Source organism: Aphelocoma coerulescens, chromosome 3 (assembly GCF_041296385.1).
Source record: "Aphelocoma coerulescens isolate FSJ_1873_10779 chromosome 3, UR_Acoe_1.0, whole genome shotgun sequence".
In the NCBI taxonomy this organism is placed as follows: domain Eukaryota; kingdom Metazoa; phylum Chordata; class Aves; order Passeriformes; family Corvidae; genus Aphelocoma; species Aphelocoma coerulescens.
Genome location: NC_091016.1, coordinates 39,512,311 through 39,581,212, shown reverse-complemented (window position 1 = coordinate 39,581,212; position 68,902 = coordinate 39,512,311). Strand labels below are relative to the sequence as shown.

Below are 68,902 nucleotides of genomic sequence, written 5' to 3'. Positions count from 1 at the left end.
TGTGCTCTTGCTGTAGTATATATAGCTTGAATTGCCTCACTTTCTGCTTAGCGTGGGCTGCCACCGGCACACTGGGTAAAAGGGAGTTGGCTGTACACAGCCATCTCTAATTGTCTGTGACAGCCACACCACCCCTTGCTCCCTGTGGCTTAACTTCATGCCTTCCGTAGAGCATCAGCAACCTCAGTTACCCTGGATGCCAAAAAGCCTGCGCTGGCACCTAGTGGTGTGCCACGGAAACAGCAGGGGCACGGTTTCACACAACTACATAATCCCTTTGCATAATTACCCTTCTTTCTCCCGAGCGCACACCCAGAAGCCTTATTGTTGGGAGACAGACTTTTCTCCGGAAGAAATCAACAGTCCCTGTTTCACCACTGCACCCAGATGGTGCCAACGCAGAGCTCAGCCTTGTTACCAGCCCAGAGCCTTCCTAGGGACATACCAACAGCACGAAGAAAAGCACCTAGTTTGGGATGAGCTACAGGGGTAGGGAAAAAGTGCGGCAGCAAGGTGGACAGGTTTGTACCACGAAGTACACGTTATGCATGCATGAGGTTAGGCAGCAAAAGCAGTCATGTGAGGGACTGCAGCAGAGCTTGCCTTGCAGGAGGCCAGGCACTCACCGTACTGCCCGTGCTGCCCCAGCGTGTAGGCGTACTTCGGGGAGTCGTCGGTAGCAGGCACGCTGCTGCTGCGCAGCTGAGCCAGCGAGTGCACATCCAGCTGGGTGTTTGTGTTGCCTGGCTGTCCTGCCTGTGGGCCACCAGCCTTCCGCTGCAGCAGAGCAAAGGCACGGTTAGATGGGAGATACCTGGGGGGCAAGCAAACGTAACTGGAGCTACAAGGCTAGGAGTGATTTCTTCCACCTTCATGGAAAAGGCTTGTTCAGATCCAGGCTGATGTAGGCTACTGCTAACCAACCCCATCCCTTCAAACCTCACAAGCACTCAATAGCACTTGTGCTAGCCTTGAGCCAGGCCATACGCCACTGTTAACACATCCCTCCTGGCACAGCTTGCTGTGTAGCTGTGAAGCTCCCAGGCCATTAAAGCTCAGGACAGCAAGGCTTCAAACCAATTACTGCACTGGGGAGCAGTGGTGGTTAGTGGACAGTGCAAGTATTTCAGCACTACAGAGACCAAGGAAATTTTGTACTCTTCACAATAATTTGCTTCTTGGGCTAAGCTGGTTCTACCTTGTGTGAGAAGTTAGACTACATGACTGACAGAGGAGTCTCCTAACCTATATATATTTTATAACCTTCACTCCAGCAACAGTCAGCATCATAAAACACCTGAAGAAAAATCACCAGCCAGTACTTCAGTCCCACATTCAGAAACAAGTGGATTGTGATGACACTGCTATTTCAGACTCATTTCCCCTTCAGCGAGAAGGTAGTCCTGTGGTGCTCCAAAGAGCCTCAGCAGTGAAAGGGAGCCTGCTTCCATGTTCACAGGAGACAGGTAAGGCTTTGAATGACTCTGACAAGGCAGGTCTCCCTCTTACTTTTGCATCTTCCAGAGCAAGTTCGTTAAAAGCAGCTGAATCCAAACTGATTCCCTTCTCTTCAAGCATCAAGTCAATCAGATCCAGAGGGAATCCCAAACTCCCATAGAGAGACCAGGCTACTTCAGCTGTAAGACAAAAAGAAGGACAAGAACTCTGTGTGAACACAGAAGGCAAAGGCATCTCAAGATTTTTCTGGATGGGACCAATCTAGTGTGTGCTTTGGTAACTGGATCCACCTGTACTGTGTGCAAAAGTTAAAGGGGAAGAGAAGCCATGCAGTTCTTCTTGCATGGGACTGAGTACTAAGGATGCTTTACAGCCCCATTCCTGCTAAAATTCAGTGCACCACATCTAGACAGGCAGCTGCCCTGGTTGGGTCTTGTGCTACTCCTCTCAGCTGTGTGTTGTAAGGACCTAGTTATCAGTCAATAAAACAGCAAGGGTGTCGCTGTTGTGCACAGGGACAGTGAAAAACAACATAGATTCAGGTCAGAGAAGTATGGTCAAAGCTGACCCCTTTAATGCCAAAACCCCATCTTTTTATAGCATGGGCCACAAAAAAGAAATTACATGACTGGCCCCTTGGCTAGCCACCCACCAAAGTGAGTGGCTGAGCAGTATAACCACCCATTTCAAAATATTATTTCCAGTGAACCAAAAACAATTCCACTATGTTCTCACAACAGCCCTGCACCTGGAAATGTTTACCAAATAGCAACCGTCAGACAGCTAGCGTGCGTGAGAATGGAGACTTTCACATGAGACAGTAAAAAGCGGAGAATTTTTCTCTGCTAGCCTTCTCAGCATCTACAAGGGCATGTTTCTAACTTGCCTGGTGCCTAGTTTGTTGTGAGAACAAAGTACTAGAAAACAACTGCAATCTGGAGAAAGGAACATCTGCTGCTCTGTCTGGGGCTAGATGGTCACAGAATACGCAGGGGAGACAGACACCAACCAGTTTTGACTGCCATGCTTGTGAGGACCTGGAGCAAACTGTCTCTAAGTGCAGCTTGTCAGAGGAGGGACCCTCACCTGGGAAATTTGTGGAGGGCTCCATCTGCTGCACTGTCCGCTCGATGATTCGCCTCCCACGCTCCAGGGAGGACAGAAACGCGGCCTCGTTCTCATTGATGATATCCTTGATCTGCCCAAGGATCAGAAGAAGGGTTAACCACAACATTTCAGGGAGTTCCCCAGCTCAGCTCAGCCCTGCTCAGTCAGCTCAAAGCATATCAACTGCCCTTTTTGTTCTGCAAGTATCCATCACAACATGGCTCTGATGCATTATCGAACAGTGCCAAAGTCATTGTGCCTCCTGTCACCATTCCTGTCAAGGAAATATTGACCATCCACGTGGGGGAGGCTTTAAGCTGACAAATGTTCCCTATTGGGCATTCATATCTGTGACCCAATTACAACTGTATGTCTGGAACAGCCAGAGAAGTTGCTGTCAGTGGAAGCAAGCAGGGACTAGCCTTAAATCATCACTCCACTTTAGACAAAGGGTACGCAGGCAAGGACAGGCTGTACTTGCACTCAACAAAAAAAGCTACTGGAGCTTTTTTAGAGCAACAGCTTACATAGGACATGCAGTCCCTGGTAAGGATATAGTGGAGCTCCCACATGGAAATCTGCCACAGATACTTCTTGTGCCCAGCACATCTCAGCCCACCCACGAGAACGTGGTTACAGAGGAGGTGATGCAAACTCCTCCAGATAAGTCCCAAGGGCGAGCTGATTTCTGGCCCTGAGAGCAGTGCCTCACAAAGATAATGAGAGGGGGGATTCCACATTGCTCACCTGGTTGGCATTCCTTGTCAGCTCTGGATAAGCATCTCCCTGTGAAAGTGAGCCTCAGTTAGTGATAACATCCTCAGCATCTTCCTCAGGGGATCTCACAGTATGTCACAAACATTATAGAGGTTACTTGCATACACTTACACATGCTTGTGCTGACTGTACCATTGATGACACTAGGCCCCCTCCCTCCCAAGTGATATGGGGACAAGAGGTTTTTAATGCTGGAATGCACAGCATCAGGTACACCTTCCTGACTGACTCCTGACAGTGTGCAGACAAGGGACATGGGGCTGAATAGGACATGTGTGATGAACTTTTTCCCCAAGACAGCAGTTTTACTCACCAGCACTTCCACTACAGTAGGCACCAGGGAGGCCAGGAGCCCAGGTGGAGCCTGTAGAACTTCAGAGCAAAAGCGTACAGCCCTGCGCAGGATCCGACGCAGCACCAGTCTGAAAACAGGGCAGGATTCCTCAGACAGCCTTGTGAGCATCCCTGCCCAGCTCCCACATCCAGCATCTCCCAGCTCCTCTGGTCTGACTTACCAACACAGGCCAGCTGCTCCCAACACTCTACACCCATCCAAGGGGAAGTCAGCAGACTGGAACCCCCTACCGGCTCTCATCTTCCTGCCACCCCAAAAGCTCATGCACTCCCTATCTTGGGCCTGCACCAGAACCTCCTCCCTGGCTGTTCATACTCCTTCCTAGTCCTAACTCCCTTCACCCCATGCCATTTCCTTCTGTCCTTACTCTGCTCCAGAGAAGCCTGGGTAGATGCCATCAGTGATGCACACGCACAGGGTGCGCACATGATCTGCCACCACGCGGTAGGCCATGTTCACATGCCCAACATCAGCATCCCCAACCAAACCTTGGTATCTGGGTGCCCCGCAGCCCTAAAAGAGAAAGTAGGGAGACAGATCAGCAGAAATTAATGGCTGCAGAAGAAGTTTCAGTGCAAGAGGCAAGCAGCCATGCCTGACACCATGTTTCTCAACTACCTCTGAACCTAAGATGTACTCATTAAATCCTTCCACACCACTATAGACCAAGACTTCTGTACCTTACACAGGTCAGCCAATGCCCTGGCACTGAGAAATTTAAGACACTTTGAAGGAAAAACGAATCACCAGTGCCAATATTCCAGCGGATTTCCAACCTGGAATTCTCCCTTTTTTCTAGAACACCGCATTGGATCTGGAAGGACATAATCTCCTGTCTCAAAACACTGCTCAGTAACACACAGAGAAGGCTGTACTACAGTACCCAGCAGTCTGTGTGCAAGGAGCTTTTGCTGGGCGGTGACTCTGAGGGAAGCACCATCACCTTGTGAATGGCATCCAAGATGGGAGTGAAGAGATCTGTGTCATAGTTGGAGCGTTTGTTCTGCAGAACTGTCACCAGCCTTTCCAGACCCATTCCTGTATCCACATGGTGCTGCGGCAAGGGAAGCAGATTCCCCTCCACCTCTCTGTCAGCCAGGCAGGGGAAAAAAAAAGGCAAAAGAGAAGCAAGGATCAGTTCACGGGCAAAAATAAGGAACAGGTGAATCAAAGAGAATGGGAAAGTGACAGGGGATGGAAACAGTGGGTGACCCAGCATAAGGAAGCTCAGGGACAAGACTGTCTGCCTTGGCCCTTTCAGGCAGCCAGGATCTGACCGTCACATAGTCAGGATAGGCTGCAATGTTAAGGAAAAAGGCCTTCCCTAATAGGGACAAATGCCTTTTCCTCCTCCTCCAGGCTGCTGCAGACCTCAAGAGATCTCTAGAATGCAGCATTAAGGGAGAATAGGCAGTGTGGATACAAAAATGCTGTTAGCAAGAAATTTTCCTGCTTCTTTCTAGGCCTGTGGGATACTTTTCTCTCTCATGAAGATAATTGCAGAGTTCTGTAAACCATGAACACCTGCGACCTTGTAGGACTATGTTTATGGTACAGTAGAAAAATATTTTGACAATGGATGTTTTAGGATTCTAGCCAATCACCCCAGGGGGTGGCTGATCCTTTGACCAATTAGACTATGAAGAAAAAAGTCTATAAAAGAGTTTGTAAGATAATTAAATAAATCAATCTTGCTGCACAATTCCTGCCTTTTGGCTCTCTCTCCTCCTCCCTATGGCTGCGGGATACAGTAATAGCAGTGAAGGTTGAAGAAGACAGAGAAATAAAGCAAAGAGGACCAAGAGCTATGCTCAAATCTCCATAGCTTCTCTCTTGCTCCTGGTATTGCCACCTCCTGGAAAACAGTGGTAAGTCTGAGAATATACACATGATTTTCGAGTTAGGCTAGGGGGAAAGGTTCTGGAGTTCAGACGAGATGCCTGGTACCTGCTGTACTGCATGAAGACCAAGTTCCAGATCTCCACTACATCGGGGTTGTCCTGGTTCACCAGTGCTGCAGCATTTCTGCCACCACCCACGTGGTCATAGTGGATCTCTGTGCAGGGACCGCAGGGACCTGTGTCCCCCATCTCCCAGAAGTTGTCCTTCAATGAGAAAGGAAGCACGTGACTGGCAGGCACCCTGGAAAGGCAAACAACAGAGGTGGCAGTGCTGAGGCATATACACAAATCACACAGTAGCCTAGATCACAGAGAAAGATGGAAGAAAGGAATCCTTTCTTCCTACTACAGACTCAATAAGCAAACACATTAGAATTCCTCTGCTTCTGTTCACAGAGAATTACTCTCCTTAGCAAGATTAAGTGGGCCAAAGCAGACAGGACCCTAGTCTCAGCCCAGAATGACTGGCAAACACAGCCTGGCCCCTGCTGACCGAGACAGGCTCTCCACTGGGTCTGTGGAGCACCTTGCTCCTTGGAGCAGAGGCAAGATCTGAACACCATCAGTGGCACAGAGCTGGCTGCCTTGGGTTCAAAGCCTACATGCAGCCTGGAACAAGCTCCTAAAGCACAGCAGTGCTCTCTGCAACGGCTGCACCCTCTCACTGAAGCAGCCATTGCTAGCTTTCAGGGGAGAATGTACTCTCACCATGCAGAGGAAGCAAAGGACTGGAGATCCTGTATGTACTTCATCCACACCAGCCAGTTTTAGGCACACACCCATCCCCACCGATACTATCTGAGAATGAACCAAAAGTTCAAGAGACTCAGTGAGCTCAGAGCCCAGCTGCCTTCTAACAGCCCAAAGAAACCAGAAACAAAATGGGTTTAAAACATAATCTCTGGCCCCTACAGCTGATGAACTAAAGAGCAAATGCAAAACTGTGGAAAGTGAAATGTCAGCACCTGCTGCTCAGAACCTCTTCTCTAACACGCTTACCCCAGGCGGAGCCACACGTCCCTGCACTCCTCATCTGCGCTCAGCCCCAGCGAGGGGTCTCCACCAAAATAGGTGACGTAGAGACGATCTCTGGGGATCTCATAGACCTCTGTCAAGAGCTCCCAGGCCATGCTACATGCTTCCTCCTGAGCAGGTAGGGAACATAAATGAAGCACAGTAATTCAGGAAGGGTCTTTAGAATGGGAGTCAAACAACAAAGACGTTAATTTCAGCTGTTTCTCTCCTTTTCTAATTTTCAAGTGTATTTCAAAGAGCAGGATGAGGGTCAGGAGAGCGAGACAGCTCATTGCTGCCAGCGGAAAACTGACATTCCTAAAATGTTATGAGACCTTCAGCATGGTGTGCATCTATGTGCTTACCGGCAGAGTTACATGGATAATTTTTTTTCACAGAAAAAATGTATTCATTCGCCAGCTAAAAAACCTAGCATCCTTTATTCTTCTACCCTTTTCAAACTTACTAGTAATAAGCATCAAATGAACTGGTAACATCTGTTCACCATATTAAATGGTCGACACTGGCATTCTCACAGAAAACTTTGATTTTTATGTGTTGGTCACAGCTTTAACAGGCTGAGTGCTTTGAGAGTCTGCAGGGCACATTTAGCGACAGAGCCCACCAGCTGACCATCTCTGCTCCAGGCCACAGAGCTCCCAGGAAGTAATTTGGACCTTACCAAAACACCTTCTGCACACATTCCTGTGGCACTACAGCACAGCTCCAAAAGAAAAGTTGCATTTTCCCCTAGAAAGGGTTCACTCCTATCACCTCACCTTAAAGTAATCCCCAAAGGACCAATTCCCCAGCATCTCGAAGAACGTGTGATGGTAAGTATCTCGGCCCACATCCTCCAGATCGTTGTGCTTCCCTCCGGCACGCACACACTTCTGGCTGTTCACCACCCGCCGGTGCTGGGCCAGCTCGCTCCGGGGGTGCACCGTGCCCAGGAAAATGGGCTTGAACTGGAAATGAGAGGCATCCGCTATTGACAGATGCCACCGGGCACAGGGGGCTGCGCCTGGGGCTCCTGAAACACAGAACAGATCAGGCTGGAAGGGACCACAGTGGGTCATCTGGTCCAACCTCCCTGCTTAAGCAAGTTCGTTCTAGAACACATGGCACAGGATTGTGCTCAGACAGTTCTCAACTACGGCCAGTGAGGGAGACTCCCACAGCACTACGGCACTACGAGAGGCGTCCGGGAGGACGGCGGCGGGGAGCCCAAAGCACCACCGGAGACCTCCTTGGTAGGGGACACCCCAAGCCGGGCCGCGCTCCTCTGGAGACGCGGAAGAGCCGGGGAGCCGGAGGAGGGGAGGTGCGGGAGCGGGGAGAGCACCTGGTTCATGCCCGCGTTGACGAAGAGGAGGCGCGGGTCGCCGCGGGGCCGCACGGGGGCCGAGGGCAGGCGGCGGTGGCCGTGGCGCTCCTCGAAGAAGCGCAGGAAGGCGGCGCGGATCTGCCCCGCCGACGGGCAGGCGGCACCGCCGCGGCAGGGGCTGCAGCGCCAGCGCCACGGCACCGCCAGCAACAGCCGCCGCCGCAACCGGGCGGCCGCGGCCATGGCGGCCCACGGCGGACGGCAGCGCCGGGACGCCCGGAAGGGGCGGTGCGAGTGGAAGGCGGGACACGCAGGAGGGCGGCGGGACTGCGGGGAAGCACCGCGGGACAGTGGGAGAGCGCCGCGCCATCATCCCAGCGGGCTTCTGCGGCGCACGCGCGGGCTCCGGTCGCGGCCCGGGCTCAGTCAGGGGCGGCCGCCCCGTCCCGTCCCGTCCCGTCCCGTCCCGTCCCGTCCCCGCCGCCGCCGCCGCAGCAGCAGCGATCGCTCCGGCCGGTCGCGGTGGGCGGGCGGGCGCCATGGCGGTGCGCGGGGTGCCGCGCCTGGCCTGGTGCCTCCGCCGCGTCGGGGCCAGCTGCGACTGGCTGCTGCTGGAGGCCGGCACGCAGGTGAGCTGCGCCGGGCTCCGGCTCCTCGGAGCGGGCGGGTGGGCACGGCTCTCGGGACGCAGTTTCGGGGGTCTCTTTGTTTCTTACAGCGCTTCCCAGGAGGAAGAAGCACTGCCTCGTCCCGCTTAAAGAGCAGCCGCCGTTCGTGGCCGTTCGGAGGGGCCGCCCGGCCTCCCCGCCGGTGACGCCCCGGTAACGCCCGAGGGTGCTGGAGTCGCCTTGGCCAAGCCTTCGCTTGTTTATATCTTTAAACTGTGTCGCATTTAGATAGAGTTAGTTGTTCGTGTGACGGCAACGTAAGTGAGAAGGAAGGGAGTCTGTAGCCTAAGTAAAAAGGCGATGCTTTGGCGAGGTTAACAGTACATAAGGCGCAAGGCATTCAGGTGTAAACGAGGTCACATTTAAATTGTTTGGTTATGTTTTGGTGCGGTACAGAAATAGCCGTTTTTTCAGCGATCGCGTTTTTTAATTGAAAAACGGGCCCCGGTATTCTTGCCTGAAACCCAGCAGGCAAAGACATGTGGTGAGGTTGGGGCAGCGTAAAAGGATTGCTCTTCTGGTGGTCAAAACCAGATGGGTAGTTAGGTGGTGTGGTGATGCTGTGGCCAATGCCTTTGTGCTCACACACTGCAAAAGGCACCCGTCCTTAAGCAAATGTATACTTTTGGTACTTTCCCATCATGGACTTGAAACCCTGAGGTGTGCAGATATGCTCGATGAAGGACTGGAGGTAACACATCTAGAGAACTTGCAGCCAGGGTGCTGATAATTGTGTAGAGAATCCAGTTTGGGATGTTACTGCTCTGATTGTTTGCACAGTGGTTGTCAGAGGCAGCAGGGAGGCTGATGGCTTTCTGGTGCTGTAGGTGTGGCCAGGCCAGAGAGCGCAAACAGCTTTTGCTGGGGATTTAAATCATAATCGTAGAATATCCTGAGTTGGTAGGGACCCACGAGGTTCACTGAGTCCAACTCCTGACTCTGCACAGGACAGCCCTAAGAATCACACCACATGCCTGAGAGTGTTGTCCAAACACTTCTTGAACCCTGTCAGGCTTGGTGCTATGACCACTTTGGTGCCAAAGGACACTGCTGAGGTGTGGGGGTGTGCTGTGACTTGCCAGTACTGCTGTGAGCAGCACTGAACTCCAGCAGGCGAGTGGTAACATCTTGGACCCCTGTTTGCTAAATGAACTTGATCAAGAGGGAGTTTTGTGACTGGCCCTGCTTTCTCTCACTTGTATTGGTGTGTGAGGCCCTGCAGATGTGTGTGACTGGGCCCTGAGGATGCCACTGCAGGAACAAGTGCAAAGCTGATTTTATGTTTGAATCCCCATGAAGAGAGGACTCTTTATCCACTCGAGTCTCTGTACCTCTTACATATGCAATCCATGTTGACAGAACACTAATCTATATGAAACATTTAAGAGGTAGGCACAAACATAGTTAAGTTCGCTTTTGTCATCTTATTTTGCTTCTTTGCCTTTGGTTATGACATGGGAGTCTGAGTTCTTGCTCTAAACTCAAGGTGAGACCTGCTCAGGTAGTGCAGTGCACAGATGAATTGAGAGAAGCATGCAGAGGAGGCAGCAGAGAGAGGGAGAGCAGGGGTGTGCTTTAAATGGCAATCTGAAATTAGATGAGATTTAATAAGATACTGTGCAATGGTACAATTAAGTTGTGTGCCTTCTTCCAGAAGATACTATTAGAGTCTAATCCAGTTATTTAGATTACTTTCACTACTGCATGGCCTGCATGTAGCTTAGATTCTGAGCCATGAGATTGATGGTGGGATTTACAAAAGTATCATGTATTTAAAGCATTTTGGAGTGTGCACTTTTTTGATGGCACTTTTCTGGGCTATTTTTCCCTGTATCTTTCCTGATCACAAATGGTTGAACAGATGCAACCAGCAAAAGAAGAGGGTAAGAAGTAATCTTGAGACCCACATACAGTAGTGCTGGTTTGAAGAAAAGGTGTTTGGTAGGTAATGACTGAAGTGGGACACAGATGGTTTGTGAGTGGCTTTGAGCAGCTTTGCTGCTGAGGAAGATTTCCATGAAACCAAGGCTGTAATGTGCCTCAGAGAAATCAAATTTTCCTCAGTGGGAGAGAAAGATAATACTTCAAACTTTGTAAGCTTCCATTTTCTATCTACTCTTAAATGAAAGAAAATCATATTATGCCAGAATTTTTGGAAATAACCATAAGATGTTGATCTAGAGTTTTGCTGTACTTAAATTGAAATGACATAAACTGAATTTACCATGTCATTGCTGATTGCAGTTACTAAACTACTTTATTTTTAGGTAACCATAGGCCGAGGATTAGATATCACGTACCAGCTGGTGTCAAAAACCTGTCCCTTGATGATCTCTCGTAAACACTGTGTCTTCCAGCAGAATGCAGAAGGGCAGTGGACTGTCAAGGATAACAAGGTACAGAGACCAATTGAAGACCTTGTACTGTGAGATTCATTGAATGGAATCCATTGTTTGGGATCTAGCAATGTATGGGCTATGATATAGTATGATAGAAGTGTGATAGAAGTCCATGGGAATGTGTCTTGCCTGTTGCACACTTCCAGCAGGAAACTTCAGTCTGCTGCAGTTGGAATGCAAACTGTATTACTTTCTGTATGTAGACCCACCTCTTGGTTTAGCATTTTTCAGACCATTGTGGCCCTGCCAAGGGCACTTTTCAGTCTGTGAACCTGTTTTCTGTTGCTTTCTTAAAAAAACCCTATGAATTTTGACATAAGATTTTATCTTTTCAAAAGGATAGTGTTCTAGTAGTGCTAATGAAAGGATAAAGTGCAACTCCTTATTGTAGTGACAAAATTGCTTTAATTATAATAAACTTCAACAAGAATCTAGTGTTAGAAAAACCATGTTGTGTTCAAACAAGTTTCTCCTGAAAGTTCTTCTCAGCTGATTAGAATAAAACATTGATGTCAAAGTCCTCACCTGGGTCTCACTTTGACTTCAGTAATCTGTTTTTTTATGTCATGATCTCTCCACTTTCTCATTCAGTGTGAAAATTGTAAAATGAATAATTTGCTTTAAAACAGCACTGGTAGAACAAAAATGTTCAACACGTCATGCAGATTTGAAGGATGTTTGGGTCAACAGCAGATTGGTCAGAAAGGAATGGAGTGGCTACTATTAAAATTACACTGCTCTTAAACAAAAGCCTCTTGTAGTACATGTATAAACTTGAAAACTTAATGGTATTGCATGATAGGAAACATCTACCATAGATTAACTATAAACACTTCCTCTGTATCATCACTGTTTACCAGTCACTGTTGACCAGTCGGTCAGCTTGTTTCACTGAATCTCATTGAGAAATGTCAGTTCCTAGTGTTTCTGCAATTCATCATGAGCACAGGCCAGTTTTGCTGTTTTTGAAAACTATTTCTTAAGCTAATTTTAAAACCTTTTTTGTGCTTCAAACATTATCTCTAGAAGAACATGTTCCTTCTTCTTTATATTCTCCTTGTATTTATGGAAAACTTTGTTTTCTTCAAGGAGTATAACCAATGCTTCATTTTCTTTCCTATTTTTTTTCCGTGGAATTTCAGGTAGCAGTCATTGTCAAGAATAATTACTGCAGTATTCTATGTTCCTGACAGTGATCTATTGTGGAGTCTTTTTATTAGCTAGTTCTTATTTCTGAAGTTTTTGTGCAGGTTTTTCCCCTCAGAGTTCATTGTTTTCCTTCTGCACAAGCATGTGTGTCAAAATGTTCTCGGTGCTTGTACACAAAATCTATAATGCAAGAATAATGTGCAGTAAATAATACAATGCAGTAACTGTAATAAATGGAACACTGAGCCAATAAATTGGATATTACAAGGTTTATTTAAAGAGGTGGCTTGTTCTGATTGAAGCACTGAAGAGGTTGGCTGTGTTTATTTACAGTTGCCAGAAATAACTTGCAGAGGAGTCTGTAACTACACATTAAATTTTGGTGATTCTGTGTTTATTGGCAGAGTCTAAATGGAGTCTGGCTTAACAAACAGCGCCTGGATCCATCAAAAGTCTATCCTATTGCTGAAGGAGACCGTATCCAGTTGGGAGTGCCTTTGGAAAACAGAGAGACTGCTGAATATGAGTATGAAGTAATTCAAGACGAATGGGAGAAAATTAGACCCTTTTTAGCCCAAAGAAGTGACCTGGGGAAAGCTAAGAGTTCAAGAACTAAACGTAAATTTAGTTTGGAGGAAGTGGAGACATCTGCATCAGAAGGCCCTTCAAACTCCAGATGCAAAAGAGACAGAATGTCCTGTGACAATGAACCTTTGGATAAATCATGGGGACAGGTGGAAGAGGCCAAACGGCTAACAGAGAAGATGGATGTCAAGCTGCCCTCTCCTGGACCCAGTGAGGGCGATAGTGGTCCAGTGCCTGGTAGCCCTGTTCACTCCAAGAAAGCTGTGACTGTCCCCCAGAATGACCAGAAAGGCTCCAGTCTTGCAGAGTCATGGACTGGCTTGAAAATGCTGAGGAAATCTCTAGTAGATACAATGAAGTTAAAGGTCAAAGTGCAGGAGAAGCAGACTGCAGTTCTAAATGTGAAGCAGAAGCACAGGAAGTGTGATCAGAAGGAGATCCTGGTAATGGAACAGGAGCTGCAGGAGTTGCAGAACCAACTCTGCATGGAACAAGAGCACCAGCAGCAGCAGGTGGAAGAGCTGGAGAGGACATTCTGTAAAGAGCAGCAGAAGCTAGAGGTATAGTGGTGGTAATAATTTTGGCCTGTGTCTTCACATGTATGGAATGCCTCGTATAAGGCATTGATCCAAAATAGCTCTTGAACTATACAGTAACATAAATAGTGTTTGTGTGAATTACCTCTGCTAAAATTATCGTGGAAGTACTTTAACTTAGTATGTAGCACAGTGCATGTACCAAAAGAAAGTGCAGAGACAGAAGAGATTTGGCTGCATGGGGAATTTAAAAAAGGTGCAAAATAAAGCATTTCAGTTGGTAAAGAAGCATGTTTTTAAATAAAAAATGAAAGTCTTTGCCTGATCTCTCATGGTTATGAAGAGGACAAGTTGAAAAGTAATAACTTTAAGTGTGAATTTCTCTCAGTATATGGCTGAAATAATGCCCAGTTTGCATGGCAAATGCACTGTCTTTACAATCAATGAAATATTGCATGCCTTAATCCTTGGAGGGAGGGAGATTCTTTTCCTACTTCCAAAAAACCCTTTCTTGCAATCTGTAAGTACCTTTAAGCAGTAAGTGTATGTGATGAGCTGCTTTTTTGATAACAGACCAAAATGTTCAAACTTGAGACTGCTCAAAATCTGGTTTAAAGAAAGTAAGGATTTGTCTTGGTGTGAGTTTAATAATTTATCAGTTACTTCCTTAAAGTCTGCTGCTAAAAGCAAGATACCATTACCTGGAGCTTTAGGTATCTCTGACCTCTTTGAATGTGCTCAAAGATAGAGTTGCAGCTTTTAAACTGTTCATGATCTTTGCTTCTATGAATACGCTGGTGCCTTTGAGCTAGAATAATGCGGAGGCATTCCAAATAGGGAACTGTAAATGATATATCCATTTTAACTCTTCACAGTAAATGATAGCTCTAATTTCTGTTGTCCACATGTAACACTAGAGCGGAACATCTCACCATTTGTTGAAAATCAGTGTTGTTTCTTTAAGCATATCCTCTAAAGAGAGTGTGCAGAGTAGTAATTTTTTGTCTCTTACGTTCTTCAAGTCTTTTTTTTTTTTTGTTCCACTTCTTACCCCACCCAGGGAGAAAAGGGACAACAAGGGGAAGAGAATCTGAAGGAGCAGCTGGCCCAGGTCCTGCAAGAGGCAAGTGATTATGGGTCTAGGTTTGGTCTAACTGTGTAACTCAGATATTTAAATCTTTCCAAGTGCTGTGGCCTCTTGGTAGAAGACAAGGACTTTGCCTTAGGTGACTGTAAAACCTAACTGAAATGAAAGAGTGACCTGGAGGAGGGAATGCAAAGTGTGACGGCACTGGGAAGGTCCTAAATAACTGGCAGTACATTCCAATTTTAAGTTATGGATAAACTGCCTTAACACCTCAACTCATATGTGTTGCTCTTCTAGGAGGAGATTAGGAGAAATGAGTATGCTGAACCTTATGACTATGGCCATGTATTTTTAATAGGATAGCTTATAATGGCGTTCTTATAACTTCTGGAATGGTATTGTTGCAGCATCGTGCTTTGATGGAAGAACTGAATCGTAATAAAAAAGATTTTGAGGAGATAATTCGAGCCAAGAATAAAGAACTTGAAGAAACCAAGGTAAGGAATAACTGCATTCTTAGTTTTATTCATAAGTGAAACATATGCTGCAGCAGAGGAAATGGTTTATTTAACATTTGTCTTGGCTCTGCCTGGATTCCTATAGTGCAAAATTTCTGTGTTTTGAGGTGGCAGCTGACTCTGGTTTCCAGCACTGGGGGAGGAGGCACCTTGCCCTTTTCATAATTTAGTGTTGAACACTTGTTACTAGATCTTTCTCAATCATGAAGAAAGCCCAAAGCACCTGAACTGTGCATTGTGGAAGAGAAATGGGCCCATTGCACCTTTTCTTTAAAAAACAAACAAAAAACCCCAAACCAAAAACAACAGGAAAAAACCCACCGACAAACCAAAAGTGCTTGGAAAGTGAGGCTCTTCATTTTCAGTTAAAGTGCATTCAAGTAAAACTGCAGGGTGTCAGCAATTCTATAAGGGAGTGTAGGACTGAAGCAACATGGAATTTGAATAATGAATGACATAAGCCACAGTTCTTCCTGCCCTTGACACAAAGTGATGAGTGGAAAATAATTAAGGAGATCCTTTCCTGTGTCTTAGTTTTGGAAATTATCACATTATCTACCACCGACAGTTTGCTATGTTTTTTTAATGTTATCTTTGGAAATTTGGTGCTGTTTCAACTATAGCTTCAATTAGAAGAAATTTTCTGTTATTTTTAGAAGACGGAGTGGGTACCTAGCCTAATCAGCCTAATTTAACTCTTAACAAGTAAATAAAAAGATTATTGGGTTGTTAAAAGCAAGTAAATGTTTTAAACTTCAATGCTTCCTTTTTTAAACATTTGAGGTGTTTTGTCTGTTGAGTGTTTTGCTTTTTATATCAGGCATCAAAAAAAAGTTGATTAAAGCCAAACTCTTGCCAGGAACAGGTTGAAAAAGATTCTGAAAAGATTGATCAGGTGGTAGTTCCTTTAGGCTGAAGGGAATTTTGGTAATGGTTGCTGTTCTTCCTTCCAAGTTCTCTGTAGTGGATGGGAATATTCTGAATATTGCTGAGACTACAAAGAGGAGAGAGGTTACAGATCTGGGTATATAATAGATACCCACTCCACTTGACATGTGGAGACTTGCAATATGATTTTCTTCCCCTGCACACACACTTCTGCCAATTGAGAAAAACCTTGTTCTTTGTTGATACACAACCCCATGTACTTTTCCACTAGGAGGAGAAGGAAAAGGTGAGAGCCCAAAAAGAAGAGGTGTTGAATCAGATGAATGATGTGTTGGAGAATGAGTTGCAGTGCACAATCTGTTCTGAGCACTTTATCGAGGTATGTTTAAACCTGTATGGGTTTGCCGTAAAAAAGAGACTTGAGAAGCTTTCCATAGTTCTATTAAAGCCATATTTAAGCCTTTTTCTTTACTTCACTTGTTTAACAGTCCCAACAGACCCACAGTGAGTTATGGGAAAGAGTTGATCCAGAAATCTATTCTGTCTGCCCTGACTCTTTGCTTGACAGCAAGTTCAGCTTTAATGTCTCTACTTGCATAAACATGAGTGCTTAATCCTTGAATGCACCTAAGTTTGGAGCACTTGTGTGGGTTTTTAAACTGATGCTCTGAGTTGCTGCTGACAGCTGCTTGGGCAAGAATTATTTTGTAGTGGACCTTGCTTTAAGATGACTAGGGTTGGACTGTGTGAGGTTTAGATATATGGAGAGGTTAATAAAGGAGGGGAGGTGCGATATTCAATCAAGTCCTGAGATGTTTATATTGTTCAGATAAACTCTTCCTTTGAGAAATTGGCATGTTTACATTTGATTCTACAAGTAATAGGCTATGCTTGTCATGTAGACTGTTATTTTTGTTCTATTTTGCTATAAGTTCAGTTTCATGACATTATTTTTACTGTGGGAAACCTGATGTGTTAGCCTTGCTATAACAGCTTAAGAGCTAGCTGAAATTTTAATTTCTGGTTTCTCAGTATATTAAGATGCTATTCTGAAGTTATGTGAGTTTTTCCATAATTTATCCTTTTCAAATTGGGGAAACTTGTAATAAAATTAATGCATTTTGTCTGTTTCTGACTTGCTATGACTCCATTAACTGACTTGTAAACTGGCCTGACCTCTGGCATGGGAGAGTTTGTGTGTGACTCCTCTGAAGGCCCTAAAGGCTTTAGGCTCTCCAGTCCCTTTCCTTATACAAAATATTCATGTAATATTTCCCTGTGTTCAGGATGTTTTTGCTTGACAATGCCTGTGCGAGCATGCCGTGACCAGTATCCTTGTGCTGAATTCCACAGGCAGTCACTCTGAACTGTGCTCACAGCTTCTGCTCCTACTGTATCAATGAGTGGACAAAACGTAAAGGGGAGTGCCCTATCTGCAGGCAGGAGATCAAATCAAAGACGCGCTCTCTGGTGCTGGATAACTGCATTGACAGGATGGTGGAAAACCTGGATGTGGAAATGAAAGAACATCGCCTGACCCTTATCAGAGAGCGGAAAGGTGAGAGGTGGGTGGATGTGGCATGACGAGTACAATCTCTTATTCCATCTATTTTGTACAACTTTCTTTGGCACCTATATACCAAGAAGATGCTCGGGGAATGCTGCAGAAACACTAAAAAAGTAATAATGAGATCTCTTGACTAACTAGTTTTACTGCACAGTAAAACAAAATTAATACAAATTTGGGAAAAGACTTCAGTATGAATTCCACAGTCTGGCGGGACAGCTTAATTTAACCATGCTAAAGGTTATGCTCTTTCAAAGAGATCACTAAATAAAAGCAAAAATACATAGAATGGTCCTTGAAAAATTTACCAGGCACTTCTCATTTAACTGTGGAGTACATAATTACAGAAACTCAACAGACCTGACAAGAATCTCTGAATTCTTTTCTGTGTGCTAGATTTATGTAGGAAATCCCTGAAAGAGACACTGGTATATCATGTAAATGTATGCCTGAACTGACAGTTGCTCTGACATGTTTATTTTTGTGCAATTAAAGCCACTGTGGCTTATGGGCATAACATCTTGTCTAGTTGTTGCTAAAATACTGTGCATGATGGAGATAGCTAATAAAACCTCCAATATGGGTTATTCCTAATCTGCTTCTTTCTTCTAAATTTATTTCTAGAGCACTTGACACTGGTATCTAGGTGCTGAAATGTAGATGTCTTTTCCTGCTACCCCTTAAATTTCTATTGCTGTGTTCCCTTAAGTAATTGTCTTGTTTTCTGTTCATAGAGATGAGTGCATGATCCTTAATTTTGCAATGTATCAAGCCTTTTACCAAAAGAAAGGTGCTTTTGAAACCTTTCAGATGCACCATGGTGACGCAGAATGACATCACTAAGCTGTGCTAGTTCAAGCCTAGTTACCTGTGTAACCCTCTCAGTCTGATTCCCTCAGGAAATGTTGCATTGCTTAGAGGCTGCCCGGCTCAGCTACAAGAATTGCTTTTACCTCTGTGGAACTGAGGCAGCCCTTGTGCAATGTGTGCATCTGCAGAGTGCCACAGTGCTCCTGAAGTGTCTCATCAGGTAACTAATGGGCACTAGCTGAAGTGGTGCCTTCATTGGAGCCCATTGTGTGCTAAACCATGCTCTTCATCCTTGTTTGCACAAAAAGCAAATGAGTTCAAAACCTACCTTCAGAAATAACTAACTGTAGGAAATCATTTAGATTCACCGTGACACACTTCAGCTGGAAGGTGAAATGATTTCTCTGCCTTTTTTTGTTCAGTGATGGAAACATTTTGATTGAAATGAAGATAACTACCTGTCTATTTAAAATTAATTCTTAAGAAATATACCTGCTGAAAGAAGAATAATGTTGCAAGTGGCACTTCAGAAACTGTCATTGCTTTCCAAAAACCTTTCTAAGAGTCTTAGTAGCCCCGGCACCAGAAGGACAGCTTGCAGTCTTAAACAGATGAAGCTTTTGATGAGGCTGTAAGTGTCCTGAACAATCACTACTTGTTTGAGAGTCCCTTACCACATTTTTTCTTTCCCTCTCTTACCTGGCAAGGCACTGTAATAGTTAGCCACTTCCATTGCCAGTTGTGTGCTGTGAAGGGGTGGAGAATGTCTCCTCCTCATCTGTGTTATCTTAATAGGAAAAGACATATAGAACACTTTAGAACACTTAAGAAAACAAGAAAACAAAACCCATACCTTTGTTCTTTTATGCTGAAAACTGAGAAGAAAAAGGCCTATGTCCTGCAGCTTGAAAGACCTATTGCAAACTGACAGTGAGAAGATACAGAATCGTTTCAAGGACAGGTAATTTAACACTTGTGGGTACAGTGGTCACAGCTAACTTTTGTATCTGTGTGTTTTAAATGCAGAGAAACAGAATGTGATGGTGAAACCAGCCACGGACAATGACAACGGTGTCCCTTCTTCTACCTACTCCATCTTGTCAAGGAGCAGTTGTGAGAGTGAGGACTCTGAGGAGGATTCTTCCTATAGTGAAAGCTACTATGTTATCTGAACATTGTAACTGCAGACTCATTGCCTGTGTGCTACCCAGAACCAACCTAATGGTGTTTGGTTGACTGCTGCTGGAGGAATGGACTGGGCACCTGGAAGAACTCTGTGAAGAGGCTGGAGCTGGGAACTAGCAGCATTTGGAAGAAGGATCTTGTTTTCCAAATGAATGCACTGAAGCTTGATCTCTGAAACAAAATTGGGTTTGTGAGAAAACAGACTGCCATTATGCTGGCTAATTGGTATACAAACCTAAACTTCCATGATAGCTTGTGACCTGCTTGCTGTAATGAAATAGTTTGTATTGCATCATTGCCCTTTCCTTAGTGAATTACATGTTTACATGTGTACACCAGTTTCCCTTGTTTCAGGCAGAAGAGGAAATGTCCCAAGCCTTTTGAGAACTTGGCCATCCCCACCAGCAGGCAGGAGATAGGTATATCAGGAAGAAGTGCCAGTGTGGGTTTTCTTCTTGAATTTCATATGGCAGCAAGGGTCATCTCAAGCCTTTGGCATTAAAGGTAATAAAGGGTGGGATACAGACACCGTTGGCCGCAAGTGCATTGTAAGCTACCTGCTGGCCATCGACTTGCTCTGTTTATGTAGCCCACTTTCCGTTAGATAGGGATGGAGGAGATGAAATCTTCTGGAATTCTTTAGCAAGTGTTCTTTTCATGTAGTGTCTTTGGTTTGTTCCCTCTTCAGGCTTTTTGCATAAAGGGTTTTAGAACTGGGAAGCAGCAGTGACTTTAAAGACATATAATCAGCAGCAAGAGAGGAATCTCCACCTCTTCAGGTGCACTGCTCTCCAAATTACTGAAATGTCTGTTGGCAGGGTAGAAAAGCAGTGTATGTAGACAACCACAAGGCATAGAATGAAGCACTTCATTTTACTGTTTACAAGACATTACTGTTGAGCTGTGGGTTGTACTACCCTCACAGCAAATCACTCGTTCCTAAGAGACTGATCAAGTCTTGCCTCATCCTGTCATGTATTTGTCTATCAAGTTCCATTCCAGTGACTTATGCTTTTGACTTAGCTGTTACATGGAAAGAACTCTTACACTGTGAGAAGAGGATGGGGAAGCCCTTGTCATCTGTAATATACTTTTTTGTTTCTATGTTTATTTTGTTTAAGAATGAAAATGTAAATCCATTTCTGCATTAGTCTTCTTTGGTGCAGCCACTGAGATGAATGTCTTCTAGTTGTCTTTAGACTTTTTTGAGAAAACAGATTATCTCATTTAATAACTTTGTGTCACGTTTTGATTGCTGTACGCAGTGTGACTAAAGTTATTTGAAAGGCTTTTGTATTCAGGAACTGATAAAAGACAACCCAATCCTTCAGGACTGTGACTACCCTAATGCTAATTCAATAGCTATCATACCTCTTGCCTTCTTCCACCAAGAAAGATGCCATTAAAAAGGTGCAGGAATGATGATGCTGTCCTAAGGAAGAAGTGCATTCTGACAAATTTGGTCAGTAGGATTTAAACAGGGGAGGCCTGATCTGTGGGCCAGGCAACTTGCTTAAAACTTTAGTATAAGGTTTCTTTTGTGAAGGACACATTACATCTTCTGTATTCTTCTTTCTCTTTTAATGTTCACTTTCTGTATGTGCTCTTGAAAGTTTCTTTTATGAATAGATGCTTTCTAGAATGTGCAAGAGAAGAGCATTCCTCAAAATGCTCGTGAAATAGGCTGATGTGGAACAGGTATTCCCGATGAAGAGGAGTAGAAGGAAAATACCCTGGTTCCATAGGACTGCAAATTCTTCTACTCTGTAACTCTTCCATATTGCTGTGCTTTTCTTCTCATTTCATTTTGCAAAATACATATTTATTTTATTATGTTGGTGTTTATGCATATTGCAGAGAAGGCTAATGCTTCCCTCGGTAACAGAGTGGTAATCTTCAGTTTGAAAAGAGTTTGTCCTCTTTTCACTAGAACACAAAGAATGTAAGTGGTGTAAAATTATTTTTGCTCTTACTGGTAGGTGCACAGTGTGTACACGTCCACAGAGGGAGGTTAAGTATTAATACTGTTCACTTACAAAAGCTTTTCACTGACAAAAGCAGACCTGTATATCTAGCAGTGTGCTCTCCTTTGCTCTAAGGTCTGGATCCTTTCTTCTACTTGGTTTTACTTGGATGTGCCCTTGGAGATGTCATGCCCTGGACTGTTACCTGTCTTGGGATGGCATCAAGCGCTTCCAGATGTCAGGTTACAGCTGAGCTAGTCACAGATGATGCACAGCAGGTTCAAGACCTGCTGTTTTGCCTTGAAGACAGCTGTCAGGTAGTGTAATAATCGAACACTTTCAGAGCAATACATTGTTTGTCAGCATCAGTGGAAGAGTCGGGAAGGGGTGCTAGTGAAATGGGACCATCACAGAGGGATGTTTAACTCATGCAGATCTGTGGAGTCCAAGACCAATCTGACAATCTTGTGCAAGAAAAATTTGCCTGTCACAGGTAGAGTGGGAGCTTCAGACAAAGTTTATTAAAGAAGCCCTCCCATTGAGTCATGAGGTGCAGACAGGGCCTCCTTGCTTTCTAAAATCCTTCTCAGAGAGGAGCCTGGATCCAGTCTTAGCCCCAGACTGTCAGTGGTTTATGTATAAAGGATTTACATAGGCGTAAATTAACCTTTATACAGCTTTGTCCTGGAGGATTTAAGGATGGCAAACCAGATATATAAATATATATGATTTATTGGACAAAAAGATCTCAATCAGAATTATTTACTACACAGTATAGGGAGGTAGAACAGCTGTAACAGTGCACTATGATGCAATATTGAAGCAACTGTAAAGCTAGGAAAAACCAGTTAAGTTGAGATGATGTTACTCACCCATACGAATGTGGACTAATCTCTTTTGCTTAGCCATGAGGAGCAACCTTGAGCAGCATCCCCAGGGAGAAATCACACATACTCTCCAAGAAGGGGTATGTTAGAAGACCCTGCCCTTAAAATTTGGGACTGGGCTTTTATAGTATGAAGTTACTGACTGTCAATCATATGTCTCCAGGCCAGTTGTGTCAGCTCAGCAACTTCAGATAAACTATCAATTAGTATCACTTGTTTGTTCCTTTATCTGGGTATTTTACCAGGGCTAACACATCTTCATCTCACTATCAGGATATTTAACTTCAGGACTGATGAGACAGACTGGTTTCAGCATTATTGAACACCAAAAGCAACATGATGACCCCCTTCTTCATTTACCACGGATAGCTTTTCCAGTAGTCATTGAGTTGTTTTTCCCATTCCAGGCAAGCATCCTGCTACAGAGCCTTAGCAACAACTGTCAAATTTAACTCTGCAGAACATGTAACAGGCAATTTAATAATCCAGCTGTGTGCCTCTTCCCCCAAGTGAAGTATGGGTTTTCTTTTCCAATGGTATGCTCTGACTAGTCAATGTTTTACTTCCTCCTCATCCTCCTGTCCTGACATAACTTGACCTATTGTAGTGGTTTGGTCTAAAATACTCATTACTGTTTATCTTCTGTGAGATAAGAATTAGGAGAAATGCAAAGCAGGCACCAACTTGAATGAATATAAAGAAGTTTATTAACAGACCTAAAAGAAGAAAAGAAAAAAAAATTATACCACCTTTAAAACTCTCCTCCTCCCCCCACCTTCCTCCCTTCTCCCGCTGACAATGTAAAGACAACCCTTAAGATGTTCAGTCTGTTTACCACTTCCATAATAACCTTGTTCAGTCCATTTAGAAAGAGAAGTCTCTTTTTGCTCATGCTATGAAAACAGTATCACACCGAGACAGCCACCCACTTCCAAATATTGTTCAGTCCATTTAGGAAGAGGAGTCTCTCTGCTCGCAATGTGAGTCCCTTCCCCCGACTTGCAGCTTTTCCCGCAACTGCTTTCGAGGGTCCACTCTTGAAAGTTTTCTGGGGTACAATTTTAAGGTTGAGCTGTTCAGAAACAAAAAAAAAGAGGCCCTTCTCCTTCCCTGGGAGCAAAGGGTCATCTTCATCTTTAAGACTATCTCTGGAAGCATCTCTAGGAATTGAGGTTTTTCTCCTTTCCTCTTTGGAGCAAAAGTCCTCATCTGGTTCATCTGGTTCATCTCTCTCTGTCCAAACTTCTCATGAAATTACAGCTGCGGCAGCATCTGCCTATTGCTTATGAGTTGAACACTCCACCCCCCATATCTTCATGAAATTACAACAGGATACTCTGATATATCATAGCTTCACAACAGACTTTCAGCTTTAAGCATCTCCTCTCTCTCTTCCCTCAGGTTTTCAGCTCTTCACAGCAATAAAAGGGTTAATCTCACCTCGGCCTTGCAGCTGGAATGTGGCTTATTGCTGTTGGTCCCCTGGCCTCTGCCGGACAGAGGTGCCGCTTTGCTGAATCTCGGCCGCAGTGGAGGGGGGGGTTCCGAGCCGCTCCGGCTGCCCACGGCAAGGCAGTGGGGGGGGTTCCACAGCTGGAACAGGCCCATGGCTCCAGGCTGGCCGTGGCCTGGCCCGGCCTGGCCCAAGCAGGGCCCGGCCGGGCCCGCTGGCCCCCGCATGGGGCCTGCAGCCACCTGTGCCAGCGCCGGAAACGAGAGAGAGCCTGGGGGGAGTTTGTCTATTCTTAAGTGTGGATCACAGAGGCGGTCACAACTTTAAGTGGCTTAAAGAATTGTCCATATTCAAACTGGCCAGCTGATAGGTTCTATCAGGTCCCAGAGGAAGCTGTAAGCACCCCTTAGCAAGGATATCCCTTCCGGGACTATGCTTGCTAACCTATGACACCTATTTAGACACATAGTTTACAGCAACTAGATAACCATGAGATACACTTCCCAAGTAGGATCCTCCTGTCTCTTGATACTACCGTGTTTGCTTAGGTTTTGTGAGACTAAGCATTCAGTCCTGTGTGCTGAGATGTATGTCCCCATGTTTCAAGCTTAATGCAAAGTACAAGACGGCTCCTAGGATCAGGTTGGAAAAGACCTCCGAAGTCACCGAGTCCAACCCACGACTGAACACTACCATGGGAACTAGACCATGGCACTGAGTGCCACGTCCAGTCCTTCCTTGAACGCCTCCAAGGTCGGTGACTCCACCGCCTCCCCGGGTGGCACATCCCAGTGTCTGTTCACCCTTTCTGTAGAAATTCCTCCTGGTGTCCAACCGGAACCTGTCCTGGCGCAGCCTGAGGCTGTGTCCTCTTGTCCTGTCGCTGGCTGCCTGGGAGAAGAGGCCGATCCCCACCTGGCTACAGCCTCCTTTCAGAGAGTTGTAGAGAGCAATAAGGTCACCCCTGAGCTTTCTCCTCTCCAGCCTAAACACTCCCACCTTCCGCTACGATACACGATCGATAAACATTTTTATATCCATATATTTACAAATTATTAACTCTGTGTAGCGCTTTACACAGAACTTCGGTGTTTTCAGCCCGGCCGGGGCTGCCCGCGGCCCGCCTGTGGGAACGGCCCCGTGGGGGCGCGCGCGGGCGGTGCGTCACTGCCGCGCGCCGGCGGCCGGAGAGGCCCCGCACGAGGGGCGGGGCGGGGGCGGTGACGACGCCGCGTCCGAGCGGGGAAACGAAAGCGGCGGCGGCGGCGGCGGCCTGGCGCCCTCCCCTCGCCGGAGCCCTTCGCAGCCGGAGCCCTTCGCAGCCGGTCGCGGCCACCCGCCTGCCCCGCTTTCGCCGTGAACGCTGCCCGCTCTAGCGCGGCGCTGTCCGCCGACCCCCGGGCGTGTGTGGGTCAGCGCGGAGCGCGGCCGCCGGCGGGTCCCGCGGTCTCCCCGCCGCACGCCCTCCGCCTGCGGGCGGGTCTCGGCTTGGCCTTTGGGACCGGGGGCTGCGCGGCGGGCGGTGTGACGGGGGCAAGAGGCCAGAGAAGGGCAGCGAAACTGGTGAAGGGTCCGGAGGGTAAGTACTGTGGGGATCGGCTGAGGGAGCTGGGGGTGTTTAGCCTGGAGGAGATAAGGCTCAGGGGAGACCTTATCGCTCTCTGCAACCACCTGAAAGGAAGGTGTAGCCAGGTGGGGATCGGCCTCTTCCCAGGCAACCAGGACAAGAGGACACAGCCTCAGGCTGCACCAGGAGAGGTTCAGGTTGAACATCAGGAAGAATTTCTCCACAGAAGGGGTGATTAGATACTGGAATAGACAGCCCAGGGAAGTGGTGGAGTCACCATCCCTAGAGGTGTTCAGGAAAAGACTGGACGTGGCACTCAGTGCTATGGTCTAGTTCCCATGGCGGTGTTCAGTCGTGGGTTGGATTCGATGACCTTAGAGGTCTTTTCCAACCTAAATGATTCAGTGAGAGGCCGGTGGTGCGGTGCAAGGGGGCTGTGGGGCATGGCTGGGGATGTGGAGGGGCTTTCCCTCGCAGCTGCGAGGCTCCTGAGAGACTGGGTGTCCCTCACTTGCTCCTAGTTTTACATGGTTTGAAATTTGTTGGGAAGGCAGGTGTGCTGAGGGACCATAAGTGGGGTTCGGAGGGTGGTGGTCTCGACAGGGAGCTGGCAGGGGTGAGCTGAAAGTGTGTTGGGCTCTCATTTGGCTATCTCAGAAGAAATATAAAGTGGCTGGTTTGTTAGACATAAACAAGGGGAAAAAACCAAAACTCTCAATTGAGGAAAGAGCAGATAAAGGTGAGTTGTCTGCAACAGAACTTCTGGTGGAAGTGAAAAGATTTCTTAGCCATAGAGCAGTGAGGTTGTGGGATCATTTTGCAGTCAGAGTTGTGGGGATAAAAAAAGGATTTGGCGTTAAGCTGCCTTGTATGTGTTTGTGGAAATACGTTTGATAACTGAAGGTTTGAATTGGTGACGTGGGGTATCTTTTGTAGCCCAACAATCTTATGTAGAATAATAAACACTAATGGAGGTTCAGTTTCTTTTGTTTTTTTTTTTTTTTTTCTTTTCAGTAGCAGGGAAGTTTTAGCTGGTGTGCTAAGCATTTTTGCCTTTAAATTTTTACCTGCTTTCCCTTTCCTTGCTTATTGTCTTCTGCAAGTCTTCCAAGCTGGCTTCTATTAACTCCGTCTTAAGCATTAGACCTTTCTCTGGGTTTATGCAAAGTTTATCAGCCACATCCAGAAGCTGGATATCTTGCCAGTGATTCTTGGTGAAAAACACAACCAACACACACAACTTGAGCACACATATTTAATAAAGTTCTGTTATACAAGTAATGTAGGAAAGCTCCTTTATTAATTAACATTTGCAGAGGTAAGGTCAGAGTTGTTTGGAGTCTCATGAGAAATTGGTTCCACCTTGCATATTCTCCATTAGATTAATCTTACATTTTTTCACTGTGTTTGGATAAAATGAATCTGATTCAGTAGTAGTAATGAACTGCCATATATTTAAGTTATCTAAGTATCTGTGTCTGGGTTGACTTCATCTGCTTGCATTTGGGGGATAAGTAGACTGTAGAAGTGATTTGAAATTCATCAGTTACAGGGAATCTTCCATATCAGTTTCCTGTTTGATTAATTAGATGAGCTGTTTAAAAAGGCAGGTTCAAAAGAAGCTAATCCTGCTACCTGAAGACATTTAAGTTGAGAAGCCTAATACTGAACAGCATAACATGATGTATGCCACCATGCTGCTGTGCCTTACAGAAAGTTAATTTGCGTAATGTTTGCCAAGTGTGATCTTCTTTTAGCATTTCAGGAAAACATGAAGAGAAGGACAGAACCCGAATTTAGCAGCCCCCAAAATAAGCAGAAGAAGAGGATGGAAGATTTGGGATTAACCCTCAGTTCTACTTCAGATGATGAAAATCAATATAGTAATCATACTACTCAAGGTAAGGTTGGAGATCTGGTATGTGCTGCTGCAGGGGATGTAAATAATAACCAGGAACTGAACCTACATCTCCTAAGTACTAATTAACAGCTTGAACTTCAAGGGCATACTCTCTCATTAGGAAAAAAGGTACATTATTTCTTTTCACAACCTTGGATTGGTGTGAATTCTTTTAGGCTTTTTTAAAATCTTATGTAAACTTTTTTGTCTGGGAATTGTATGAATTCAGATGTAGAAAATTGAATTTGAGGCAGATGACATGTGCATGATCCAAAGCTCTAAACATGCTTGTCATATTGGTCTTTTCAGTTTCAGCAGTTATTTCTGGTTTGGAAACTCAGTACTGAGGCACTGTGGGTGTTATGCCATAAAGAAGCATCATAATCATAATTTTGTTTAAAAAGGAAGAAAGAAATCAGTAGTCTTATCTAATTTCTGCAGATGGGAGAAATTGAGATGAATACGGAGGGGCTGGTTGGTTGGAGCTTCTACTTTGTAGGACCCATCTCTTATGCTGGCTCCGTGTGATTTTTCCAGGGGAGAACAGAGTTGTGAGAGCTCACAGGTGTTCTGTTTCAGAAAGAAAATCTATTTTGGAGTTAACTAATTGCCTGCTTTTTCTTGGAGTATGCTTTTTCACCTGGAATTGGGATATATAACAGTTGAGGCACGTGCCCTACATAATTGGTACTGCTGTTGTGGGACACTTTAAACTCTCCCAAGATGGTACTTCAGGTTGCCTTACTGTCATGCCTGCTACATCAGTCTTCTTCCCATGGTCATGAAGTGTTCAAGAGCCTGAACACATAAAGAAGCCTTCCCTTGTGAAAATGGAAGGGGTTGTGTGTGGAAGATGAGTGGGTTGGGAGTAGCTGTAGTTGCAGGGTGTGTATGGGTACCTGTCTGGCAAGGCCCAAGGTGAGTGAGGAGGTCAGAGGTGCAGAATGTGAGAGCTCAGGTAGGGAATGCTCTGTGCACTCAGGGCTGGGCTAAAAAATTCAAACAAATGTTTTTTTCATTCCCCACCCAACCTTTTGATTATTGAGTTCATAAATGGTTCAAAATAGGCTTTAAGCCTTGGTGATTAAAAACCAAGTTGGTACAGTTCAAGGACAACATTTGGGTAGAATTAATTGCTTAGTAGTCTATTACACCCACTGTGGTTTCTAATGAAAGAGGGGAGGTCGGGAAAAAAGTGATTTGAGATCTAATGTCAGCTGAGCATGGCTTAGCAAGTCTTAAAAACAAGAAAAGTTGTGAAGGGACTCCCGTGAAACTTATGTAGTGGGTATTGGGTTTAAGGCACTATATGAGTCTCTAGAAAATAAGACACAGCTCAAAGGCAGGTAGGAAAGTTAACTGAAAAAGCAGAAAGCAGTAACTGACCTTAAAGCAAAAATCCTTTGTGAGTGTGTTCTTAGCTAAAAACTCCATGAAAGAAACAGAAATAGATTTTGTGCGACAGATGTTTGAAAATCAAGATGGGTATAGAATGTTGCAAACACAAGTTGAATCAAAGCCTTCCTTGTCTGGAGCTGGAAGCCTCAAAGGTTGATACTGTAAAACTCAAGTGTAGTAGTTACGTGGGGACACAAGTCCTGAATCTTAAAATCTGATTGCTCAGCAACAAGCACTGAGGACACATTGAAAAGGTTTTAACTACATTTGTATATTTCACTGTGGTGTCTTTCATTTTTACTTCACTTTCTTGTAATGGCCTTTTTTTGCTAATTTTTCAGTTGTTTCCTATTACTTCACTGATGCTCAGTTTTCCAGAACAGGAAAATACAGAGATCTGTGAGTTGAGAGAGAAATAGTCTTTTTTTTCTTAATTTAGACAAATGTAAGAAAAGTTCAGTCGTTCTTTTTAAGTATTAAAATATCTTTCGTGTTTTTTTAACACTTCTGTGGAGCTAAGTTATCCCTTCTTAAGTGATAAGCAGGAAAAGATCAACTCTGCTAACAATCTTCTGTGTTATCTCAGGGCAACTTTTATAGCTCAACTTCCCCTAGTTGTACAAAGCAGCACAAAGTGATTTCTAGCACTTGGCAAACAAGGGAGCTCAAGAGGCATAGGGCCAACACAGAGCATGGCTGTGCTTGCTGTGGATTGCTGCTCCTGCAGTCTGTATAAATTAGCCATAGTAAGAAACTTGTGCCACTGCTTCATCCTCATAGTGATATTACCCCAGGAAAAACAGAAGGACTCACTGGATTTTGTAAGGCTCCCCTAGGCACCCAGCTGGTACAGAGCAGGCTGAGGCAAATGAAACTACCATGATTCCTGCCCAGATCCCAGTTACATCCTGCCTGGAGTGAGTAGGTTTGGGCATCTCACAGCTGGAGTGCAGCAGTGAGGACTATACAGCTCCATACAGGCCTAGGTTCTTACCAACTACATTCCAAGGGGTAGCTGGGCACAGACAGAGCTTCCTTGTTTGGTGCCCATGAAGGTTCTGATGCATCAGTTTCTGGTGAGAAAGGTTTATTTTGAGTGCCTGCTATGTATGTTGATACTTATTACCCTGATTGAACCATTGACTTGATTAAGTTCTTCCTCAAACCTCTCTCAAGGTATTTTAAAAGAGATTGGTGTCTCCACCAAGAGATTGGTGTCTCCTGTCTCAAGCTTTCACTTGAGTTTGTATGTATCAGTAAGTTCTAGATGTGAAAAACTCTCTCACTTGCTGTAGTGAACTTGGGGATCCTTGCTATTTAACTAGATAGTGGGGGTCAAATTGAAGTATAATAAGTTTAACTTTTCTTTCTGCAGTGTTGGCAATTTGGTAGATGCCTGTGTACTTGATGTGGGTTTTTGGCTAAGTTAGGGATGGATTTACACTTGTAGTTAGGTAGGATGTGGAGAGAACTTCAGTATGTTTCATCAAGGTGTGATTGTCACTATTCTCAGGAGAGAATCCCTGTGGACCTTCTCAGTTCCTCAGGATCATTACAAAGGTCAGGCACACCACAGTACTGTTGTGGTCATGCTGTGGCTGCTCTGCTGGTGTGATGGGGTTTGCCAGTCCTTTGTGGGGCTTGGAATCCATGGGGTCAGAGAGGTTGTGTGTGTCCCTGAGGCAACAGGGAAGATAACCAAGTGTTGGTTGCACAGGGTGTTTTATATTACACCTGCGTGCTTCCCCTATCACATTTGAGATACTGAAGTGTCCTCTGTGTGTGTGTTCAGAGGGTTTAATGAGTCACACTGTATTCTAATGTGGTTACTGAGATGTCTTTCTTCCATTTTATTTTTATTTTCATTCTCACTTTTTTGTTTTCAGAGTCCTCCAGTAGCACCAGTGGGTCTGACAGTGAGAGCGATGAAAAAAGACCAGTCTTCAGAAATGAGTTCAAACAAGACTCTCTTGTGGAGGGTACTTCATCTCGCTACTCAATGTATAACAGTGTCTCCCAAAAGCTTATGGTAGGTCAAAATAGTTTTGGACCAAACAATTTAGAACTGATGAGAGCGAAGTGAAAAGACCATTTTGTTATAAAAAATGCTTTGATTCTGATCCTCTTTGTAGCAGGGCTCTCTGCATCTTTGAGCTGTATACTAGCAGCAGTTGGGAGGGCTGAGAGATCTTGGTTTAAGTGGATCTGTTAAAAAAAAAAAGTTGAGTTCAAGGTCTAAGAGCAGGGAGGTGAGTAAGAAGGAAAGGATCTCTGGGTAAGTCAGCTTACTGAGCATGATAAAAAAGTCCTATGGTGTTATTTTTGCAATGCTTGACTTAAATGCTTTGTAAGAAAGGCCTTAGCAAATTACGTGATTGCCATTAATTTGTTTGGTCTTGGAGGCTGGCTGGTATACTTTTGTGGAATTATTGCCTTAGTTATTAAGGTATTTCTTTCTCTTTCAAGTCATACCACTCTGCCTTATGTAGGGCTGGAAATTTCTTAGAAAGGCAGGGAGTTGTGAAGGATAGTGACTGTGACAACTAAACTTTGAAAGTGATCAGCCACCCCTTGACTGCACAATACTAGCATGGGCAAGAAAGTGCTTTAAAAAGTTCTGAGAAAATGGTTGGCAGTCTCATGGTAGTCCCAAATTTGGCAACTTGTTCCTGAATTTAAGGCAATAGCAGCCTGTAGAGAAGTTGAGTCTCTTTTCATACATGCTTGTTTCCTGATGCAAACTTTATCTCTGTAGTATCGTGAGTATCTCATAATCATGAAAGAACAGAGAAACAAAAATGTTATTTCCAAGGGCAGCAGAGAAGATGAGATGTATAGTTGTAATTTGGGACTCACTGAGGGCCTGAATGTGGGTCCTGCTTTGTTCTGTGCTGGTGCTGTACTCACAGGAGCTTGAGCTGGTTGTCTTTCCATGGTGGTAGACCAGCTTGTACCTGCCTTTGCCAAGTTAGAAGTGCAGTGTTCTGCTAGAAGCTGGGAAGTGATAGCTGCTGCTAGGAGTGGAAACAGGGAGTGGGAACTGCTTCTCAAGGAGTTGCAGTGCTGCTGATGAGCAGGATCATAGCTCTACATGAAAAAAGAACTTTCTTGCTGAATTCAAAATTCAGTGGGATCCAGAGGCTGAGAGTTGCTGATTGTGCCTCTCTGTAGTTAAATCTTGTTGCTGATCATTCAGAATCTGTCCATGTGCATTTTTGGCACTGGGCAGCAGTTTGCTGATTCGAGAGTAAGACTGTCTGTCCTTGGAGACTTCTCCTGAGCCAGTTAGGAAGTGTGTTTTCAGTTGCTCCAATACAGGTACTTTACTACTGAATCTATGAGGCTTTTTTTAATAAGCCCTCATAAATTTGTATTTAAAGTTGATTTAGTTAAAGATTTGGCAGCATTTGGTAAGCAAAAGGAAAATGGTCCTTAATTACTAGATTTTCAAAATTCTGTCCTTAGAAAACTGGTGTAAAACAGATTCGGTGGCTGTGACATCTGGTGTACATACTTCAAGGTCTGATTCAGAGCAAAGGCAATGGGAAAACACCATGTACCTTTGTTTAAAACCTGTCAGATATTCTTGTGTTGTTCCTCATACAGATTGGTGACAAGTGATTTTTTTTGTTTCTCACAGGAAGGAGTATATGGATAACATTCAAAGTGAAACAGTCATTAAGTCTTCTACTTCCTTACTGTCTTGTGCATATATGAAATTGACTGCATCCCTGCTTTTTATTATTGTTCTCTTATTGCTAAAATTTACTAAGAGAAAAGCCTGAAAAACTAGCAATTAATGAACATAGTTCTTTTAACCTAAGAGAAGTGTATGTGTTTCAGGAGCAGTGTGTCTTGCATTCCTCCTCTGAGTTTTACGTGAAGTTTTAACTGATACTTGAAATGCGTGTGAATGCATGTTGACAACAAAGAATATCATCACAACGTGAATATTTTCCTGTACCAGCACCTTTTTTTTATGAACCATCCATGCTTACTGAACCCTGTGATGAATGGCTCCAGGCTCCTCAGTACTTTTTTCCCTCTGAGCAGGCTGTTCCCGCATTATTGAACCTTTTGTAATTTGCTGTCATCTCAAAAATCATTCTTCAGATCTAGTTTTTTTGTATCTTGCCTCAGTGAAGTGAACTCACTCAAAAGTCCTGAAAGCTACAATTGAGATCAAAAACGCTCAGTGCCTTCAAGTCACTTCAGGGTGATGTGCCATTTTCTCCACTAGTCTCTGACCTTAGCAGTAGTACAAAAACTCAAGTTCACTTGCCTCAGTGTGCTCCCTTTGCTCCCTTTATAGGCCAAGATGGGCTTCCGGGAAGGAGAAGGTCTGGGAAAATACGGCCAAGGCAGGAAGGATATTGTTGAGGCCTCCAATCAGAAGGGAAGGAGAGGTTTTGGCCTGACCCTCAAAGGATTTGATGGGGAGCTTAATATTGATTGGCAGGATGAGCCAGAGGTAAGTACTTCCTGTTTTAAGTCCTGTTTCTCTTGTTGTGTTCAGCAAAAGCTAGGAGAAAGAATGCGTAAAACAAGCGTGGGATTTTTTGGCAACTGTCTCTTTTCCAGTGTCTCTAAACTGTACTTTGAGTACTAGACTTCTGTTTTGCCTTGATTATCAGACTCTAATAAAGGGGAAAGTGGTGAGGTGGCATTTGGAGTCCTTTTTAATTTTGAAAATAAAGACGATATGTTTTAGTCCAGGAGGAAAAAACTCTATGGTTGACCCTAAAGTCATGGCATAACCCCTTATGCTAGCATTGGGAGGCAAGCTTTTGGGGAGCAATTTGTTTTTGTGTTTTTCTAGTAAAAACATCTTTGGCTCTTCCCATGACTTGTGTTTGCAGCCTAGTGCCTATGAGAAGGTAGACTGGTGCCCTGAGTGTACCACAGAGATCCCAGATGCCCAGGAGCTGAAGGAGTGGATGACTGTGGGGAAGGTAATTTTTTATATCTCAGTACTTACCAGCCTAAGACAAAGCAGGAGTACTCAGCCTGGATCAGTTGCCATGTCAGATAGTTGTAGAATAGCCTAGACTGCAAACAACCTCTTGAGGTTGCTAGTTCAGCTTCCTGCTTAAAGCAGGTCCAACTACATCTGCTCAGGTTGCTCAAGGCCTTGTTTAGTCGTATTTTGAGTATTTTCAAGGATGGAAACTTTACAGCCTGTTTGGGCATCTGGTCAGTGTTTGACGACCCATTTAACAAAAGAAAATTTCCATATGGCTAACTGGCATTTCTTATGTGGCTTTTGTCCGGTGTTTCTTGTCTTGACGCTGTACATCTTTAGGAGCCTAGGTCAATCTTTTCTGTCTCCTGTTGTTAAGAACTTGTCCCATTGTTAGGTACAGCAATAGGATCTCCCTTTCTGCATTCTGAACAAACTGTTCTCAGCTTTTTCTTATACACCAGGTGCTTTTTCACCCTCGTCATTTTGGTGGCTGTTTTGCTGCTTTTGTTCCAGTATGTCTGTTCTTGTACCAGGGAGTGCTAAACTGGATGCAGCATTTCATATGTGGTCTCAAGATGCCTAACAGGGGAGAATAATTCCTCAGCCTAATTGCCATGCTTTTGCTGATACAGCCTAGTATGTGATTGACAGCCTTCATCCATTATTGGTACATGCTGCATCCTGAAATGACGATATCATGTTTGCTAATTGCTGTGTTCTTGTCCTGTTGCAGAGGAAGTTGGTGATTGAAGATGAAACAGAGTTCTGTAATGAAGAGCTTTTACGTAGTGTCCTGCAGTGCAAGGTGGGCCCCCTTTTTAGAGAGGAACTGAAATTTTGGAGAAGCAAGTTAAATAAATAATTGAAAAGGATTGAATAGTTAGATAATTTACAAGAGTGCAGAATGTCCTTTGTCACCTCCATGTCACTGGGATGACTGAGCATCCTGTTTTTTACTATCTGTTCAGCAACCTTTTTTGAACCTCAGCCTTCTAAAGGATTGTCTTGGTTTAACTCCAGCTGGCAATTAAGCCCCCTGCAGCTGCTTGCTCACTCACCCACCAGCAAGATTGGGGAGAGCATGGGAAGGGTAAAAGTTAAGAAAAGTCGTAGGCTGAGATAAAGACAATTTAATAAGTAAAGCAAAAGCCACTCAATGGAAGGAAAGCAAAACAAGGAATTAGTTCACTACTTTCCATGGGCAAGCAGGTGTTCAGCCATCTATCTCCAGGAGAGCAGGGCTCCATCATGTACAAGGGTTACTTGGGAAGACAAAAGCCATAACTCTTAATGTCCTTGGCTTCCTCCTTCCTCCCCCAGATTTATATACTGAGCATGATGGGATATGGTTTGGAATATCTGTTTGGATAGTTGGAGTCATCTGGCCCAGCTGTGTGCCCTCCAAGCTCCACAAGAGTGCACTCCCAGCCTACTTGCTGGCAGGCTGGTATGCGAAGCAGAAAAGGCCTTAATACTGTTCATACGCTGCTCAAAAGTAACAAAAACATCTCTATGTTATCAAGACTGTTTCCATCACAAATCCAAAATGTATCTCAGTGCTAGCTACTATGAAACAAATTAATTCTACCCCAGCCAAAACCAGCACAGAGATGATTGAAAACAGTCACCCGCCCTTAGTCTGACTGAAAGGCTGAAGGCTTGAATAAGCTAAGGAAATGAGCTCCCCTTCTTTTCTTGTCTGTTCAGTCTTCCCTCCTAGATTTTATCATGCCCTTGTATATTGCAGTAGAGTGTGTGTGTATATATGTGAAAGAAATACTTTAGGCTGGGACTGCTTTTGAGGTGGCTAACCAGATTATCAGGCTCTGGAGCTATCAGTACAGAATTTGTCAGTGTTATTAAATTTGCTTAAGAGCTGAGGTGGCTTAGAAGAAGAGCAAATATCATTATGAGACAGAAAAACATTTTGTATCAGTGAACCAAATCTTCATGGAGTTTGCTGTCTAAGGAGAGAGAAGCAAGAAGATGGGAAATGCTGATGCCTGCCTATCCCTCCAGCCTGTACCAGGTCCAGCTGAGCTTTGTTTCTGTTTGTGCAGAGTGTATTTGATGAGCTGGATGGAGAAGAAATGCGTCGAGCCCGAACAAGGTCTAACCCTTATGAGATGATCCGTGGAGCTTTCTTTCTGAACAGGTTTGTAGAATGCTTGGTAGTGTAGTCCTTTTCTCATTTATGTCCATTTTCAGCTGTGGGAGCCAAGGATGAAACTTAACAAGGCCCTGTTTATGTGTTCACAGGGCTGCAATGAAGATGGCAAATATGGACCATGTCTTTGACTACATGTTTACAAACCCTAAGGACTACCAAGGGGTGAGTGCCTCTAACTTTCAAAGAGCAGTGCTTTCTCAGAGAATGTGGAAGGTGGGAAGAAAGGAGAATCCTTAGGATGCTATCTGGGAAAACAGGTAGTTGAAAGACTCCTCTGAGCAGTGTAGTTTATGGTGTATGTGGTTTGACTGATGGGAGCTGTTACGGGTCAGTAGAATTTCCTCAGTTTCCTTTTGCAGGTGCCTTTGATAAAGGAGTATGATGCAGAGCTGCTCTACTTTGCTGATGTGTGTGCTGGTCCCGGAGGCTTCTCTGAATATGTCTTGTGGAGGCGGAAGTGGCATGCAAAAGGATTTGGCATGACCTTGAAAGGACCAAATGATTTTAAACTGGAGGACTTCTATTCTGCTTCCAGTGAGCTCTTTGAGCCTTATTATGGTATGTAGTGCACCCATGAATATTTTTGCTTATGCTGCAGCCTCTGTATTAGTGGCAGGGCTGGTACTGATACCAGCAGGGGGATCTAGGAGAAGCCTAGGGAACCATTTTGCAAGGTAGAAGGGGGCTGTCATTGGAGAAAAGGGTTGAGATTGGTGAGCTTGCATATCAAATAATTTTTCTGCACTTATTACCAGTCTGGCCTGGGAATGTGTTTCATTGTAGTAGTTGATATTTGAGTACTTTGCTTATCTGAACATTATAGACTGTTTTAAGATTGCTTGGCAATGGTTTTCTCAATCACTGATCTCAGCCTGAAACACAGTGAATGAGATGACTTATCATAGAGTTGTGTGGGTTGGAAGGACCTTAAAAATCATCTAGCTCTAATCCCCCCCTGCTGTGAACAGGGACACCTTCCAGGAGACCAGATTGCTCAAAGCCCCATCCAAGCTGGCCATGAACAGAGACTGGGCATCTACAACTTGTCTGGGGAATGTGTCCCAGTGACTCATCACTCTGAGTAAAGAATTTCTTGCTAATGTCTATTTTAAATGTAGCCTCTTTCAGTTTAAAGCCATTATCCAATATTCTATCACTATACTCCCTCATAAGAAGTCCCTCCCTATCTTTCCTGTAGCGTGCTTTAGGTACTGGAGGGTGCCTAGACTCCCTAGAGCCTTCTTTTCTCTAGGCTAGATAGCCTCACTGTTCTCAATCTGTCCTCATGGGAGAGGTGCTCCAGCCTCCTGGTGTGCCCAAAGATCTATTAGCAGAACCAGAGATAGAAACCTCATTTGCCTGACTGTCAGCATGTTTCTATATGAGAGCTCACTAGCTGTGCTCTGATAATTGATTGTGGGCTTTTAGCAAAGATAAATAAAACAGATTGGGGCTAGAGGCTTTATCTGAATCACTGTGACTAAATATCTGCTTAATCCAAGGATATTTATTATGTGAACATGTTCTGCCTTGCTTCCAGACAGACTAAACAGGTGTACACAGACAATTGCTGCATCTCTTCTCATGCATTGTAACTTGTTAATCTTGGTGATATGTTTGAGCCTCCTGTCTGCCTTACCTTTAGGATTATGAGGGGAAATCCAAGGATTGCTAGTATTCATGCTGCTTATTTCAGACAAAATGAAAGGAACGGGAAAGTGACTGTCTTGTAGAGAAAAGGGTTTGCTTTTCCATTGTGCCTGGTGTGGTTTTTTTCCTCTCCACCACTGACTCTTGTTGGCTGCCACTCTTGACACCTGACTATGAGCCCTTAGAGAATGGTTAGTAGCACTTAAGGATTAGGTCTTAGTTAAAGTGAAGGTTCATGGCAAGGGCAGCAAGGCTGATAAACACCTTGTTCAAATGGTTGCAGTGTTTGGATCTTCATAGCTCACTGCAATCTGGTATTATGGAGAGGAGGAGATACCTGGAGAAAGTAATAACCCAATGATTTTGATTCATTTTCTTGATCCTTTTCTGTTTTGCTATAAAATCTAGTGAGGTGTGTACAAATTCTCTTCCACTGATGGGAATAAAGTAGCCTGCCATGATACTTCTGTTGTGAAGAATGGTAACAAATTCCAGTGTCACTTCACTTATTGACAAGATGGTTGGTGAGGAGTTTAGTTATCAAAACACTATCATGCATCCTGATCTCTTCTGCTTTCTAGTCCTCCAGTTGAGGTAATAGAATCTGTAGTTGTAGAAGATTTACAGGGACTAATACCAAACAGAAATTCAGGCTTCCTAAAGGCAGAACTGGTGAGCTCTAGAATACACCTTACATCAGCTTTCTAAAACACCAGCTGGGGGGCAATGTAGCTCTCTTTAAAAAGAACCATATGGGAGAACTTAATGAGTATTTTTGCACAAAGCCTACGTCTCTGTCCCTACTCTCTTTATAAACTTCTTCACAGTTTTTTTTGGGGTGTTGCTTTTTTAAAGCCCAAATTACATTGTGTTTGAAAATAGACTATTATGTTTTCTATGGAATGATTTGAATTCTTAGTAGGAGGTTACAAATGCACAATATAAAGAATTCTCCTTTGTCTGTAATAACATGTTTTTAACAGGTGAGCTGTGCAGTGAGGTTGCATCTTACATTTTCAGTAGGTTATGTGCCATTCCTGCTTGGATGAGAATATTATGTTGTCATATCATCCTAATTTGTCTTTTGCTGAGGCTAATATACAACACATCCTTTGAGCATGGTTATTTTATGGTCTTGTTTTAGCCTGACCACACAATCTGAATAATTTTTCTAAATTAAATAGCATTTTTGGTGGTGAACAAGGGACTTTGTTAGTGCTTATTCGCCTATCAAGGTCTTTGTAATTTCTGACTAAATGTTGATTGAATACTATAGATCATCTGCACATACTGATCTTTTGTTTGTACTTGCAAACGCGTTATTGACTGTCTCCTTTTTTTTCTTAGGAGAGGGTGGGATTGATGGAGACGGAGACATCACTCGATCAGAGAACATTACTGCTTTCCAGAATTTTGTTTTGGACAATACTGATCACAAGGGAGTGCATTTCTTAATGGCTGATGGGGTTGGTCAATTTCTTTTCTTCCTGCATGAAAAAAAATGTGACAAAACTGACACCTCGGTCTGCATACAGCAGGGTATTTTACATGTGTCTGTAGCTACAATGTGAAATTCTGCAAGCCTTGCCATTAAAATTCCTGGTGTCAGTTCTTTTACCTTAAAGAAACAGAAATGATCATGATTCCATTATTTAGCTCATCAGAATCCTTTGCTTGACCAACAGATGTGCGGAGATACTAATCATATGCTATGTGCTTTGCAGGGTTTCTCAGTGGAGGGTCAGGAGAATCTGCAAGAAATCCTAAGCAAACAACTCATGCTTTGCCAGTTCCTTACAGCACTGTCCATTGTCCGGACAGGTACGTTTTGTCCATTAATCTTCCTCCTTCACTAAGGTATGGGTGGCTCTGGGGAATGTTGCTGTACAGTTTTTATTAGTGCCTTGAAGTGTGCTCTGCCGTGAGGCCAGGTTGCACAGAGTTGAATGTGCATGCATAAATCCTGAAATGGTTGTCACAAAGCTAAGAGAGCTGGTAAGAAAAATAAGATAATACTCACTATTTTGCTTTTAATTAAAAGCATGAGCTAAAATGCATTAATTTAAAGCATTTAATTTGTTGGGTTATGTGACTCTTTTGGGGTAGGGTCACGCAGTGTGATAACTGGACAGTCTATCTGAGTTTTATGGCAGTAGCTGGACCAGCTTCCTGAATATTCCAGCTGATTGGAACAGAGAGCAGTCTTTATCCAGTTCTTCCTTTCCCCTGACTTCTGAAGGCTTTTCTGCTTTAAATCTGCCATCTGTATGATCAGAACAAATGATGCCTCACCCTGTCTTAGCTGTACCTCATTGCTGCTAAATGATGGACCTTACAGCTGTGTTTGATTTTGATGGCTCCTCTCTTCCACTGAGTTTAGTCAGCTGTTGGCGCTGATATAGAAGACAAATGGCAACAAAAAGATCATTTTTATCTTGTGCCCTATGTTTAGAAGAACCTGAGGCAATGATCTACTTAGCAGTAGTCTCAAATGTGATATGATAGAAGGTGCAGCCTTCTTTAAGTCTCTCCTACATGGATGGATGATAGTTCTGTAAAAATGCCTGCTTTTTGCTTGGGGAAATTGGGAATCTTGTTTGAAGGAGAGGGGCAACACAGACTCTTTTCTCTCTAGATGGCAAGTTATTCTCTTTGGGTAAAATCTAAGTGTCTTCTCCTCTAGTCTATGGTTCCTTGTTGCATATATCAGGGCTCCTCTTCCCTGGAGGCTTTGGGATAGCATGCTGCCATGCTGTAGGGCACAGTTTAGGCCTGGAAGGTTTGCTTGTGAGACAGCCTAAATACAGATTAGATTCTGGTCAAGGGAATGCTTTTCTCTCTTTGCTGCAAGAGACATCAGGAAGATGTTTCATGAAGCCTTGCTGGCCCAGTTCATAACTGTGTTCTGGATGCTGTTTAATTGCACAAAAACCCTGTTACTAGTTCTGCAGGAGGATTGAGGTGCTTGGTATCTCCTTGTTTCCTTATAATCTGCTGGCATTGGTGTAATTCCTCTTTTTTTTCCAGGAGGACATTTTGTCTGCAAAACCTTTGACCTATTTACTCCATTCAGTGTGGGACTTGTTTATCTGCTCTATTGCTGCTTTGAGAGAATTTGCATCTTTAAACCTGTGACAAGCCGCCCTGCTAACTCGGAGAGGTGAGATGCTTGAGCATGAGGGTCTACTAAAGAAAACCATCCTCTAAATACAGTGATAAATGGATTTGGGTAAGCCTCGTGGAAACTTTGTGACCTGCCTCAATTAGCAGCTGTCTTGGACGATGAAACATTTTAGATGTTTAGCAAATTACGGACAAGGTAAAGATGATATTTGCCAAATTGCCCTTATGGGAAGGTAGCTGTGGAACTGGATATATAACAAATCCTATTTTGCATAAAACAACTATGGTTTCAGTGAAGCCAGGGGATATATAAGAGGCTGGATATGAGCTGGCACTGTGTGCTCACAGCCCAGAAATCCACTGGTATCCTGGGCTGCATCCAAAGCAGTGTGGCCAGCAGGGTAAGGGACGGTTTTCTGTCCCTCTGCTGTGCTCTGGTGAGACCCCACTGCAGTGCTGCATCCAGCTCCGGGGTCCCCAGCAGAGGAAGGACTTGGACCTGTTGGAGATAGTCCAGAGGAGGAACACCAACATGATCAGAGGGATGGAGCACATTTCCTGTGAGGAAAGGCTGAGAGAATTGGGATTGTTCAGCCTAGAAAAGAGAAGGCTGAGGGGTGACCTACCTGGCACCTTCCAGTACTTGAAGGGAGCCTACAAGAAAGATGGAAAGGGACTTTTGCTAAGGACATACAGTGACAAGAGAAGAGGGAATGGATTCAAACTAAAAGAGAGTAGGTTTAGGTTAGATATTAGAATGAAGCTCTTTACTGTAAGGGTGGTGAGGCACTGGAGCAGGTTGCCCAGAGAAGCTGTGGATGCCTCATCCCTGGAGGTTCAAGGCCAGGTAGGATAGGGGCTTGTGAGCAACCTGGTTTAGTGGAAGGTGTCCATGCCCAGGGCAGGGGATTGGAACTGGATGATCTTTAGGATCCCTTCCAACCCAAACCATTCTATGATTCTGTGATATTATCTGTGCTTTCATTGTACCTGTCAAGTTTAGCAGAATTGATTTACTACTTGAGGGAGATCTTGGGGGTTTACATAGAGTTGCATTTTCCTGTCTTTCCAGAGCATAGAAGATGTATGATGACTCAGTGATAGGTGAGATTGCATCTTCTCAGGGATATCCAGGAGGAAAGAGTTCCTGTGATTTGGGAAACTGTCTTTATAATGGGAGTGTGGCAGAAAAGTTGGCTGTGTGAAAGAACTGAACCCACCTGATCTCTCTGCCTTGCTCTGCAGGTACGTGGTATGCAAAGGCCTGAAGTCAGGGATTGATGATGTGCGGGATTACCTCTTCACAGTGAACATCAGACTCAACCAGCTGCGCAATTCTGATGTGGATGTGAATCTTATTGTCCCACTGAATGTGATCAAAGACAACCAGGATTTCTACAATTACATCGTCCAATCCAATGAAAAGTGAGTTACTATGGGTCATGAGGGCTGCTGGCTGTAGGCAGATTCATTTAGCATGGCTTTCAGGTGTAACTTCCTGCAGTCATGGAAGTACTTGTTGATGCTGCCACACTGCTCTGCTTTTGTTCCCTGAGAGGCTGAGCAGAGCAGGGGGACTGTGCAGACAGAAATGCTGTATTACTGTTAGTGACTGGCTTCTGAGTTCTGTGTAGAAAAGAAAGTACTGCCTAATTAATTCCAGTGATCATCCTGTCATTTTGAATCATGTTGGCTAAGATCCCTCATTGCTCTGTGAATCAGACTGGCTCCCCCCTGTTGTCCCAGCACTCTTTCTTGTTTTGAACAGTAGAACAATCTTGGTGGTGATTAATTTGCTCCCTGACTAAAACTTTTCTTCTCTTTTAGCCACTGCAAAGTTCAGATAAAGGCACTAGCCAAAATTCGTGCTTTTGTTCAAGACACGTGAGTATATTCCTCTGGCTTTTGGTGAGGACTGAATTAACCTACTATTAATGAATTGCTTTGCCCTTGTTTAATAAGTTCTTGATTTGAGCTGGTACTTGTCATGGCCTTTGGGGCCAGGAAAGTGAAAAGTGCTCTTAGGTAGCTCAGTTTGTGTCTCTACCTGAGTTATTTGCAGAGACGTGGGTGGCTGGAGGAGTCCTGAAAATTGATGGTCTGTTATCATCCTTGTTGAGAAGGCTTCCTTGCATTGCATGATTTCCAGTTACCATAAGTGAGCTTGCTTCTTAGCAGGAATGTAAGCAGAAAAACTTGCAGCTGTTATGTTCAATTCAACAGTAACCATCCAAGCTGAGTGTGGTTCATAGTTGTTCATTTTTCCAGGGGCAGTTCAAAGCATCTAAGTTACAGACCTAGAATTACCTAAAGCTCGACGTTAATTTCTTGCATAAAACGAAAGCCATTGCAATGTTCTCCTGCCACGACTTTTCTGTTCAGGTGTTATTCAGACATAATACATGGTGGAAAGCTGAGTGCGTATGGTAGTTAGGAATTGTCTTAGAGCTGATTCTACCTTGACACTGTTTTTTGTATGGCCTTCAGCAGATCTTCAGTGTTATTCTTAAGTAGGGCTGTATACCCAGCCCTTGGAGATTAGCATAAATTTGTACTAATACATAACTTACTGAAAATATTTATACCCAGTGGTACTTTCATGGAATGAAGTGATGGCTGATAATCAGAAATGCAGACCATGAAACAAAGCTAAACACAGGAACTGGAGGGTGGGGAGGGAAGGCAGCATCCTTTCTTGTACAACCTGTTGTGGAGCAGTTCATATTTGTTGTTCCCAAGCCAGATGCTGAAAGTTCCAAATTCTATAGGGATGGGATATATACTGCTGTAAGATCAAGGAGGTTTCACCATCTTAACAGTCTGCTGTCTTTCTTTAGAACACTGAGCGAGCCCCGGCAGGCTGAAATCCGAAAGGAGTGTCTCCAGCTGTGGGGGGTAAGTGAGGTGTCAAGCAGGCAGATTGTGCAGTGACAGAAGAGTGGAGCTGCAGTACAGATAGGCCTTTCTAGACAGATGTTTAATATCTCGTCTTGTGGGAAAGTCAGAAACAGTTTCAAGCTGTTTATGTAATCAAACAGGATGTCCCTGATTTATTGTGTATGGCTTAACTGAGCAGGCTTCTTTGCAGTTGAGAATATTTCAGTGTACACAGAGTGAAGTCAGCACCTAGATCCCAAGCAGCAGAGCTCTCTAAAAGGTCTTGTTTTATGAGTCTGCAGATTCTGTTTCCTTAGCTTTTGACTACAGTAGAGCCATAGATATGACAGTCAGTTTCACGGGCTGATTGTGTGTCTTTGATGAAAAGGTATTTCATCAAAATATACGTGAAATCAAAGGTTTAGATGAAATCTTTCTGGAGTTGCCAGTTGGTTTGTGTGAGATGTGGTACACCTACATTAAATTTGGACACGTTATATTTGCCACATATATAACGACATGTTATATTTGCCACATGACATCTCTTCTTCATCTCTAATCCCAAGAGCAGCAGTTTCAGGGGCAGGATGTTGTGTCATATATTGAAACCAGAAATGTTTCTTTGAATGTGCCAAAGAATAACAGTATCAATTGTTTGGATTTGTTTTCAGATTCCTGATCAGGCTCGTGTTGCTCCTTCATCTTCAGATCCCAAGTCCAAGTTCTTTGAGCTGATCCAGGTGAGACCTTGCCTAGAGTCCTTTCATACAAATATAACTTTTTTTTCATATTGGAATTAAGAGATGAAGAAGTTAGTCCTGGATTATTGTTTTGTGTAGAAGTTGTGTTTACCTGCCTGTTGATGTATTGTGTCTGTCTTGCCTTTTCCATACTTTGCTTTTTAGGGCACAGACATTGATACCTTCAGTTACAAACCCACTCCTCTGAATTCCAGCACACTGGAGAAAATTCGCCAAGTGTTAGATTACCGGTGTATGGTGTCTGGAAGTGAGCAGAAGTTCCTCTTGGGGTTAGGGGTAAGTGCTAAAAACAGTCTGGGAGTTTTGCTGATTAATTTCAATGCTACTATTCTGCCTTGCAGTTTCATCCCATCCTTTCCTGTCCTTAAAGGCCTGAAAGAATCCCCATCAGTAGTACCTGAGACTGCTAGTTATTTATGTTTCTTTCTCCTGATGTCACTGCTTTTCACACTAATTAACCCTGTTTCTGTAATTTCAGCCTATACAGAGACCTGCACTCCTGCTAGTGTCTCTAATTATCTTCACTGTCCTTTTAAAGGTGTTCTATTTCTGGTTCTTTGTGTGGTTGTGAAAAGTCACCAGCAGATTAGAATCAGTGTTTTTGTTCCTTTGCTGTAGAGGTTAAGGTTCTTCCTTAAAACTTATGATAAAGAAACTGCCTGTGACAGCCTAGGACAAAAAGGTTCTCTGAGGGTTGCTCTGCAACCTCTCATTAGAGGTCTCTTCTCCACCCCTGCTCTCAGGAAGCCTTGGCTGAATCTGACTCTGTCTTTATGTACAGAAATCACAGATCTACACCTGGGGTGGTCGCCAGTCAGATCGCTGGACAAAGCTGGATTTGAAAACTGAGCTGCCACGAGATACTCTTCTCTCTGTGGAGATTGTTCATGAGCTGAAAGGAGAGGTAGGAGCCTACTCTCTCCCTTACCATGTTGCTGCAAATACAAAGAGCAGTTTCACCTAATCTCTTTAAGATACTGCAGAATAAATGTTCCATCTGTGTCAGGTCCAAGTTTTTCTTTTTTGTATATGATCTTTAGAGTAACTATTTTGGATTAAGTTCCTTCTTTCTGTCCAGTCCTAGAGATGCAAACTTTCAACGCTGTTCTGAAAACACTTTGGACCTGATGTGTTGCTATTCTATGTGGAACAGCAGATGACATTGCCACCATGACTTAATGTGTCTGTGGCTCTTTGGGTACACAACTGCTCAGTAGTGACTGCTCGCTGTGGGGAGAAGACCTTCATGGTATATTCACAGTGTAAAGTGAAAAATCCCAGTTGCCTGGGAGTTCCCCTGTCCTCTTGCACCTCAGATGAGGATACTGTAGTGCACTGGGCTTTGTGATACCTGATAAGGCACAGATAGCTGGTGATAGCAGCTGTGGTCCCACCCTTTCTCCCTCCTGTAAGATGCAACTGGGTATTTGAGATACACCAGTTCTTGGAGGATGCCATGCTACAGTTTAATGGGTAGCAGGGAATTTGTGTGCTTCTAGTATCTGGAAAGGTGCCTTCTTGCTAGAAGAGATGTCCTGTCAAAAAACAGGCTCTAAATCAAAGCTGAAATAACAACAGTCTGAATAATAAATCTCTGTATTGCCCTCCTTAGGGGAAAGCCCAGCGAAAAATCAGTGCCATCCACATCCTGGATGTCTTGGTGCTGAATGGCAATGATGTTCGAACACAACATTTCAACCAGAGGTATGTAGGGTCTGGAGAAGCTTTTTTCTTGTGCATGAGTAGGAGTGACCGGGAAACAGTGATTAGACAAAAAGCTGAATGCTGAGCACAGCATTCACCTGAAACACTGCTATAAAGATGAACTGGGAATGAAGCTGCTCTGAAGTACATATGGGCTTTTCCAACTGTGTCTTCTCTGTGTATGAGGGCAGCTCTAGCTTCTTTCTTAGTGTAGCATGAGCTAGGCATGGCTGGGGTAAACTGACCATTCTGGGAATATAAATGAGCATAGTTGGTAACTGGCTGAGGGAGAAAGAACCAGCCCCTCTGTTTCCTTCCTCAGGGACATGATGTCTCTGCTAGTCCTGCTAGCCTAATAAACGTATCAGTGTTCAACAGCTTTTAGAGTAAGCTATGGAGACTCATTCCTAGTGGATAATAGGCAGTATCACCGGGCACTGAATTGGGGGGATGGGGTGAAAAGAAGTCTTGCTAGACCCATTTAACTAGCAGTGGAGGCAGTCTGCATGTCCTGAGTTGTCTAATCAGTTACTCTGTTGAAACTGTTACCTCCCTGCTGTGCCAAAGGCCTCCTTAAATTGCTGGGCTCTCTTTCCATGTTCATTCAGGATTCGGCTGGCAGAGAAGTTTGTCAAAGCTGTTTCTAAACCCAGCCGGCCAGATATGAACCCCATCCGGTGAGTGACACCTCCTCCCCTCAGCTTGGCATGTGTTGGTGTCAGTGCGTTGGAGAACCTGAAGGGGAGTTACATTTCAGGCTGAAATTTGTAGTTCTGTTATGTTCTTTGGAAAGAGGCTAAAAGCTTTCTATATATTTAAGGTAAATACTGTTAACAGAGAAGTTGTGCCCTCCTTTCACACGTCAAACAGTAAAATTTTCATCATAGGTGGATTGGCTGGTGTTGATTCCAAATATGTGTGATTGTAGGTCTAGCACCAGTGAGCTTAATCATTGCAAAGAATTCTATGTCCTTATCTGCCCTGAAGGGTCAGCAGCAGTACAGTGATGCTGACTGTTAGTAAATGCAGTACTAAGCAGCATCTATGAGGACAAGGCTTTGGTTACAACCCCCAGGAAAGTTCCTGATAAAGGCCTTCAGCTTTGGTTGTCTCCTGGCCTTCCATTTCATTAATTCTACTGCAGTGGAGCATAAGAGCACCACTGTGAGGGTGTCAGATATGTATTGTGGACAAAACAGCTTCTCATACAGAAGCTGGAAGTGCAGCAATATTATGAAAGAATTTGGAAGAAGGGAAAGAGGATGTTCTCCTTGATGGCCTGATGAAAGATAATGAGTGGAATCTCAGCCTAATGACAAACAGACAGTTATAATAATTGGAGGAGCCCAAAATGTTGGGGAGGGCTGAAGGTGAAGTGAGAAGGAGAGCTAGGGAAATGGATTGTAGAGGGGTCATTTGCTGCTCTTGTGGAAAGGTGTTAAAGTGTTCCTGCTGTGTTCTTTGAAGCCTGATGCTTGTAGCAGTATGTGGGAAATGAGTGGTTAGGGTGTCTGATCAGAGGCAGTGCTTTTTAACTTACTGATTGTTTTTCTGTGTCTCAGAACAACAAAACCAGTTTGATGTAATGACAGAATGATGACTCAAAAGAATCTTCCCTGATTAAAAAAAAAAAGAAAGCTCTTTTTACCTCAGGGTAACTAACAAGTTTGTGGCATCTCTGAGGATAATGGTGAAGATCAGGTTGTTTAATTTTACTGTGAGGCCAGCATGCTGAGGCCAGAACCTGCCTCGGACTGACCTTGGTCAATTTATCTGATGGGAAAACAAAAGCATTTGACTTTCACTGGTTTTACTTTTCTGTGTAGTCAATCTGAGATAAAAATGCACAGCCTCCTTAGTAGCAAGGATGCTTATCTGCTGCTTACAGCAATCCAACCATAAGGATGCAGATGTCAGGTTTTCTCAAGCCAGGAAAAACTAGGCACTGAAGCATAAGATAGAAGAGAAGGGTGAACCTCAGTTGTGCCTGACTACCTCATGCTGTATAAAATCAATCATTTGGCTGCTCCCTGTAGCTGGGCAGAAAAAAAAAGCAGTTTAAACTTTTTTGAAATTATGTTTTCGACTTTTCTTCCCAGAGTGAAGGAAGTATACAGATTGGAAGAAATGGACAAGATTTTTGTGAGGTAAGCAATTGTTGCATATAAAACATCAGGGCCCACTGAGGTTATCAGTCACTGGTGCACAGGAATGGGAGGGATGTTCTGATCTGTGCTAGAGAAGTCATGAAGAAAGAGCTGTTAGAGCTCGTGGTGGCTGCTGTTCCTGAGATGCTGCTGACTCAAAGCATCATTCTGCTGCATTCTGATGCCATAGTTGTGGCCAATGCACTTCCTAACAGCTGGAGCAGCAACAGTGCTTGAGATTGGGTGCAGAAGTATCAGTGGCTTCTCAGTGGCTCGAATGGTCAAGAATTCACACTTGAAATAGGAATACCATTTGGATTAATTACGGTAGCTCATCACAGATTTTTCACCACAACACTCAATTTGCAGCCTGATCTAGACAGGTCTGACTGGTTTCTCTTGTCCTTTGTGGGAAGGCAAAAACCCAAATTCTTCAGGATGTGATGATTTGGTCCTGTCCTGTGCAGTGCTTTCAGTTCTCGCTGTGACACTCTGGAGAAGGGGTGCAGGTGGAGCGATGTGTGCACACGCATGGTAAAGGAAGACCCAATCTCCATCACTGCCTTCTCTCAATATTTAGGTTAGAGATGAAAGTCATCAAGAGTTCAGGGGGAATGCCGCGGCTGTCCTACACTGGCCGAGATGATCGGCACTTTGTGCCCACAGGACTCTACATCGTACGGACTATGAACGGTAGGAAGAGAGTCCCCACTCCCTCTCAGCTTTTCTTTGTCTCTCCAAGTAAAAAGTATTGACCAGGCTTGCTCACCTTGTAACTTGGTAAAAAATTAATGGCAATATTCCAGTGGCTAGAGACTTAAGTGTTTGCATCTAATGTAGCTTGGATTTGGGTAAGGTTTAGGGTGTTTAATATAATAGATTTTTCTGTTGTGGGTTGATTAGCTATTGTGTGGGTAATTCCATTTCTTTACATGACTGATTAATCTTCTTTTTTAATGAGATAATAATTTTTCATCAAGATGTTTTCCAGATTAATAGGACATGGAATACCCTATTTCAAATGTCAACTTCTAAATGAAGGGAGAAGGGATTTTTTCTCAGTGAATAGAGAACAGCTCGGGAAGCAGGTTGTCTTGGGGGAAGGAAGGAAAAAGGAGTAATGGAAGGATCACAATTATTCTTATAGATTTCTCCTCCCTAGTTGCACTGTATGTGTATTTCTTCTGTGATTTTTTTCCCCCTTTTATTACCTGTCTGATCCCTGTAACCCTTCTGCTAGATCCCTGGACAATGGCATACAGCAAAAATTTCAAGAAGAAATTCTTCTTCAACAAAATGACCAATGTAGCGACATACAACCTCCTTCCCGAAGCCATTGCACCCTTTCAGTGAGTATGAGCCAGAGCTGAGGCTATGGAAAGGTATCTGTGTGCGAGTGTGTGTGTGTGCCTGGGTGTTTGGAAGGGAGCTCCGGAGTGCCGTGTCCGTGCAGTCGTTCGCAGTGCAAGCGCAGCTGGTCGCCAGCAGGGTGTGCTGCAGGAGCCGGCACCTTCTCAGGTTTTCAGGAAACTGCTGATGTGGAATTATGGATTTTGCAATTAATGGCATGAATAACAAACATCCCACAACTTTGTTCCGCTGTCTGCAGCAGAGTACGAGTTACTGAACCTTCTCCATACGGGGAAGTAGAATTTGAGCCCAGAAGCTGTAGTTTGCTGCATCTCTGTATTTAACATGTTTGGTTTGAAGTTGCTCATTTAAAAGCAAATTCCAGTTCATTTAGCCCAGGCTCTGCAATAACCTGTGGGAAGCTGGGAGCTTTTCTTTAAGAGAGTGAAAAACAGTGGTTCCTTGGGAAAGGATAGAGGCTTGTCATTGGACAGTCATTAACACTGTGGCTGCTGAAAACCATCTGTATCTACTGAGTGCTAGGCTGAGGGCATTACCCAAGTGCAGCAAATCCTGAGTCTGATGCTTCAGGGCTCCTGGGTAGAGATGTTCTGCACTACCACCATTACCCAGGACTGTGCTTCTGAGTGAGAACTTGATATGAAATAGCACTGATTTTCTCACTTTGAACTTCCTTAACCTTAGAGCAGCACTTTCAAGAATCCTTAAGCTTTCTTCATGTGGTGAATGGCAGAACTGGCTTAAAAAGAGAGGCACATGATGCTTTTTCCCTCCATGTGTCAGGATGTGGTTACTTCTGCCTATGTACTCTGAAATAGGCCAGGATGAACCTACAGGAATGGCTGAGGAGGTGGAGGGAGTGCTTGTGTGGGACTCCAGAAGGGATGAGTTGTGGTTAGTGAGTACTAATATGTCTATAATTAGCCACTGACATGTGCTCTTGTTGCTGTGCTAGTACTGCTTTGTTAGAACAGAAGCACTAAATAAGCTATGAATATTAAGTGTCAGTAATTGTACAAAACTAAAGGCTGCTGTGTTGGAAGTAATTAGCAGCTCTGATTTCATTATGGCTGGGACTGTGTTGATGCAGTGAGGGAGGGCTGTGCTTGATGGATGGAGCTGGGAGATGGTATTGTAGGACCAGAACTCTCAGCAGCCAAGCAGAGCTCAGTTATTTCACACGAGGGGAAGGAGGGAATGTTTGTAGCTGCTTTTGTACAGTGGGAAGTGCTTGCTGTTTGTTTGCAAAGCTCCATAGGACAGCTGTTACTGATTATAGTAGGTATGTGGTGAGTGATTAGGTTGCTGCTCCTGGCAGACTTTCTAAATTCTTCATTAAGGCCTTTCCATTGCCTGCAATGACAGTTTCATCCTCTGAGAAACTTGGGGGGAGGTAGGTTTTTTTCCCTAGTGACCTGACTCCTTCCAGCAAATACTGAACTGAATTTGAGTGAAGGTAGAATTAACAAGTTTGTTTCCATGGAAATCTCTCTGGCTGTTGCTGTACTTTGAGGGCTGTAGAGTTTGTAAAGTGAATGAATGAACGCACTGGTCTTTTCTAAGGCACCTGTTTGAGTATTTCTGCGTGGCTCCCATGGCAAGGGCAGCTGTCTCTGGCTGGGATGAAAGTGTTTTCCTTTCCCTTCCCTGCCAAACTAATCTTGCTCTCCTCTCTGCCCACAGTGTTTGCCATTACAGCCGCCTCTTCTGGGAATGGGGGGAAGGTGTCAAAGTGCACGACTCTCAGAAAAGACAAGATCCAGAGAAGCTATCAAAGGAGACTGTCCTGTCTTTCATCCAAGCACACCACCCCTAACCCTGCGCTCTTGAGGGTGCAGAGAGGGGCTGAGCCCAGCTTGGATTCTTCGGGGACTGATGGGACTGGGAAGGCTCCACAACTTCTATCCTGGTGTTCTCCAGAGCTGATTTCCTGGAGATGATTGAACCCAGAGGGTGGTATGCAGAAGGCACAGGATGAGGCTTTACCCTGGTAGTGTATATAAGAATACAGCCCAGGTAGCACCTGGTGCCAGGGTACCCAAGGTGACTCCTGGAGCCAAAGCCTAATGTCCTTTTGTCCTGACCCACTGCATGCATGAGGCCAAGGGGCTGGCAGCTTTCTTTGCTCCTGTTCAAATGTTCAGCAAGGTTTGTGGAGCTCTGTGTGTGCCAGAACTCCCCAGGCTTCTGCTTCTCTTGCAGTGTGGGATGGAGCAGAGATGTTCTGATGGCAGAGCTGGTCAACAGCACATTGAAGCAGCCCTGCACTGTTCTTGGCAGCTGTCTCCTTGGCCTTGTCAAAGGCTACACAATCCAGTGGAGGGTGTTAAGTCTTTGTTCAGCTGTGGGCAAAAGTTACATATTCTTGTCGGTGTCTCCAACACTTCTGTTTATCATGGCACTCAGCTAGCCACTGGCAGTTCTTATGTGATGGGCAAAGGCCAATGCAGGTGATGAGTAGAGTTCCTGGCACAGATCTGATGTGCTCACACCTCTGCAAGCTGCTGTGACAAAGATTTCCCCTCTCCAGGGTAGTGACTGATGCCAAGCCAGCAGCCTGGGGCTAATTTGTGAAAAGGTACCATGGTTGTTGCACGTGCTTCATGGTACTTCTGAGACCAAGGTGCTTTGGTTCTTGGTAGTCAACATTATTACCTAAACCTTCAGGGAGGAAAGTGGATGTGGGAGGAAAGACACAGAAAAGCTAGGATGCTGAAGTCTCTGGAAGAAATAAATTATGGGAATGTCTAACTTAGTTAAAAAGACCCAGGGCTTCGGTAGAAAGATATCTTGATTTTTAACCATGTTGGTTAATCAGAAGAAATCCTGTCCCCTGACTGTGCCCACTGGAAAGGTTACCAGACTTCCCTTTATAAAAATCAGAGTGGCTTTGAAATCCTCTGTATCTCATTTGGCTCTGGAACTGCATTTGGGGTGAAGGCACAGAGCCAGGAAACTCTCAGTATGGCATTTGTGTCAAGACTTCTCCACGCACTTCTGTGCCAGGCTCAAAGTTGGCTTCTGTTGTATATTTTACCTTCACTTCTGGCTTCCATGGCACTTTGCCAAGTCTTCCACGCCAATGAGAAGATAACACATAGTTGAATGCTTTTCGACAAGCAGCAAAATAGCCCTCTTTGGTTTTGTTTCGTTTTTTGTTTGTTCTTGGCTTGTTTTTAAACACTGACTGGCAGTAGGGAGAAAAGTGATTTAGGGGTTTGTCTGAACTGTGCCTTAAGGAAAGCTATAGTTCTAGAATCTATAGCAGATGTTTAGACTGTCTTTTTCTCCACATCCATATGAATGATTTGAACAAGCCTGTGCAGCAAAACAGAAATTTTCACTTAGACACAGGTCTGTTGAAGCAGTGGAAGGACTGCAGGCTGTTAATGCATCCTCCTAGCTGATCTGTAGACCCTCTCTGTTCTCGAACATTGGTAAAACATGTATGAAAGAAAGGGTGGCTCTTCCCACTAAACAACAAGAGGTGTGTCACTGGTAGTATTGTCGTGACAAAGGCACTTCCATGAGGGATGAGGAGGAATCTCTCCCAGTGGGCAATAAAGTACCTCAACCTATGGTGTCCAGGCCTGTGTGTACAGTTGGCTTTTTAAACCAACCAGCAGTTTGAGTTTTGAGGACCTCTGTGGACTGCCTTGAGGCTGTTCCAGTGCCAGCAACGCATGCTGCTCCCTCTGCCAGGCTCCTTTGTGTTATGTCCTCAGCTCAGGGCTTTGACTCCTGGGGGCTGGCAGACAGAAGTGTGATAGGAAGTAAGCTAGGATCAGTGTAGACCTTGGAGGGTACAAAAAAACCTGGTCAGTCTGCAGGCTAGCTTTTATGAATGGATACTTTATTTACTCAGTTGTCTCTAGTTCCTCATTTTAATTTGCTTTTATTTTTGATGCACTGAACCTTGATTCTGAATCTCCCTTCAAGAAGGCAAGCATGAGCCACCAAGCTACTTGCTTCCCTGCTGAGGGAAGAGGGAAGGGGAGGTGAGGAAGGTCTTGCTGAAGGGAGTGTTTATGTATGTTAATTGCACAGTGTATTGTTATTAGGCTTTGTATCATTTTGTGTTGAATTCTATGCTTTCATGTTCTATTACCAATACAGGCCCTTTGGTTCACAGCAGTGCTTCTTTCCTTTGCTTCCCACAAAATTCTGACCAGCAGTGTGTGCCATTGCGGCAACAGAGAAATGCCCAGCAGAGTTAAATTTTCAAGGCAGTCCCTTTTAAAGGTTTTTGTGGCAAGTTAGAGCATTGGAATGAGCAGGCACTACAGGGTACAGTTTCTAGCACTCCTGCAGCATGCCAGGCTCCTGTTCCACTCAAAGGAAGTACATTCCAGGCCACAACAGACCAGTAACCCACTGTTGAGACCTCACTGACCGGGGGTTAAGCGCCTAACCCAGTCTAGGCTTACACGGTGCAACGTGTGCCAATAGGGAGATAGCAGGATGAGAATAAAGCAGTGACTGAGAAACAGGACACAACAGAGAAAAGAAAACCAACCAAAAAAACAAATCAGGAAATTAAAAGGGCAAAAGTCAAAATAAATTTATTTTATTTAAAGCTACAGAAGCACTTCCATCTCTGGGGGTTGATAGTAAATTCTCTTCTGCAAGCACTGATTCTCAAAGGCACAAAATGGCTGCCAAGCTCTTACACACTGGAGAGGTAGGCAGATCTTCTCACAGCCCAGGCACCCAGATCGCAGTGTGGATGCTACCTGCTTGCAGAGATACCTACATCCTATCTGCTTTTGTGGAGGTAGGATTCCTTTGATCCTGGAAGTCAGGGTGGAGGAGGAAGCATCTTTAGCTCCACTCTGGGAACATATAAAATCACAGTACCTACAGATTACCCTTTGAATCAAGGGCTTGGTCCCTTCAGTTTATCACTGTGTCACAGGAGCCAAGAAGATGGTGGGTATTCCACCTGGGCTGGGCAGAAAGTGCACCTGTCTGTGATTACAAAGATCGTCTTCAAAAGGGAGAATGTACTGCCTTCCTGGATCAGGCTGGATGGTCCTGACTGTGTTTTGGGCAAGATGGCACCACCTTGAGCTCTGCTTGACCTGATTTCCAAGCACAAGCGTGCTGTGATTTCTGGTTTGTCTCCTGTCCTCGATTTGCAGAGAAAATCTTCCCTACCACAAGGCTTGGAGACAACAAACAAGAACAGCAATTTGAAATGCTGATCCTCACCCTTGGGGGAAGCACAAGGGTGAGAGGAGGAAGAGCTCCTTTCAGGAGTCATTTGTGGAGCAGGGAGAATTCTTGAGTGCAATCACATTGTCCAGCAGGCGTAAATAAGAGCAATCAGCAATGCCATGGCCACAGCAAGGGCAGCATTCTTGCGGTTTTCCTTACGAAGCACACTCAGTTCTTTCTCTGGGAAACAAACAGAAGACTTGCCTGTGAAGGTTCTTCATGTTGCAGCTGCATCTCCTTTCAAAACTCCCTTAGAAGCACAAAACTACCTTGGCCACAGGCAAAAATTTTGGGAGCAGTATGCAAAGCTGCCAATTATAGGATATGCTGAATGGGAAGTAACTACCCAAACTAGCAGGAACCCTTTCATTTGCTCTCATCCTGGCACTCGTCGTAGCTGTGCTTGGGAATACTTCAGTGCCAGACCAGTTCCTGTTGGCAAATAACATTGCTGTAGGCATCTACTAAGGACAGACTGTGTCACTAGAATAATTGTTTGTTCCCTAAGAGAATGAAGGACACAGGAGGGCAGAGAGCTATTTCTGCTATCTTCTACATGTAACAGTGTGGTAGCTCCTTCTAGTGCTAAAATTTAAATACAATTGTGGCCACCTTTGAATGTCATAGAATCTGTTGCTTACACCTCAGAAGGATCAGTGTGGAAAAGGTCTGAACCTGGACACTCTTATTCTCTTGGGGTCTGAAGCTTTTTAGAGATAGGTTGCTTTCCCTCACCCCCTGCTTTACATAAGAACCACAGATGCAGAGAGAGGAAGACAGTGGCTACTTCAAGTGTGGAGTCTTGCCAATCTCCATTTCTGTCTGGTTTCCTTTACCAAAGATGAGAACCCCACTCTTGCTAGTTCTGTTCTACAAAACTTTGCTGGCTGGTACAGGCAAGCAGTGAGGCCTCCAGCCTTACACACTGCATGGCCAAACAGAAGTAAGTGTTTGGCAGGCAGGGTTGGGTGTGGACTGTCTCCAGAGAGAGACTGCTTTTGTTGCGGAGTTCATCTGCAGTGACTGCACAGGTTACTGCCTCTACAGTTTGCACAAGCAGCCTCCAGCAGTTCCCCAAGTGGCGTTGGTAATCAAAACAGACTTTCAGCTGTTCTTTCTGCCCCCGTTCTTCATCTAATACAAGCATTCTCATGCAACCACAGAGCAATCTGCTTTAATCTGCAAGACCACAAAGGAGATGACAGGGTCACATAAACTCATGCACAGCAGTGCCAGCTTAAACTGATGCTGGCAATGCCATTGTCAGCAGCTGCAGTTCATGGCCTCCAGTGCATCAGCTGGAATAAGGAAAGATTTAATCAGAGGCCATAGCAGTGATGTCACCATTAGGTGAGGCTGTTGCTGCTGTCTGAGCTGCTGTCAGACTGCTCTGCTGATGCCAGCAGGGATGGCTGACTGCTAGCTGGTAAAAGGGTGGCAGCAATTTTCAGTCTTCTGCTGTCTCTAGTGGTAGGCCCTTAGGGAGCAGCTTTCAGGCTGTTTAAAGTAAATGTTAGTCTTCTGGAAACAGTCCTCTAACATGAGTTATAATTACAAATTTGCTGGCCATACCCCAGCTTTCAATGCTCTAGACCTAAAAGAATACTTGTGCCTCTTCCCCTTGTGTGAGCTCTGCTGCCTGCACAGCTGCAGAGTACTGCCAAGCAGATAACACACTGATCAATACCAGGAGCCTGATGATGTCCCAAGCAGCATCTCTAGTGGACTGGAAGTGCTGTCAAGTGTGGTATCTCAGAGGGACTCTCTAACTGTCTATAGCAGGACTTGCATCAAGGAAAGACCCTGGCTCTCTAGAACTGCAGGTAGCACATCAGTGTGAATTGCTATGCTCTTGTGCTGAGTGGCCTCATAAATTGATGCAGTAAGAACCTTCCCCAAGGAAGGTATGCTTTGCTACATTCCTGATAGCACTTACCTTCTTGCCTAGCAAGCCTCTATTAGGGAAAAAAAAAAAAAAGGTTGGGGGTAGGGATGTTAAAAGCTACTTGAGCCAATCTGTTAGCTATGATTATCTAAAGACTGGTAATTTGGGGTCTGTGGAAGGGGCATTTTCTCCCCTTCATTAGCTGATGCTTGTTTTTTTTCCCTATGGTAGTACAGCTCAAGTAGGAGGATGCAGCCTCCTGTTATAGTATGCTGACTACATCTCCATTAGTCTAGCTCCCTTTGGTTGAAGCTAAATTCAAAGGCAGAAGTCAGAGGTGGCAGGAGCTTGAAGACAAAGCTAAGCTGCAGCACTGATCCCATCCTGCCCAGAGGGACCATTTTTAATGAAGCTCTTACCATAGTTGTCAGCTTTGGTCATTAGTAAGTTTCTCTCTCTCTCCAGTGACTTTCTGTAATGAGAAGAGGAGTTCATTACCTGCGAGGCACAACACAGCCTATTTCTTTGCTTACATGATGGAAGAGAGACTGTCCCCACTGCTGGGGATATCTGCTCACAGAATGAGCCCCTCACCCCTCCCTGTGGAAGGGTGACAGTTTAGAAGTACCCAGTTGTGCAAGAGAAGAGATGCAGCATTTTAGATTATTTTTTCCTTCCCCCAAACTGCTTCCTATCTCTCCTTTCAGGAGAGCAGTGTAGGCAAGCAGCTAGAAAGGGCTCTTGGATCAGTCCCCTCCTCTAGTTCCCCCCAGGTGAGGCAGGAAGTTCTGACACAACTGTGGGATGAGGTGGGGTCCCTATATGCTCTCTGGAGGATCCTGCCCCTCCATCACATCTGGCTTAGTGCTGGAACAGTAATTCTTCTCACCATTTGAAGCTGGGATCCCTCTGTCAGAGGTATCCAATTTACAGAAATTGGTGAACTCAAAGAAACAAGCTGAATCCAAGCCCAGTACCAACCAGTTATTAGACTTAAGACTCATAATAACAGTAAAGACTAAGTCAGGCCAACCCAGCCCTTGTCTTAAACTGCACAAGATAATTAATTGATATACAGTATAAAATATAAACCCAAAACAAAATTCCTGAAAGCAGCAGTTTCCATTATGGCAGTGAGGACACAGTCAGTCTTTTCAGACTGTGCACATAAATAAACATGCACTAACAAATTATCTCCTCATTCAGAGAAGGCAGCAAGTGTACCAGAGTTTGTTGTTCCCCTTGGGGCACAGCAAGAACAACCTGTAGGAGGAAAGAGATCCAAATCTATGTGTACAGCTAGTTAAGGGAGGGCAAGAAAGCAAGCTACGTCAGGAGCAGCAGGAGAGGAAAGGGCTCTTAAAGAAAACTGGGGAAAGGCAAGGTGGAGAGCAGCCAGGAGGAAGTGAGAAGATAGATTTACCAACATGACTGAGCTGCTACTTAGAAACTTGCCTTGTGAAGAGAGTCAAGGGAAGCAGCTTTGAGAATGAGACATGAAGAAACCATGACAACTGAACTTCAAAGTGGGAAAGCAGAGCTCCTCTTTGTGTGCTACGCACCGAATTGATAATTTTGATCACGGTACCTTCCCTCCAGGGTTTTTCAAAGGGTCTGGGATAGGACAATGGAAGTTCTGTTTCTATTTCCATAGAAGCTGTAAAATTCATAGGAGGCCCCAAGAATCCCAATTCATAATTCTTTGCTCTAGGCCCTATATTTCAGACAGAAACCATTAAATATCCCATCCTGTCAAGTTATCATAACTGTAGGTTTAGCTGTTGGCCACCTAAGTACCAGATAAAGAATACAGACAGTAAACAAGGAGAATTTAGGCCAGAAAAGGATTGCTGAGATGAGAGCAGGAGGAGACAGGACCCTGTCTAAATATGGAGGGGGATATAAAACTCCTGTAAAGGAGGACGGGGGAGTGCAAAGGAGAGTTTAACAAAGAAGTTAAAGTGAGCCTGGTAAGTATCAGGGGATGGAGACATCACTATTGCTATGATCATTTCTAATGGGGTTCTAGAGGACAGTATTGTAGAGCAAGCACCAGGATCATCAGTAGTACTCCCTGGGCCTGTGATTGAGCTTCCCAGCCTTTTTTTGCTAGGAGCAGAGCAGTAGGATGCTAGTGACTGAAAAAATGTCCTCAAGCAGAGAGATTTGAGAATCAAGTGGGAGACCTAAGATCTCTTGCTTCATACTCAAGAGCAGGTTCTGCCTGTGTTTGCTACAAAAAAGTCCAGGCCAAAGTCCTTGCTTGAGTCCCATCTCTAGAAGCCAACAGTTGCTGCCTCTATAGCAGCCACAGATTTCAGGAGAATTGTCCCTCTTAGCTTTCCCAAGAAAAAACAGTGTGTCAATACATCCAGACACTATGGCAACGCAGGCACAGATATTTTCCCTCAGCTGCTTCTGCAGCTGGATCTCAGCCTGGTTTGGCCCTCAGCAGTAGTTGCTGCACATCTCTCTGATTGAACTTGGGTGCCTTCAGCAAGGCTTGAGCAGCAGCATGCAGAAAACCTTTGCCAGACTCACAGAGCAGGTTGGTAACAGGCCAGGAGCCAGGTCTGCAAATGAACTGGCAAGTTTGAGGCACTACTTGTCTGGTTGTGGCACAGGCTGGAGTCAGGCTGTTAATAAATTACAGCTCTCTCTCTATATTATTGCACTTCTCACAGGGGCAAGTTCCCCAAGAAAGCTCCAAGCTGGGGGAGAAGAGTCTTGTCATGGGGAAATCACACATTCCAACCCCTTCAAGAGCCCTTGCTTGGTCCTACAGCAGGATGGCAGCTAGCTGAAGTGCACAGACAGAGCTGTGAAAGGAGCTGGTCAGCAGTACCTTCCTTCGGGGCTGAGCTTCTCCCTGCGCAGCTTAAGATCCACCTCTTCCATGCTCTGTCTGCAGCGTGCCAGCTTCTCCTCCAATCCATCAATCTGAAAAACACACACCAGTCACTGTCATTTCTTCTCCCAGCTTACAAGGGACCATTCCCACTCAGATGGTGGCAGCTTAGCCACTCCACCTTCTTCCTTCCCAAATCAAGGGAAGAACCCTGTATCTCTGTAGAGATCACAACACAGAGAGCTCATCATCTCCCAGATCAGCCTGTATTCTAGCCCAGATAACGGTAACATCATCATCCCAGACACACCCAAGCCACCCCTGACACTGCCTAGTGTGTGGCTGGCCAACACCCTTTTGCTAGGATCTGATCCTGTTCCAGGCTGGTCTAGTTTCTTTGCGTGCAGGTCCACAAGCAAAGGTGTGATCTAAGGTATCTTTATATAATTAGAGGATAAAAAGAGAGACACTGGCCTAAACCAAAGCCTGAAGGACAATGTCTTCATTTAGCCCTGTGAACGGATGTAGAAATTCATGGGATGTGACTACAAAGCACCCTCAGCTGTCTGGTTGGATGAAGAGGGAACAAAGGGATACCTACAGTCTCTTACCCAACTAAATCTACAACAGCAGCAGGAATCTGCACAGTATGCTTGAGAGCATTTGCCACTGCCTCCTTCAACCTGTACCAAGTGTTGGCAGCAACATGCTTCTGTGCAGAAAAACATTGGTTAGCTCATTGTGTCTCTTCATCAAGTATCCCAACAGCCTGAGTCTTCCTGTGGAGGGGAGTAACCACAGAGGGTTGATTTCCTTGTGTGCAAACAGACTGCCCAGGAGGGAATCCTACCATGGGCGACAGTTCTGGGAATTATTCCTCTCTTCTGCCTGGCAACCACAGTGTAGACATCTTGAGGAAAACTTTGTCTTTCAACCTTGCTTCCAGCAGGGAACCAATGGGACTAATCAGGTAATAGAAACACAACAACCTGGCCTGAAAGAAAACAGCCTCGGTGCACTGAGGTGGCAGTGACCTCTCTTTTGAGCTACTTAGTGCAACACTCCTGCTGTGCCTGGTTCTCCAGGGAAGGCCAAAGCTGGCAGCATGGCCTCTCTGTGGTGGGAGCGTTCATCAGACGCTCCCTCGAGCAGAGTCCTGGTTAAAGGTGGAATGAGCTGCCTGGACACCAGCCTCAGAGACAGCCCAGAGCACAAACACACTCATAAACAGTAATAAGGGAAACAAAATCAAAGGCAGAGATCCCTAATTATTGCTGCTTTGGGATCAGCTCTGTTCTGATCAGCTCCTGTTAATGAGCTCATTAACAATCTCACACCTTCTGCTCAGGAAAGGCAGGCAAGCATTATAACTAAGCAGGACGAGAGAGAAGAGGCTTGACATAACGCAGACCATGAAAAGAAGTTTAACCAGTCAGTTAAATAGGCTGGAAGGAGCATAGCAGAGCTGGGGAGGGGGACACATACTGGAAAGCTCAAATAAATCTTTGATTTATCAGATAGCAATTTCAAAGTCCTGGGTTACTAGGCAACTCTGCCAGTGCTGTTGAGATGCCAAACTCCCCAGAGGCACATGCACAGCTTCCTGAGCCCAAGGGGAGCACCAAGGCATATCACCTGATCCCAAAGCTCAGGGAATAGCACTTCTGTGTTTGCCTGGGTGAGGGTAATTGTCCTCCTCCATTCCCAGCTGTGCCAGTTAAGAATGTTAGCTCCAGCTGCTCATTGCTATGTCATCCACTACAACTCAGTCAGCATGATGCATTGCCCCAGTCTGCTTCAGGGCCAAGGAAGGACTTCACCCAGGCCAGCTCTGACCACACTTATCAGCAAGTTAATTCAATAGCAGAGTGCAGTAGAACAGAGGTGGGGTGTTGGTCCAGCCAAATTTAAGAATTACCATCTCCCTCACCAGTTCCTACCATTTGCAAATGGCTGTTTCTGTTCCCTTAGCTGTTGGAAACCCTTCCATGCACACACAGCAACAGATGCTTAGGGTGTGTTAGCTGGCTCCTCCTTAGCCAGTTAACTTATTACAGTGCACCATGGCTGCTCTGGATATACATTTAAAAATACTGCTAAATAATATGTTAATGAATTAATTAGTCAGCTGCCAACACCACCACTAAATTATCCATGCCACTGCACTCCTATCCTCTCCTCCAGAACTGCTCCTCCTGCTCAGTTTGCAGTTGCTGTCGCTAGTACATTCTCTGCCCATACTTCTCTCATTCATAAGACTTAACAAGAGTATATTCTGCTCAACTTTGTCAGTGCTTTGACTTTCTGCTGACTAAAAATCTCCAGATTCCACATAATACTTTAAAGTTTCAACTGGTTTTACTGCTCTTAAATCAAAACCCAAGTTTGGGTCCCCTGCTGGAGAGCAATAATTTGTTAATAAACCACATGCCCTAAAACTGCACCATCAGCTGTGCTGAGCTGGGGGCACAAGGGACAAAAACTAAACCGGAAAAAAAAAAAAGGCAAGGAAGGAGGAACAGATTGCTGAATGAACAAAATACTTTTCTTTCAGAATCTCACTATTTCTTTTCTTCTGGCTAGTCTGGGTTATTAGGGGTTCTAAGAAAGGACAAGAGTGAGGATTCACAGATGCTATCCATTCACTGTGCCCCAGTTTTCCCACTTATAATTTAAGACAATATAATCTGCTTCCTGAAGGCAGCTCATTTGAGTAAGAAGCCTCAGACATTGACCCAAACTATGGGCAGAGCACTATCTTGGTATGTCAGTGCCATTGCCTTGCTTGGCATTTAGGATCTGTTCCTGGAAGCTGGAGTCTCTTGCCAACTCAGCCATCCAGGTAACTCTTCACTGCAGGATGGAAGACAGAAACAGAAAATAAGCACAGGGAAAAATCAGAGTAATGCCTGGGAACTACTGATTACTCTCTGGGCTGCTGAGGAAACTCCTAGGGGGGGCCATAGTCCGCAAAACTGTAGCACAAGAAACTCGGTAGAGCTTTGGCATCATTCCCTGCTGCAGCTAGCTCTCCAGGACAGCCATCCTAGAAGCAGGTGCTTCTACCTGAGCTTGCTGTGGATGGAAAGCTCTCCCTCCTACTAAATAACACATGAGGTTAGTTGGTGCATGTACCTGGGCCCACTGGAAGCCCGCAGGAAAACAAAGAGCCAAGCTCGCTTAGCTGAACCACCCGTGCACTTCACACTGCCTTATCTTTTTAGTGGCAATCTCAGCACAGTGCCTCCTAAGTTGCAAAGATGAACCCTTCCTCCTTTCAGCTCTCCTTTCCTTGAAGGGGATCCTCGGGGACAGAGCTGAAATGCAGCAAGTAGAAAGCTCACATGACAACTCCTCGGGTTCACACAGATGGTAGCAGGGACACAGGACTTCATTCACAGCAACATCTTTAAGTAGTTCCAGTTAAAAATGGGGAGTGAAACGTGCTTCACATCCAGGCAGCAGATCTGAGCACACAGAGCTGCCCTTCTGAAGCTCCTCAGGAGACACTCCAGAAAGTCAAGTCCCAGCAGCTTTGGATGCACTCAGGGATCTAAGACCAGATGCCTCCTTGGCTCCACAGGTATGACAAGGCATTCAGGTATTTTTGTTGAATTCTGGCAACACTTGCTCGTGATCTGGAAACCTTTTTAAACCAGAGAGACCTGGAATGGATTTCAATCCAAACTGACTCACATGCTTATTACAGATTCCATTTGTTGGGACCATCTTGGGCAGGGAGCCCGAAATGCCTCACATAAAGGCAGAGACAAAGAAGTGAAAAAGAAGCAGCTTTGCTGATAGAATTGAGCTGGATCTCATTTAATACATTTTGTAATGAATTAATGAAAGCTTTCTTTCCAGCAGAAAGGCTAAAAGCGCTTTTCAAGAACTGGCTTCCACCCTCTGTTTTTATGAATTCCCTAATTAAGATACTGGCAAAGAGCCATATCACACATTCGTCGACATCCAACAGCATTAGGTAATGAGGTTTTTGTCTTCTGACCCTCATAAAACAGATCAAAGCCAACTGAAGAGGTGAGGGCAAAGAAAAAACCCTTTCCTGAGCAGTCTTTACATGCCTTGTCACCTGCCAGCACACTTGAACCGTTCTTTCATGGAAGAATTAATGGTTCCTGCATCCACAAATTTGGCTGGATTATTAAAATCAGTCCAGCAGAGACAAATTTTGTTTAAATTCAAGTGCTAACTTGCAGTTCATGGACACGCTTCCATTTTCTCCATGCTCTTGGAATAATTTTGCATGCTGGAAAATCATTTCACAGACATTCCGCCCACAGCATGCTTGGAAATATTTACCAGATAAGCTACTAACAGCAGAGGATGATCCACCAGCAAAGTCCAAGATGACTCCTGCAGAACAACCCTGTGTGTTGCTAAAGGAGAAAAGGCTGGATCCTACCTACACCTCCTCCTTCAGCCTTGCAGGGACCATCTCGTTAGTCGGGGGTCCTGCCTGAGCCCAGAGCAGGATCGCACACAGACCTGACCCACAGATTTTTGAAAACTTCAGTAAGAACAGCTTTAGTGAGTAAAAACTCTGTTGGCCTTTTCCCTACTCTTTATGCTCTGTCATAGACACTGATCAGGCATTGCCCTGTCAGAAGCAGCAACACATGTAACAATACTTTCTACAAACACACACCTGACATTTTGCAGCCCTGGTACTGCCCGAGTGCAAGGTGTTCTCCTTGCATTTAATGCCCTTTTCTGCCTCAGTGATTTTTTTTCAGTTGTTGCCTGAGCCCCACATATATTTTTAATGGCTACAACATCCTCTGGCAAGAAGTCTCACAGCAGATTATGGGAAAAACCAACCCCTCCTGTTTGTTCTGAGCTTGTCAGCTGCTGGTTTCATTTGATAGCCCTAATTTTGTATTGATAGCATATGTTTGTTTAAAGCCACAAATAGCATGCAGAGGATATAGACCTATATTGGGTCCCTTGCAGTCATGTTTTCCAACTTAAAAGGACCTGGAATGCTTGGTAGTTTCTTGCATAGTTTTCCACACCTTTGGTCATCCATATCATTCTATTGAATTAATTCCATTTTCACAATTTTGGTACAAAATGGACCAGTCTTGCCAGTTTCATTTTCCTGCTGAGTGTCCTCAAGAAAGTCCTATGCAGTTCAGCATTGTCAATAGGGCTGCCTATCAAAAGGCTAGAGCTATATGAAAGGAGAAGTGGCATGAACTTGAACCACCACAACATTATGGAGACACATTTACATCTGTTTAAACCAGATCATATCAATTACATCTGCAATTTGTAAGTGCAAGCTAATCTGATAAGTGTCCATATAGAAAATTGCATTCATTTAGCATCATGACTTCAGTTAAACAAGCATGACTCTGCCTAGATGAGGCCTTTCAAAGCTAGTCATGCATCACTCATTTGAAAAGTTTTCTTTACAATCCTAACAGCTCAGAAGGTAGTACTGAACAGAATAAAAGTTTAAATTATGAAACAAGTAACTTGGTCCTCATGCAAACTGAAACACAGCCCTCTCTTCCTGTGGCTTAAAGGGAGATTTTTCTTTCTTCCTCCATAACTCCTCTTCATTACTGTTCTCATCACTGCAAGTGAAAAGAATTTTATCTTGTAGTAGTGTCTTTGCACTAAGAGATTTTCACCTGTAACACACCAAAAAAGAGTAGTTCTACAATCCTTTCAAAATGAGTATGTTCCATGATGAAAACTTCTAAAAAAATCCCCCCAAACTAATCAAAAGTTACTACAATTCCTCAAACACTTTGCAAGAATTTTCTGTGGCACCTAAAAATCAGTCCCTTTTCCTTCTGTGAACAGCAGGTTCCTAACAGGCTGAGCCTTTTTGCCACCTCTCTTTTTGTGAGGTAGACCTTACCATCTCTACTCTTCTTGTCTGCCACCTCTCAAACCACAACCACAAAAGTTTGCTATTCAACTCTCCCTGCCAGGCTCACCAAAGGAAGCTTGGACAGTCAGCACACCCCTCTGGACTCCCTTTGGTGGTTATATTTGGGTTAGAGTGCCCAGAACTGTTTGCCTAATGGAAGTCTAACCAATGAAACAGACCAGAAAACTATAAACCGAGCTTCCACTCCACACAGCAGGATGAGAGGAGATCTCATCAATACATATCTTAAAGGTGGGTGTCAAGAGGATGGTGCCAGACTCTTTTCAGTGGTGCCCAGCAACAGGATGAGGAGCCATAAACTAAAACACAGGAAGTTCCACATCAACACAAGGAAGAACTTTCCACTGAAGGTGGCAGAGCACTGGAACAGGCTGCTCAGGAGGGCTGTGGGGTCTCCCTCTGCAGACATTCAAAATCTACCCGGTTATGTTCCTGTGTGACCTGCTCTAGGTAACCCTGCCTTGGCAAGGGGCTTAGATGAGATGATATCCAGAGGTCCCTTCCAGCCCACAGGATTCTGTGACACTCACCTTTATATTACTAGCTGATGACACATATATGACAAGCCCTGCCATTTCCCTGGCCTTTCTATTCTGGTCACCTTGGTCTGTTGTGCATGAAAAGGCTTCAGGACAGAGAAGTGAGCAGTGAGATTCACTGAATCAATTCTGCCCCATTTCAGCTATTTGTGAGGAACGTTCAGGATTTCTGTCCCCACATGAGCCACAACCCATGGACTTGAACTATGGGCTCTCCACTGCCTCCTCCAAGTCAGTCCAGACAGCACTGTTCAGTGCAGGAGCCAGAAGGATGTATGCTTCAGAGACCTTAACTAACACGACTCAGTTTGTTAACAGAAATACAAATTTTCAACAGAGCTTACCAGCAGCCCCCCTGCCACCCAGGAGATTACAGAATGGGTAAGGTTTGAAGGGACCACAGTGGGTCATCTGCTCCAACCTCCCTGCTCAAGAAGAGTCATTCTTGAGCACATGGCACAGGTGGAATCTCCAGTGAGGGAGAGAAAGACAAAACGCCCAAGCACAACAATAAAAAAGCAGCTTTAGAAGGGAGGCATACTCTTAAAACCCAGCCTTTCCCCTTTCTCCTCGGTGTGATTCACAGACCCCTCACACTCTGGTTCACCACTGGGCTCCTCTCAAGAAGCAGCAGCACACGGCTGACTTCCAGCGCCGCACACACACCGGGCTGGGGGCCAGGGCCCGCCGTAGCACCCCCACGGGCACACACACACACCGCCCCTCGCGGCGCTGGCTCAAGGGCTCGGCGGGAGCAAGGACACCACGTGCCATCGTTCAAGGCCGACATTAAAGACGTGGCTCCGAGCCCCCCGCTAGCCCGGCCGCGACAGCGGCCACCGCCCACCGCCTCACCTCCCAGGCCACGCTCGGGCCCGCTCGCCGCCTGCCCATGGTCCGGCCCCGCCCGGCCGCGCATGCGCAGAGCCGCCCCGCGCGCCACCGCCCTGGTGCGGAGCCGCGCTGTGGGGCGGGTGGGTGCCATCTTGGGGAGGGCGGTGCTGCCCGCCCGCTCCGACGGGGCCACTGGCCCCAGCGCTGGGTCTGGCCCTGTGAGCACTCTCGGCGTGGTTCCGACACAGCCGAGGGCGAGCTGCAGCCAGAGCGGTGCCTCCCGCGTTGTGCTGCCCGCATCCTGCTCTGCCCTGTCTAGTGGTATCGGATGAGGGATGGCTGGGGGAGCCAGCAGGCTGGGAAGCTGAGGTGGGACTTCTTGGTCATGCCTGGTCTTGGCTCTCCACCCCTCAGAGACCCCGGCTCCCTCGGGTGCTGTCAGTCTGGGCAGATCTGAAGTGGTCAGTTAGTTTTCCCGCAAGCGGAGCCAGCGCATTCCTGGCCACTCCAGACCAGGTCTTGTAGTGCTGGGTATCGGGGATCTCTCAGGGAGAAGGCAGCCTCGGAAACACAAGGCAAACCCAGGACGGCTGCTTTGCAGTTGTTAGGATAACAGAATTTTTTTGGACATCAGGAGGAATTTCTTCACAGAAAGTGTTGTCAAACATTGGACAGGCTGCCCAGGGAGGTGGTGAAGTCACCATCCCTGGAGGTGTTTAGGAAAAGATGACGTGGAACACAGTGTCATGGTCTCGTTGACATGGTGGTGTTCCATCACAGGTTGGATTCAATGGTCTCAGAGGTCTTTTCCAACCTAATTGATTCTGTTCTTGTGTCATTCAGGTTGTCCTTGGGGCTTCCTACTCAAACACTAGCTTTGTGCTAAAGCAGCTGAGGAAAAGCTGGCTGTGTGATCTACCTGGAGACAGCACTTTGTGCATGCCAGCCAGTTCATTCTAAGATGCTAATCATGATGTTACATATGCATGACAGCTCTTGTTCTGACCAAGAAAGCTTTTTATGAAACACTGCTATCTTGTATTTAAAAAAAAAGCAAAAAAAAAAGCAACACCACTGAAATGCATCTGTCTTCAGGGTAGGACATGGCTGCTACATGAGAGAGCAGCAGAGCTATTTGTGGGCAAAAAAGGAAGGCTAGGCAGCAGCAACGTTTATTAGACATACAGACTGAAGTTTCATTTTGACTAAATACCCTCTGCTGACTGAAATTTTGCTAGAATAGCGGGAGTGCAGATGCCTGTCGTAGAAGCAGTGATAATACTGATAACTAATTAGTGTGTTTCATCTTTCTTTCAAACACCCCCCTTTCCCCCCCCCCCTTCACTTTTACTATGTGAGGTGGCATGTGTTGGTAACAGCATCACTCTCATGTCTGGAGAAATGAGGGACAGCTGTACTCTTTTCTGCTTCCCAATGTGGTACTTGACTCCATGTAACAGAGTCTATGCTTCTGAACCCAAAGGAGCCAGAACTCCCACCTCCAAATGGAGACACTGTGAGATAACTGCTTTCCAAGCAGAAACAGCTCAGTCAGAAGGCAATAAAGAAGCTGAGTAGGACCCAGCCAGCAGCCCTGGGGGGGAAGCACAGCACCAGGGGGAGGGAGAAAATGTAAAAGAGGGAGAATGTTATTTTTTTCCCCTCTTAGACAGAAGACTTGATTAGTGAGTGTAAATACAATCTAAAAATGCATAGAGGTTTGAAGAAACCCATCTGTTACGGTTTACAATTGGCTGAAATAGCCATTACTTCAACAGAAAGCATTTTCTCCTTCACAAAGGTGAGTATTGATTCAGGGGAGGACTGTCAATTCTCACATACACTTTGCCACAGAGAGACGAATGTACACTATTTTGCGGGTAGATGGCTGTGACCTTTGTTGTCACATCTTTTGGGAAGACAGAAAAGGGGAACTGGTTCCTCCCTCACAAGCAAAACCACCATTCCCACCATTGCAAGCAGCAGTTTTCAATTCGTGTATTAGTCCTCCTGGCACTCCTGAATCCATCAAGCTGATAACCTGATTATGCCTGTTATCTGATCTTGTGTCTCCTGGTTCTGCCCTCAGCTGACACCTTCTCTTCATCCATCCCTGTTACGTCTTCATTTCCTATGTAACGTCATTCTTGTCATCTACGTGCTAAGGCAAGAAAGAAAAACTGTTCCTTTTCTTCTGCAAATTTATAGTATTTTCCTTCTTGAAACCTGAAGAAGAGATCTGGAAGTTTTTCACATGCAATGACATCAGCTTCTGTGTTTTAAAATATCCATGGACATGAGTATGAATTTGAACTACTCTGTGTCAAGCAGCTGCTACTGCCAACATGCATATCTAAGCTGGAAATCAAAAGTTTTTAACTTTGAGAGCA

General features: G+C 44.8%; 4 protein-coding genes across 6 annotated transcripts in view; 2 read left to right on the top strand and 2 right to left on the bottom strand.

Annotated features, from left to right (window-relative positions):
- The window catches only part of AARS2 (alanyl-tRNA synthetase 2, mitochondrial), an 18,499-nt gene extending 10,280 nt beyond the window's left edge, over positions 1-8,219 (bottom strand). Inside the window, exons 1-11 of the mRNA XM_069009846.1 lie at positions 7,958-8,219; positions 7,392-7,580; positions 6,598-6,743; positions 5,645-5,839; positions 4,641-4,785; positions 4,065-4,210; positions 3,656-3,764; positions 3,313-3,351; positions 2,545-2,656; positions 1,510-1,637; positions 627-777 (exon numbers count right to left, since the gene is read on the bottom strand). Coding sequence (XP_068865947.1) covers positions 627-777; positions 1,510-1,637; positions 2,545-2,656; positions 3,313-3,351; positions 3,656-3,764; positions 4,065-4,210; positions 4,641-4,785; positions 5,645-5,839; positions 6,598-6,743; positions 7,392-7,580; positions 7,958-8,182 — 1,585 coding nt within the window. The 5' untranslated portion in view covers positions 8,183-8,219. The remainder of the gene's footprint in view (positions 1-626; positions 778-1,509; positions 1,638-2,544; positions 2,657-3,312; positions 3,352-3,655; positions 3,765-4,064; positions 4,211-4,640; positions 4,786-5,644; positions 5,840-6,597; positions 6,744-7,391; positions 7,581-7,957) is intronic.
- Positions 8,220-8,400: 181 nt separating this feature from the next.
- Positions 8,401-21,164, top strand: RNF8 (ring finger protein 8). 2 transcript variants are annotated; one of them, XM_069009847.1, is made up of 8 exons: positions 8,401-8,568; positions 10,875-11,003; positions 12,560-13,300; positions 14,337-14,399; positions 14,771-14,860; positions 16,041-16,148; positions 17,123-17,327; positions 19,173-21,164. In XM_069009847.1, exons 1-8 carry the CDS (start codon positions 8,479-8,481, stop codon positions 19,316-19,318), a joined length of 1,572 nt encoding a protein of 523 aa, XP_068865948.1. In that variant the 5' UTR covers positions 8,401-8,478; the 3' UTR covers positions 19,319-21,164. The 2 variants fall into 2 exon arrangements, with proteins under 2 accessions (XP_068865948.1, XP_068865949.1); XM_069009848.1 differs by having other exon boundaries at positions 17,123-17,334; positions 19,173-19,301.
- Positions 21,165-24,861: 3,697 nt separating this feature from the next.
- CMTR1 (cap methyltransferase 1) lies at positions 24,862-53,780 on the top strand. Its single transcript, XM_069009842.1, has 24 exons — positions 24,862-25,214; positions 26,960-27,103; positions 30,387-30,529; positions 32,813-32,971; positions 33,360-33,452; positions 34,197-34,268; positions 35,524-35,618; positions 35,723-35,795; positions 35,993-36,191; positions 38,631-38,749; positions 39,008-39,104; positions 40,311-40,443; positions 41,652-41,831; positions 42,234-42,290; positions 43,244-43,301; positions 43,955-44,023; positions 44,189-44,320; positions 44,826-44,948; positions 45,657-45,748; positions 46,357-46,425; positions 47,848-47,895; positions 48,476-48,588; positions 49,136-49,244; positions 50,950-53,780. Exons 2-24 carry the CDS (start codon positions 26,974-26,976, stop codon positions 51,080-51,082), a joined length of 2,496 nt encoding a protein of 831 aa, XP_068865943.1. The 5' UTR covers positions 24,862-25,214; positions 26,960-26,973; the 3' UTR covers positions 51,083-53,780.
- Positions 53,781-53,802: 22 nt separating this feature from the next.
- CCDC167 (coiled-coil domain containing 167) lies at positions 53,803-66,611 on the bottom strand. Of its 2 annotated transcripts, none has more exons than XM_069009844.1 (4): positions 66,534-66,611; positions 59,214-59,308; positions 56,788-56,840; positions 53,803-54,663 (listed from the first exon to the last, which is right to left on the bottom strand). In XM_069009844.1, exons 1-4 carry the CDS (start codon positions 66,570-66,572, stop codon positions 54,560-54,562), a joined length of 291 nt encoding a protein of 96 aa, XP_068865945.1. In that variant the 5' UTR covers positions 66,573-66,611; the 3' UTR covers positions 53,803-54,559. The 2 variants fall into 2 exon arrangements, with proteins under 2 accessions (XP_068865945.1, XP_068865946.1); XM_069009845.1 differs by lacking the exon at positions 53,803-54,663 and adding an exon at positions 54,670-54,915.
- Between the last annotated feature and the right edge of the window lie 2,291 nt (positions 66,612-68,902).

Bases quoted from the DNA above. Each gene is read 5' to 3' on its own strand.
- CMTR1 (XM_069009842.1), top strand. From the start codon at position 26,974: ATGAAGAGAAGGACAGAACCCGAATTTAGCAGCCCCCAAAATAAGCAG. The intron at 33,453-34,196 runs GTAATTTTTTAT...GTCCTGTTGCAG, and splicing joins AGTGGATGACTGTGGGGAAG to AGGAAGTTGGTGATTGAAGA. The intron at 48,589-49,135 runs GTAGGAAGAGAG...CCCTTCTGCTAG, and splicing joins CATCGTACGGACTATGAACG to ATCCCTGGACAATGGCATAC.
- RNF8 (XM_069009847.1), top strand. From the start codon at position 8,479: ATGGCGGTGCGCGGGGTGCCGCGCCTGGCCTGGTGCCTCCGCCGCGTC. The intron at 11,004-12,559 runs GTACAGAGACCA...GTTTATTGGCAG, and splicing joins GGACTGTCAAGGATAACAAG to AGTCTAAATGGAGTCTGGCT. The intron at 16,149-17,122 runs GTATGTTTAAAC...TGAATTCCACAG, and splicing joins GTTCTGAGCACTTTATCGAG to GCAGTCACTCTGAACTGTGC.
- CCDC167 (XM_069009844.1), bottom strand. From the start codon at position 66,572: ATGGGCAGGCGGCGAGCGGGCCCGAGCGTGGCCTGGGAG. The intron at 59,309-66,533 runs GTGAGGCGGTGG...TGTGTTTTTCAG, and splicing joins GCCCGAGCGTGGCCTGGGAG to ATTGATGGATTGGAGGAGAA. The intron at 56,841-59,213 runs GTACTGCTGACC...TTCTCATTACAG, and splicing joins AAGCTCAGCCCCGAAGGAAG to AAAGTCACTGGAGAGAGAGA.